The 61,548-nt window shown below is 44.4% G+C and overlaps 2 protein-coding genes across 6 annotated transcripts; one reads left to right on the top strand and one right to left on the bottom strand.

The window, feature by feature from the left end:
• Nucleotides 1-1,545: 1,545 nt before the first annotated feature.
• LOC307225145 (apolipoprotein L2-like) lies at nucleotides 1,546-27,599 on the bottom strand. 5 transcript variants are annotated; one of them, XM_079992966.1, is made up of 4 exons: nucleotides 27,427-27,598; nucleotides 9,793-9,874; nucleotides 8,361-8,487; nucleotides 1,546-2,654 (listed from the first exon to the last, which is right to left on the bottom strand). In XM_079992966.1, the coding sequence occupies exons 2-4, from the start codon at nucleotides 9,821-9,823 to the stop codon at nucleotides 1,766-1,768; spliced, it is 1,047 nt and encodes a 348-aa protein (XP_079849092.1). In that variant the 5' UTR covers nucleotides 9,824-9,874; nucleotides 27,427-27,598; the 3' UTR covers nucleotides 1,546-1,765. The 5 variants fall into 5 exon arrangements, with proteins under 5 accessions (XP_079849092.1, XP_079849090.1, XP_079849091.1 ...); XM_079992964.1 differs by having other exon boundaries at nucleotides 8,361-8,490; nucleotides 27,427-27,597; XM_079992965.1 differs by lacking the exon at nucleotides 27,427-27,598 and adding an exon at nucleotides 10,902-10,975 and having other exon boundaries at nucleotides 8,361-8,490.
• On the top strand, nucleotides 20,348-26,244 carry MB (myoglobin). The gene is made up of 3 exons (XM_079993193.1): nucleotides 20,348-20,574; nucleotides 22,640-22,862; nucleotides 23,238-26,244. The coding sequence occupies exons 1-3, from the start codon at nucleotides 20,480-20,482 to the stop codon at nucleotides 23,382-23,384; spliced, it is 465 nt and encodes a 154-aa protein (XP_079849319.1). The 5' UTR covers nucleotides 20,348-20,479; the 3' UTR covers nucleotides 23,385-26,244.
• Nucleotides 27,600-61,548: the final 33,949 nt, after the last annotated feature.

Genomic DNA, 61,548 nt, shown 5'->3' with positions numbered 1-61,548 from the left:
CTGGGCTTGAGTTTCTCCACATCTGCCCTAGACCATTTCCAGAAGTCGCATGATATAACCTGTGCCTCTTTAAGGAGGCAGAAGCTCACCGTAAGACTCCCTTGGCTGGCTTAATGTAATTTGTCTGAGTGACTTAGAAGATAGTTCATCTAGCTGTTTCCACTGGGTGCTGTGTAGGCCAATTTGTTAACTAACGGAAAAGATTTTATACCCTGCCTTTCTAGCAGTGTATAAAGGCAGCAGCAACCACAATCCATAAAAGCAGTGTTACAGGATGATGTTACAGCAGTAAAACAATTACAGCTATAAAAAGCCAGGGAAGCCCTAACCCAGTAGCAATAAAAACTGCAGAAATCAAATCAAACAATGGAAACACCTAGAGTAGAAAAGCAAACACAATACTTAACTAGCAGAACTAACTTCTAACCCCTCACAACTTGGGTAAATGGGGCAAACTTTTGCCTGGGACAGACAACAAAGATGGCCCCAGGCCAAGTTTAATAACTGGGGTGTAAGTGCTTTCTCTGGAATTGCCTCCTGCCAAAATGACAGCGCAGGGAAGTTATAAAATAGCCTCCTTAATGAACATGTTGCAGTAGCCAGGTCTGGATATACAGTAACTGAAGACACGGCATTTCCTTAGTCTTGAGGTCTGTGCTAGTGTGTTTACTGGGAACTCGACTGCTTTCATCGCATCTCATCCAGAGAGGTCCTGAGGTTAATCTGAGATGCAGATTACAAACCAGATTCCAGTCTTAAATGGAACATGGGGAAAGGAATGGTGCTTTGCATCAATAAACAGCCAGCTTTCTTACTCCCCAATAATGAATGGGTTTCATTTATTTATGAAAAAGAAGCTCCTATCAAATCACACCCAAACTCTTTCAAAACTCTTTCAAAATATGTAAACAACACTTGGAAAATAAATCTGAAGTTTAAATCTGGAAAGGCAAGCTGTTCCTAAAAAGACAGCCCCACCCATGGGAAACTTGTTCAGTAGGAACACCTTCCTTACTCAATGCACTTCACACTTCTCCTTTTTAAGGGTATATTCTGCAACATGCCATTGATGCAATAATAATGCATTATTGGTTGGTATGTGTATGTATTGGTGGGTCCATCCATCCATCATTCCATTTTATTAGTTGTGATGCCTCCCCTGTGTTACTGCAATATTGCCATCAGGGGGTGGTGTGGAATCTTGTGTCACAATGTAGCAAAAGCAGAACAAACCCTGGAATATTTGTGGTATGATAAGTTGCAGGATTGCAGCAGTATGGGACATGCACCAATTGGAAATGAAGCAGTATGTTCGCCCCCAATTTTTGCAGGCACAAACAGTGGGATCATGTATAACTCTCCCAATACCATCATGAGCACAAATCATCATGAATGCACAATAAAAACAGCACCTGGAGAGGCTGTCAATGTTACCAGCCATGAGTTACTAATATAGATGGCCAGCTTACCGAGTGGTTAATGTGGGCAAGACTTACCGCCTCATAAGGCCCCCAAACTAGAATCGACAGCAGGGCAATCACACAATCACACACAAAGCATGCTTTCATTAATTCAGGCAACCTTTCAGATCTATGGTAGAAAATGTTGACACATGGGAAAATGGGCATCTGTATTGGGCCAGAGTTTCTTGAAGAAATGTGAAGTAGATAGCTGCAAGTCAGAAACGATTCCAGATATTTACCACGACCAAATACAGACTAATAGAGAATTGCGTAGTTTACGCACATGCCATCTGTTTCTTTGCTCACTCTGATTCGCACACAAGGCCTTTCATTTCCTCATAGAGCCTGTCAATATGACGAAGTTCTTCTTCCAGTTTGCTAGCTTTCTTTCTTATCTCTGCAGCTGTTTCTGCCTTGGCTCCCTCAGTCAAATGTTTAGCATCCTGAACAATGCCATAGGCATCGAAGAGGAGAAACACCCCAGTTGATGCAGCACTCAGCAGCCTGGCCCCTTTGGTCATGGCAAGGGTGGTTCCTGCAAAGACCTTTCTGGCATGCTTGGCCCCTCGGATTGTACCCCGGGATCTGCTACCAGCAGCAGTGACTCGCTTTGCTAAATCCTTCAAGCCAGGATTGGCTCGCACTTGCTTCAAAGCCTTTACATTCATTCTGATTCCCTTCACAGCCTTATACAGGTCAGGAACTTGACCGGCAACATTGGAGACAAGTTGTTTCATGTTTTCCCCCACAGCCCCGCTATTTGGGGGCGATCCAAAGCAGAAATCAGGATGCATTGCCTTTCTTAGACTTTTCTCACATTCATTCACCAGTTCTTGAGCTTTTTTCCTTTCCTGTGAATTATTCACGCTCTCATATAAGGTGGCAGAAAGGCCAGTCGCTGTTGCCACTGCCCCTAAACCGATCCCAGTGGCTGTCAAGATCAAACTCCCACCTGCTGTGATGGGGGCCAAGGTGAGTCCCAGGATGGTCAAGAGGCCAGAGGAGGCACTGGTAGAGTTGGCAGCAATGCTGGCGATAGTACACTTCTTATGGGTCTGGTCAATGTCATCAGCCATTTCCCAAAGGCATCTGATACACTTTTCAATCTCTTCTCTCTGGGTAGGGAATTCATTCAGAAATCGGGCAAAATATTCACTGTCTCTTTCTTCCCAAGGCACATCTTCTTCCATTCTGTCAAAATTTAAAATAACACATTTTAAACACACACACACCTTTTTATTTTTAGGAGGGCTGCTTTTGCACAAGTCTGTCTGAAGTCACTTCTGGATGGCCTGCTTAATGAGCATTCCGTCAGATTTGTTTGCAGAGATTAGATGCTGCTGCCCATTTAACGAGCATTTGTTCGGATTTGTTTGTAGGGCATCAAAGCACAGGTTATCCTACACTTTCCAGTGCCTTTTCATATCACAGAAGTCTGATTTTGGGGGGAAGTGGGTTTGTTTTGCAAGAGCTCCAGATCAGGTGGACAGCTCCACACCTCATTGTTTTTTGAACTGATTATGGAGCCAGGCAAGCCCTATCAAAATACACAGCTGAGTGTGGATGTCCCATGCTGCTTGCATGAGTAGGATGATGACCACTGTCAAATAAAAGGAATGTCAGAGTCACAAATCTGATGCCAATGAAAAATATCAAGCTCTGCTACTGCTCTGCCATAGAAAAGTAGTTACAGATAAATAGCTAAATAAATGTCATTTCTGATGTTCGCTTTCTATGAGAATCCAAGTATAAATTACACATGTGCTTCATCAAGTGAAGGGTAATTGCTTGTAGAATTAAGCTTTTCTCTCTTTTAAAGCCTCAGGAACAATTGATGGTTCTTTTTCCAGCTGCCGCTCTTTTGAAAAGAGAGATGCTCACTCCATAATAATTTATGAACATCCCCACACAGATTGGTGAGGCTTTGTTGATTTACTGAAGGCAAAACTGAAGTCTAGGGTCATAATTTTTTCCCCTCACCCACCAAGGCATGTTTGCTGGAACTTTGCAAATGTGGTTGAGATTATACAAGAAAGGCAGTACAAGAAATGGTTGTGTTTAACTTCTTTAGTAAGGTAAGCGTTCATTACTCTGGAGAACAGCTGCAATCATAAAAATGCATATTGCAAGCACCTGCTGTTTTTTGTTTTTGTTTTTCCACAAAAACCCTGATGTCTCCATAGCAAAGCTTTTCTTGCAAGAAGGATAGGAATGTAATGACCTCATGGAAACATGGAGAACTCTAAAAACTACTCGACCATTTCTTTTCTGGGAAATGCTCTTTCAGGGCAGTCCTACAAAAATGGGGTTTTCTCCCATATGTGGGAATATAATACAATAGTCTGCTCTGAGTGGCACACAAACCTGTTTGGAAAACATGGATGCATCTGAGGAAACATTGGTGTGGGTAGGTGGTGTGTGTGTGTGTGTGTGTGTGTGTGTAGAGAGAGAGAGAGAGAGAGAGAGGGAGAGGAAGGAAGGAAGGAACCTGTGTTACTATGTGAATTTAGAGGTATTCTAGGTGGGTAAAGGTAAAGGGACCCCTGACCATTAGGTCCAGTCGTGACCGACTCTAGGGTTGCGGAGCTCATCTTGCTTTATTGGCCGAGGGAGCTGGCATACAGCTTCCGGGTCATGTAGCCAGCATGACTAAGCCGCTTCTGGCGAACCAGAGTAGCACACGGAAATGCCATTTACCTTCCCGCCAGAGCAGTACTTGCACTTTGACGTGCTTTCGAACTGCTAGGTTGGCAGGAGCAGGGACCAAGCAACGGGAGCTCACCCCGTCGCGGGGATTTGAACCGTGACCTTCTGATCGGCAAGTCCTAGGCTCAGTGGTTTAACCCACAGCGCCACCCACGTCCCTATTCTAGGTGGGACCTGCAACAAAATATTTCAGTGTATCTTTCCTCTTAAAAGGAGGGCAGGGCATCCATTAAGCTCTTCCCTCCAAGCAGAGCAGTTCCAAGTTCCCCATCTTTACTGGCGTTTCCCCTGAACCACAGTTCATTCTTGGTGTCTTCAATGGGGCTGTTTGGTGGCTCTTTGCAGGGGAATCAAAATGTCCCATTTTCTCGTCCTCTCTCCTTTGCAGGTATGTGTGTCTGCGTGACATTTTCCTTGTGGGTAAATATTTATTGTTACTTATACTATTGCCATGTGTTCTGGTTTTCTCATAAGGTGGCCAAGGTGACATGTACATGACAGTAGGCTTCTGAATAGCAGCTGCTGGGAACCCCAGGGGGGAGAGTGCTACTGTGCTTGGATCCTGCTTGCAGACTTCCCATAGGGGTCCCATATGGCTACTGTGAGAACAGGATGCTGGACTATCAGATAGATGGTCCCATGGCCTGATCCAGCAGGCCATCTTAGTCTCTTATACACAGTGCACTCGCACACAATTTTATTCTCATTACAACCCTGTAAAGCAGGCGTCGGCAAACTATGGTCCGCGGGCCGGAAATTGCCCTCAGGATCAGTGTGGGGATTCTGTTCTTTATTTATTTTTTCAGCACCACCATTTCCCTCCTGGCACCTTTCCGCCCTCCCTCTCACACACCGCGGTGCCTCCTCCCTCCTCCCAGCTTCTCCCCACCCTGTGTAGAGGAGAAAGGGGGCTGGGCTGGGCTGGTTGGCTGGCTGCCATTTTGAGCAGCGCCTCTCTGGAGCCAGCCAGCCCTTTCATGCCGCTCATCCCTCCGCCACTGCCGCTGCTGCCCTGGTGCTCCTGTGGGCAGTCCAGAGTCCCCCCCCCACTGGCTGCATGGCAGCGATCTGGTCTCCGCTGCCGGTGGGAGGGCTCTGGATTGCACAAAGGCCTCAGGAGACCTTGCCGCAGTCTGGAGCTCACTCCACCGCTGGTGCGGTGGTGATTAGGCCTCTGCTGCTGGCGGGAGGGCCCCCATCCCACCCTTGAAGCGTGGAAGAGGTGCTGGCAGCAGGAAACCCAGCAGGCCACAATGCAGCACCAAACCCAGGTGAGGACCGCCCATCCAAACAATGACGATCATCAGTGCAGGTAAGATTTTTTTTTTTTAATTTAAATTTTTATCATCTACAATACTGTCTGGGCTGCCTGGTGCTCTTTCATGGAATGTGTCCCTTTATAATGCATCTGTGGGTTATTTGTGGGGCCTGCCTGGTGTGCATAGTGTGCATAGGAATTTGTTCATCCCCCCCCAAAAAATATAGTCCGGCCCCCCCACAAGTTCTCAGGGCCAGTGGACCGGCCCCCTGCTGAAAAAGTTTGCCGACCCCTACTGTAAAGTATGGTGACCTGAGAGATTAAGCCTGGCTTGAGGTTGTTCGTGAGTTTTGTGGCTAAGCAAGCACCTGATTCTGGATCTCTCCAGTCCTCTTGCCACAATCTAACCACTACACCACAGTGGCTTTCCAATATGTATTCTGGAAGAGATTGAATGCTGGTACACATGGCTCATTTTGAATCATTCAGATGGGGTGGCCATGTTAACTGGACTCTAGTGCAAGACAATTTTGCTGGCATGGCAGCACGAAGAGCTTTGGATGTCCCCAGTGTTGCTGTTAGGGCAGGACTTTGGGACAGACCTCTGAAGCCCCACTCAACAGCTTAGGCTCCAGAGGGCTCCCACTTGCAGGAGGGATGGCTTCCACATTTTGAAGTAGCATCAAAGAGTTGGAAGGAACTTTGAAAGGTAATCAAGCCCACTCTCCTTCCAATGCAGGTAGAAGCCACTGTCGTCTAACGGTCCCCCCACATAAGATCAGAGTTTAAAAAGACTTAATTGCAACAATTAATGTATATTTTATTTCCTCCCCCACACAGTCATTGTAGGCAGTACGTTTGTAAACATGTCTTCACACAGGATGCTTAAAAAATAACAGTAATTGCTGTTGTTATGCCTCTTTTAGACACCAGTATTACCCTAGTCAACTGTCCCTTTCTACAAAGACTGCTAAGACAATCTGTCCCCTCTCCCAACTTGTTCTTGTTACTGGGAGAGATTGTGCAGGTGGATCACACTTATCAAAATATACAGCTAAGTTTGGATGTCCCAGGGCGCTTCCAAGAATAAACAGAGTGCATTCTGGGATATTAGCAGGGAGCTATATGCCTGGCAGGGACGCAGGTGGCGCTGTGGGTTAAAGCCTCAGCGCCTAGGACTTGCCGATCGAAAGGTCGGCGGTTCGAATCCCTGCGGCGGGGTGCGCTCCTGCTGCTTGGTCCCAGCGCCTGCCAACCTAGCAGTTTGAAAGCACCTCCGGGTGCAAGTAGATAAATAGGGACCGCTTACCAGCGGGAAGGTAAACGGCGTTTCCGTGTGCGGCTCTGGCTCGCCAGAGCAGCGATGTCACGCTGGCCACGTGACCCGGAAGTGTCTCAGGACAGCGCTGGCCCCTGGCCTCTTAAGTGAGATGGGCGCACAACCCCAGAGTCTGTCAAGACTGGCCCGTACGGGCAGGGGTACCTTTACCTTTACCTTTATATGCCTGGCAGAACAGTTATCAGTTCAAAGGAATGTCAAAGTCACTTAGCTGACGACATTCGTGGAATACATGAAGAAATGCTTTGTTATGCTACAGAAGAGGCAGTCCCCCCAAAGCAGGCATTTTGATGCTTCCGGTCTTCCTGAAATAGTGTAAAACCAAAATAAGGATTGTTGTAACTTAAAAAAAATTAAAAAATTAAAATGCCACACTTCTGAGTTATTCCACCTCCTTGCTCTGCACGTATTTGTGTAAGCACTTGGTTCTTAAGAGATTAATTGAGCTGAAATTAATCCTATAATCCTCTCTAAAGTGGGGATAGGAAAGTGGTTCAAGACCCAAATGGGAGGAAGCCATCAGAAGGTAAAGAAAACAAACCTAAAAGTAGCTTGCTAGGCCCTGGATACCACGGAGAATTAAACGCTACTCTCCAAAGTTCAGCTGGGCAGCTTTTTGTTGAGTTCCCTTTTGAGTTAATTTGGACCAAACTGAAAGAAGTGGGGAATTAACTGAATGAATGAATGTAGGCCAGGATTCCACAGCAAAATGAGTCACATGCCCAGAAACATCCCATATAGACCAAAGCCCAATAATGACCAAGGCTGAGCATGCAACTTCAGATAAGACCCTCAAATAGGTTTCATCTGGATGGAGCCTCTGAGCCAAACCTGCCAAACCGCCCTTTACTGAATTCTTCTAGGATGTACTGCCAATGGCTGCATTTTAGCAGTTTATCTAGCATCCTTGTCCTACCACTGCTGTAGTCATTTCCCCTTGCTGCCCACATTTCGAATTCATTGCACCATGGATGAGGAACGTGGGGCCCTCCAGTGGTTCAGCTCCAGCTCCCATCAACCAGCATGACCAACAGTTAAGGATGACAAGTGCTGTAGTCTGACGGTGCCTGGAGGGCCCCAGGTTTCCCATCCCTGCCCTAGTCTTTGGAGAAGAAGGTTGTGCATGAATGTGCCAGATCATATGGCAGTCTAACAGTTGCCAGGAGACTCCAGCACAGGAGCAAATATACACAATGAATAAGAAACTTGCATCTTTGTCAGACATGAGGACTGCCACCTGACAGCCATTCTGATAGAGGACTGTGAAATAGGACACACAGTGGAGGGTGGAGATGTTTGCCTCCATTTCATGCTATTTTCTAAAAGTGTCTCCCTACCCCAGAGTAGCTGCTGATCCGGTTTGTAAAGGAGACGTTTTTATTACTCTGACTGTTTGCTACCTAATGACGTTAACAGTTTCTTTTCACTTTATGACTGGGAGTAGCCATGTGGTGTTATCTGCTTGTGTAGTTAAATCTGTTAAATGCTTTTTCAAGGAAAAACACCCCTGTTAAATGCTTTTGCAATCATTGCTGATGATTAACACACCAAACAATGCTGAGAGTGGCAAGCATATATGCTATTGATGGGTTACCTCTCAAGTTCGGCCATGTTCTCCTTGCAGTCTTCACCTTCATCAAGGAGATTTTGCAGCTCTTCATACTCTAGTCTGTCCGGCCAAAGTTCTGCGCTTCCCATGGTGTGGTTGTCGCACTCAGCATCTTCTAGATGAGGACAAAAAAGAAAAGCCAAAGCCCTCGTTATGCAGAGGGTCATCACAACCACATTGCACCATACAAAGTCTAGGAGGAACTATACGATAAAAATAATTAAAAATAAATCACAGAACAAAAGGCTCTGCAAAAAAAGCACACAAATAAAACCAGCAGAAAACATAGTGGCTGAAACCGTTCCAAATCCACATGAAGCACAGCAAGGGGAAGTTTGGTGCAAAGACTGAAGCCCCCAATAGATTCTAACTGAAAGGTGTGGGAGAACAGCAATGCCTTTCCCTGAGAGAGGGTAGGACTAGCTAGCTGCAATTAGAGATGGGGGATAACTTTGATTCAGTTTGCATTTAAAGACAAACCTACGTAATTCACTCTTCCAGAAGCAATATGGGAATCAAAACACAGCCATCCTACAAAATTTGCATTTCTCTGAATTTTGCGAAGCTGTTCTCCAGCCAAACAATGCTTACAGACATGCATACATTGGGAGAAAGTCTGCATGGAAGTTAATGTATTAGTGAAAATTACACACACACAAAATTATTTACATTGGGGAAAATTGCTTGTAATAATAATCATCCTCATATCTTGCCCATCTGACTGGGTTGACCCAGGCACTCTGGGTGACTTCCCACAGATGTAAAAACATAACATGTACATTAGTCACAACTGCATACAAAAATATGTTTATTAGGAGAAATTCACAATAAAAAGCTGGTGAATTTTCATGATTTTTTTTTAAAGAAAGGAATCACATATTGCTGCAGAAATGAGGAGACTGGAAAATGGAGAAAATGAGGAAATCGAAATTGACAGGCCCCTTCATTCTGTAGCTGCAATTCTGATCAGGAGAACATCACACTGCAACATTTCATTGCAGTGCCCACTTGTACTACTAATAACTGACACTCTCTCATGCTCTCTGCACAAATGCCTTGTTTGCAACAGAGGAATGTTTGTGAAACCCTGCTGCCTTTGACATGAGTCAAACAGGATCAGTGTGACAGGGTGGGGTGACTCAATCCCTCTGGCCCCAGAAGGTTGTGAACATTCACACCCTCCCAGTCTAGGCAAAGAACCCCAGCAGAAAGACAAACATAGGAAGCTTCTGTACACCATGTCAGTTTATTTGCCTGTCCAGCCCAGTATTACCTGTTCTGACTGGCAGCAGAGAGAGCTCTTTGCCATCACTTGACCCTTTTAAGAAAATGCCAGGGATTGAATTTGAGCCCTTCTGAATGCAAAGTATCTGCTCTACCGCCCCTGAGCTAACCCCCCCCCCCCCAAGAGACCTACCTTCATAAATCTGACATCCTTCAGAGGTCATTCTTGGAGGAATCTTGTGGCGAAAACCTCTCGGCTTTGGTATATTTCAAGCCTGGCAAGGAAAAAAAAGAGTGCAGAAAATGACAACAAAGGCAGATCACGTCGAAATCTCAGCAATAGCAGAATTGTCATCGTTACAGTTCCAACCATTTTTAAATTTACAGTGGTACCTCGGGTTAAGAACTTAATTCGTTCCGGAGGTCCGTTCTTAACCTGAAACTGTTCTTAACCTGAAACACCACTTTAGCTAATGGGGCCTCCCGCTGCCGCTGCGCCGCCAGAACACGATTTCTGTTCTCCTCCTGAAGCAAAGTTCTTAACCTGAGGTACTGTTTCTGGGTTAGTGGAGTCTGTAACCTGAAGTGTATGTAACCTGAAGCATCTGTAACCCGAGGTACCACTGTAACTGAATTACTGAATTCAGTTTTAGCCTGGTCTCTGCATTCTTTGCACAAATCTGAACCTGGAGATTCCTCACACTCAAGCTGTATCTGTGAGACGTAGGAACACAAGAGAAGTCCTGCTGGATCAGGCCAGGAGCCCATCTAGTCCAACGTCCTGGTCTCACAGTGGCCAATGGGATGCTTGTGGTAAGGACCTGAGCACAAGAGCACTCTCTCGCCACCTTGTGGCTCCCAGCAGCTGCTATTCAGAGGTCTACTGCCTCCAACAGTAGAGGGATATCAGACAAACTGGAAAAAAATAAGTTTTAACTGTGATGGTGGTGCATAGGCATCCTGAGATGAATAAATCCTAAGGTTATGGAGGAACTAGATGAGAGGCTTAAGACTAGGGATGGAGCAGAAATTTGATCCAGTTTCCATAAAGGTCTTCACATTTTCTGAAACAGTATGTAAACCAAAACACAGCTATCTGAAATTGGCCCTTATCCAAATGCTGCAATGCACTTCTCCACTTACTTCTTACTTACTTCTGTGTAGACCTGGTTAGGACCCCTGTCTTCTGTAGCTTTTCTCCCCATGGAAAACCCTCCTGCCAAGGCAACACCAAATCTGTTTGCTGGCTGTTAGGTTGGCAAGATCAACAGAACGGGACCCAGACAACCCTCTTGGGCTTACCTTTTTCATTTGCCTGGGTGACTTCTGCTAAACTGATGCGCAGAGCAGTCTAGCAGTAGGTGGAGGAGGTGTGTTCCTGGTTAATAAGTAGATGAGAATATTGACATTTGCAGTTTGCACAAACAGCAGACAACTGAGTGTCATCAGAGGCCTCTCAGGCATAGGAAGACACAGTAGGTTTGAAAAATACAACTAGGCTGCCAGTAACAGCCTCTTTAATACCAGTAGGGTCGAATCTGTCATTCTTTGAATCTTGAGTTTGGTTCTCCACATTTTCACACCAGTTTATTATTTATTTATTTTTAAAATAGCCTTATGAAAGTTCAACAGCATATAGTGTGAGTATGTGATTTCCCCTAATATATGCACATTACACAAAACAATTTCCCTGGTATAATGAATATTTGTATGTTATCTTCACTAATATATGCATACTTTTTAGTTATATGCATTGTACACGTTACTTGGCTAGAGAACTGCATTGCAAAATTCACCTGAGTGCAAATATTTGAAAGGGTTTTCAGTTCACAGTATTTCCGAAAGTGCAAATCAGGTAAGTTTAAAATCAGGCAAGTTCACCTTGAAATGTGAATGCAGTTAAATTTCTCCCCCATCCCTAAATAACAATCCTGCAGTAAAAGGGGGAGGTAGCTACCAGCCTGCACATATAGCAGTTCTTTTGACTACCAACAAATAGAGGCAGTGTGGTGTAGTGGTTAGAGTGTCATTCAAGAACTATGGAGACCCAGATTAAAATTCACTCTTCATCCATGAAGTTCACTGACGATCTTGGGACAGATACCAACCCCCTGCCCAATCCATCTCACGGGTTGCTGTAGGATAATATGGAAAGGGCAGAGTCATGTATGCCCCAATGAGGGTGGTTTTTACTGGGATCGCAACCCAAGGGTGAGGAGGGTTAAGAACCTCCCCCTTCCAAGATGATAAAGACAGGCCCCCTGAGCAGCAATGAGGCTTGGAAAAATACACTTCAGTTAACACCAATGGGAACTCTCCTCTACAAAGCTAAATGCAACACAGGGAGGGGGGAGACACAATGTTATAAAGATCACACCTGGGGAGCAAAGGGTTCAGCCTTCCTTGTGCATTTTAAATCTGTGGGGGTCCTGCAACTATAGTTAAAGAGGCAAGGAAACAGACATAGTTGAATGCTGTGCATTTAGCTCAAGGGTAGCCAATGTGGTGATTACTGAACCCCATTCCTATCAGCCCCAGCCTACATTGCCAATGAACTGGGCTTTGTGGGAGTTGTAGTCCTGAAACAGACAGAAGTGGGTTCCACGTTGGCTAACTCTGATTTAGCACAACATGCTAGGTTGCAGGATGGAAGGAGAAACTTGCTCGTTTAAGCAACCTGCGGGGAGAAATAATCTCCTTATGAATGTTTCTGTTTAAACCTTGAGCACAAAAACCGCAGCAAGAGTCAAGAAGATAATCACAAGATGACGTGTGCAAGGGAGGGCGATTGCGCATGTGTGCGTGGGAGAGCCCCATTCAAAAGAAAAAAGGAGAGAAAATGATGACATATCCAGAATAAAAAGAATCCAGTTGAGCCAAATTATCACTGGTGTGCTAATTTTTCTTACAGAGCAAATTGCCAGACTTGTAATTACAGTACTGTAAATGTGTATGTCATGACTCTGTGAGTAATTTCCATATGTGAGTGGGAACGATGAGAAATGCAGTAAGCTGCTTATATAATACACCTCTTTGTTCCGAAACGTATTCTGGCTGATCAGACAAGTGCTTAGGCTGTATGCAGCATGCATCCAGTAACACTGTTTCCCCCCAGATACTTGGGAGAGATCCTGCAGGCCTCTTAGTAATGAGTAAAATGTCTAGAAATGAAAGGGGGTCGAGTAGAAAGTGTTGTGAATGGATGGAGGCAAAAGCTGAAGCGGTTTCAGCTGTGCTTATCTGTAGCCCCACTCAAGCTAGAATATGGCACTGTAAAGGTCTGGGGCATGAATGGCCAAGCCAAGGGGAAATAAACATTGACTTTAGGATATGGTGGGGGTGGGGTACACACCTGTTTTACTGTCAAGGACTGCATTGCATTGGGGTACTGGTAGTAACCTATTGATAGACCTTGCAGCTTGGGTGAATTGGATTGGAATAATCACTTATGATTTATGGAGTTCAAAGGCTTTATTCATGCAGGAACTATTTACAGGATGAGCGGAGAGAGAAAATAGCACGAATCTAGTCTGGAGAGAACAGCAAACAAAATGGCTCAACTTTTTAGAGGTGGAGTTAACTTAAGCATAGTTAACTTACAGACATGTGCTGGCTAGATTACTACACACCAGGGCTTCCGGTCCTGCCTGCCTTAATGGAGGCAGCGCCCACGACAGCGGGGATCATCAGCGAACGAAAAACAAGGATGTCAGAGGGTAAATCATCCTTGCAAATTCCTCCCAGGGATGGGGGGAATGGGCTTCACTCACAGTTTGTCTCAGTACCTGGCTCTTGCTCCAGCATGGAATGGAATGTGGGCGGCAGGGAGGTGCTGAGTGCAAAAGCACTTCACCTGGCAAAACCCCTCCTACGCCACCATTAAGAAGCAGAGGTTCTTCATTTAATTGGATCTTTAATTGGCTTTAAAGTACCGGTGCATGATGGAAAAGGGTTGTAACAACATACTGCAGAATATACCAGCTACATGGATAAAAGGTTTGAATTGAGATAATATTTTCTTTGGCATGAGAGTTGTTTGGGGAGGGGGAAGCCCACGGTTTGTTTCTTCTAAGCTTCTTTTATATATATTTATGATTTGGCAACTCCCTCCAGAATATAAGATATTTACAAGCGAGGAAGGGACATTAGAGTAATATTGATATTAACAAGCAAAAATGGAAACTGCGTGTGATCTGAAATGAAGAAAGGAGGGGGAGGGGAAAATCAAGTATGACTATGTTGGAAAACAGAGTAATTCCCCTCAGCTCCGTTTAAAAACAACAGACAAGGAAAAAGAGACCAAGATTTTTGTGTGCTGTTGACAGAATATAATCTGATATAAGGTTTAATTGGGACATAAATCTCTTGCTGGAAGGAAAAGAATTAGGGGGCTGTGATGAGAATGCTGCAGAGATTCTGGGAGTTGGAAAGGAGTATTAAAATGTAAGTGCATTTGAAAATTGCACACCTTTTCCTAGGCTGAGGGGAAAATGGTGAAGATCTGTGATATGTTTTATTAGTGAAACAGAATGGTTTCTAGCAGAATGTTGCCTGTTCTGAGACATTGAAGCAAGGGACGGAGAGATAAGACCTCTGAGAAACTTTGAGATTCAGTTCTGCCCCAAGCTACGATGGGAGAACAGAACAACTGGGAAGTGAAAGAGACAACACCACATATGGACAGAAGGAATCTCCATGGACATAACAGTTTTCACACGTAGGGCAGAATAAAGATAATAATTTGAGTTCCTCACCTGAAGCTTTAGAAATTTATATATTGTAACATCATGAATGGAAATCATTAGCTTTGTAGCTGTTGACTAAGGAATTATTATTATAACTGAAATGTAACTGACATTAATTAAGATTATGGAATGCAGTGATATAAGATCGGAAATGCATCCAAACCACCATGGAGGGAGCCACTTTAACTAAAATGTATTAACTGGAAGTTGATTGGCATTTTGATACTTGCATAATTTGGAAATTAATTATAATTTGGCCATTATTGGGGGTATATTGGAAAACTAATTATATATATATCTCTATATCTATATTTATATCTATCTATCATCTATCTATCTATCTATCTATCTATCTATCTATCTATGATTACTACACAAACAGTGCCCTCACTTGTTTAAACTAACACATGCATTAACTAGAAGTTCAGGACAAGGAAATGTATTTGCTTTCCTCCAGCATCTATCAAGGGCTGAATGCTGGAAGTGGACAGGGCCAAAGTCAGTGGGTGGCAGGTCTAGAACCACAAGTGGGCATGGTCTCTCTTCTCTCCCCCCCTCTTCCTGCCACCCCTTCTCAGTCTCTCTGTCACACCTTTCCTCCCCCTCCCCCTTGCTAGGGGAGGGATATCTTTTACCAGAGGCCTAAAATGATCAATTGCAGATGGCTATTCTGCCCTCCTCTTTCCATTCTGCCATACATTTTGCATCTTCCCAATTCCCCCACTTCCCTTCTCCCGCCCCTCCAGGCTTCCATGTCCCCCTCACACTGTATAAAATGAGTCTGAAGGTTGCATAAAATCAGGCTAGAAGCAGGTTGTCCAGTCCTGCCTTAGGAGAAGGCCAACTGATGCCACAATCATGAAAGGTATATCTGAAGGAGCGTCTCCACCCCCATTGTTTTGCCCGGACCCTGAGGTCCAGCGCCGAGGACCTTTCTGGCAGTTCCCTTATTGCAAGAAGCTAAGCTACAGGGAACCAGGCAGAGGGCCTTCTTGGTAGTGGTGCCCGCCCTGTGAAACGCCCTCCCACCAGATGTCAAAGAGAACAACAACTACCAGACTTTTAGAAGACATCTGAAGGCAGCATGGTTTATGGAAGTTTTTAATGTTTGATGCATTACTGTATTTTAATATTTTGTTGGAAGCTGCCCTGAGTGGCTGGGGAAACCCAGCCAGATGGGCGGGGTATAAATAAATAATAATAATAATAATAATAATAATAATAATAATAATAATAATAATATTACGTGCCTCCGTGCCCCCTCTGAGTGAGCTGCAAAAAGGAGGAGGGACAGAGAAATCAGCCTTTGCTCTGGTAGCCCCGCTGTGTTTCCATGCTGGTTGCAATGTGAGGGGCATTTCTTCCTTTGCAGCCAGCAGGGGAGCTGCCAAGGGGAGGGCAGAGCAATCTGTGCCTCCTCCAGTAGCTTGCTGTGTTTTTAAGCTGGAGAGCACCACACGGTGCTCAGGTTTGTGTGTACGTGCTTCTATCTCCCCTCCCCAACCAACACAAGAGAAATGAAAGGGATATAAAGGAGGCATGAATGCTTCTTAGTAGCAGTTGCTGGGAACCACAGGAGAGAGAAGAGGGCTCTTGTGCTTGGGTCATGTTTGATGGCTTTACACAGGCATCTGGTTGGCTACTGTGAGACTAGGATGCTGTTCCAGATGGGCCACTGGCCTGATCCAGCAGGCTCTTCTCATGTTCTGACAAAGAACATGTGGAGGGATCAAAATGTCAGGAGCTTGTCTTACACTTGAGTAGGACCCTGGCACAGACACATGCCCGACTGGCATGTTTCCTCCCTCCTGATCGTTCGTTTGGGAGCTTCAAAAGCTTTCTTCTGCCCGAACATCACAGCGACTGATGCCAACAGGCATTGGCACACTTAGGGATCCACAGAGTCTTCACAGTTGCATAATAGAACTCAGCATTTTGGCTAATCTACTTTATTTACATATAAACACACACGGAGCACTGCAACATGGCTCCCTCTCTCTCTAGCATCAGACAGCAAAGAGAAAGAACAAAGGATAATAGTCCCACTTCATGGAACACAGTAATGCAAACATCCTGTCTCTGTCACTTCCCACTTTGTGGAGTCAAAATATACACCGTCATGTGATAGACAAAAATCCCATGACTGCAATCATGGAGCAGGAATTCTAACACAAAAGACCTGGAGAGTTGGTCTGGGCTTGTGGGAGGGAGGAGGTGTGTGCAAAGGTACTGGATAGGGAGCATTTTAAACCTGAATGATTGGCTTCAGATTGTGGGGTGGGAGGGAGAGAAAATGTCAATGGGTGGGGGGCAGAGAGGGAGGGGAGAGAGAGAGCGATGAGAGGGGTGATGGTGGTAGAAATAGAAAGCGAGAAGGCTTGTGGTTCCTCAACAGATTACCTAGATGCAGTATGGTTAGAAGAATTTATGCTGGACATAATGGACTACTAAAAATAGCTACCATTTTCTTGCCATTCCTCCCAGGTAGAAATATTAGAGGGCTTTTCATACTTAAGCTTCTATTGCATACAAATCTGCCTCAAAGGTCTGTACTACCCAGTCTCATTTGACATGTACACATTTGCTCAGGGATAATTAATGTTAATGCTAATAGCAATTCACATCTTGTTAATCAGATGTTAATTAGCCCACCTGCTACCTTCCCTCGCTGACTTTCCATCAATCTGGATAGTTACTCTGCACTTTAGATCCTCCTGGTTCATAGAGGTGGATATAGAACGACTGTATTGCTTCCAGTGTCTTATGCTAGCTCTGCAGCCTTTCCTCACACCACAGGGTGCAGCCATAAACATTCTTTTTGCGTAGCTCACTGGCGTCATAAATCATTTTAGGCTGAATTTTGCATTGAACGAAAATGAGTCTGCACTTGCTGCAATTCTCCCTTAGGGCCACCAGATGGCAGTAGATCATGTACAACAGATGCAAGACTGGGATTAGTGGCAATAAGACAATAGCCTGTGGATATTCAGCTTCAAGGCTGTTTTTAGGGTACCTCTAAAGTAGCAACAGGGAACGTGTGGCCCTCCAGACTCCAGTTCCCATTGCCCCTGACCATAGATCATGGGCTAGAGCAGCCATCCTCAACCTCGGCCCTCCAGATGTTTTGAGACAGTTCCCAGCATCCCTGACCACTGGTCCTGCTAGCTAGGGATCATGGGAGGTGTAGGCCAAAAACATCTGGAGGGCGGAGGTTGAGGAAGCCTGAGCTAGAGTTGATGGTGGTTGGAGTCCAACAATTTATGGAGAGCATGTGTTTCTTATCCCTGATCTAATAATTTCTACTGCAATTTCACAGGTAATCTAGATCTAGATCTAGATCAGTAGATCTAAAGTAGATCTAGATCAGGCCAAATCTGGAACAAAAATCCAAAGAAAACGTAACTTCCTTGCCACCAGTATTTATTCCTGACCCTGATGTTTGGTTATCCCCCGCCCCACATGGGTCACCAAGGACCCTGTGTTGGGTCCAACATAATATGATTCTTCTGCATGTTGTTGGCCTCCAACTCAGCCCCAAGCAGTGTGGCCAATGATCAGGGTGTGTGTCTGTTTTATTGAAGCTTATGTCCCCCTCAGGGCTATTGCCCTCATGTCCTGCTTGTGGACTTCCCATGGGCACCTGGTTGGCCACCATAAATGGAACTAGAGACCCTTTGCTGTGATCAAGCAGAGCTCATCTCACGTTCTTAGTACGATCATATCTCCTCTGCCATGCAGCCATCTGCCATTAATTTCTGAATGTACCCACAGGACCTGCCCTTCTCAGCCAACATAAGTTACTTCAGAACTCTTGTTAATATGCACTTTCTTACCCAGGTTTTTTCCCTAGGCATGTATTCAATGTAGCGCTACAAAGCTGTCCTATCCAGGATTTCCACCTGGCTAATGGGACCTTTCTTCCCTTGCATCCTTTAAATACAAACTTTATTTTCAGATAACTAAGTTACATGGACCAAACAAAGAAGAGAAATACGGTTTTCAGTTTCTATATTCACATATGATATAAAAGGTAAAGGTACCCCTGCCCGTACGGGCCAGTCTTGACAGACTCTGGGGTTGTGCGCCCATCTCACTTAAGAGGCCAGGGGCCAGCGCTGTCCGGAGACACTTCCGGGTCACGTGGCCAGCGTGACATCGCTGCTCTGGCCAGAGCCAGAGCCAGAGCCAGAGCCGCACACGGAAACACCGTTTACCTTCCCGCTGGTAAGCGGTCCCTATTTATCTACTTGCACCCGGAGGTGCTTTCGAACTGCTAGGTTGGCAGGCGCTGGGACCGAGCAGCGGGAGCGCACCCCGCCGCAGGGATTCGAACCACCGACCTTTCGATCGGCAAGTCCTAGGCGCTGAGGCTTTAACCCACAGCGCCACCTGCGTCCCCACATATGATATACGCAGTGGTTAAAATCCTTTCTACAGTTCAGTTTTACATCCTGAATCTGATTTTCATAGCAAGAACAATCTAATAGATTCACTTCATTTTCAGTCATTGGATCTGTCAGGGATTCTTTAGCTGTGATTCCTGTGTAGCAGGGGGTCGGACCCTTCCAACTCTACAGTTCTACAGTTCTATGATTTAAATCAGGTATAGGCAAACTCGGCCCTCCAGATGTTTTGAGACTACAATTCCCATAATCCCTGACCACTGGTCCTGTTAGCGAGGGATGATGGGAGTTGTACTCCCAAAACATCTGAAGGGCCGAGTTTGCCTATGTCTGATTTAAATATATTTAATACTGGTGTCCCCACGCCTTTCAAAGGAAGAGGAAACGTTTTGCAGTTGCTCAGTCACTGCAGAACGTGCTACTGAGGCTTGCTAATCATGACAGAGGCACCTGGGCAACTGGCCTCTGAGAAAACAAGAGGCTAACTGTGGTGTTTGCTCAGGAGCGGGAATGCAGATCAAGGCCTACCAAGTACACACGGTTGATCTTCCGTTGTCTTACACCTCTGACAGTTTTCCACATTCACACCATACATTTAAAATACTATGATACCACTTTAAACAGTCATGGCCTCCCCCCAAAGGATTCTGGGAGCTGTAGTTTGTTATGGCCGCTGAGAGTTTCCCCATGTCCTCTCACAAAGCTACAGGCCCCAGAGCTCCCTGGAAAAAGGGATTGATTGCTAAACCGCTCCTGGTATTTGTAGCTCCGTGAGGGGAATCGGGGTCTCCTAACAATTCTCAGCAGCCTTAACAAATCACAGCTCCCAGAATTCTTTGGGGGAAGCCATGACTGTTTAAAACGGCATCATAGTGCTTTAAATGTATGATGTGAATGTGGCCAATGACGCACAGTTGGCAAAAATACACAGGATGGGCACTCTCGCTCTATCAGTCCTTGTTGAGAGAGCACTCAAGGACAAGTGGGTGCCTGCTGAAGAACATGGGCAATCTTGGCACACTTGAAACTGTAGTTCTGAGGGCAGGGGACCAGTGATTGAAGTTTTTATTTTTAATTAAAAGTAGCTGCAAATCTCTGGCTTTTCTCCGAGCATAGGCTCTGACGTAGTGGGTATTTACCCATTTATTCATGCACAATTTTCCTCATCAAATGTTGCTAATAGCCCCTTCTGTGTGTGTTTGTGAGTGTGAAGTATCTGTATGCTCCACACGCCACAATAATGCTAGTAGCAACTTAGGGTCTGATTTAGGTATGGGAAAAGGCACGGTGGGATGGGAGGGAACCATTTAAATGCACACTACTGAGTGCCGCTGTGCAATCTGTTGTTTGGTCCTCAAATATGCGACTCAAAATTGTGGCATCTCCTGTGTTCTCAGGATGGAAACTGAGTAACAAGTTCTTGGCAGTGAACCTTGGTGATGCCCTTTCTGTTGGGCATGGGATCTATGCCAGCCCAGTACCAGACACAGCAATTATTTCATCTTCTGGGCTTGCCACAATAGCACCTGACTCAAAAGAGAGAGGGAGGGAGGGAGGGATTGACCAGAGTGACCTAGACCTGAGCTGTCAAATGACAGGTGCCAATCTGTAGGTCAGCTTCTTAAGCCCACAGATCTCTCTGCTTGCAATTCATTTGAGGAAGGGCACACAGGCTGCTTGTATCTATTTAGCTGAACTGCTCACTTTCCATTGTTTCCTGAGCGGCGACATTATGGGGCTCAGTGATCAGGAATGGCAGAAGGTCGTAGACATCTGGGGGAAAGTGGAACCAGACCTCCCTGCTCATGGGCAAGAAGTTATCATCAGGTAAGCAGAAGCCGGTGACCGAAATCTGAGAAGCAGCTTTCTTGTGAAGTTAGCATAGTGTCATTTTTAAGAATCAGCTTAGGAACGTTGCAAAGTTTCTGATATTATGTGGGTGGAACAGAGAGAAAGACAACTCTGCAGATAAATCTGAATGCTTTAATTCCTATCAGCCTTGATTTTTTTTTATCAGCTTTTAAAATAGATATCGACTGCTATAAGATATAGGTTGCTTTTGTAATTGACATTACTGACTGAATCATTAACACATAATAAAAGAGGATTAGAACCATAGTTGCATTATTACTTCCTGAATGTCAAACCAACTGAGGTTCTTGGAAAAGGGCACAGAAAATTGTCCAGATATATGAGATGCCTCCAGACAGTTACTATTTTGCAGGAGGGATTCTAGTGCATATTGCACATTTACGTATGTTTGCACAGTTAATGGACTGTGTGGCCCTAGCACATATCCACTTTAAAAATGAAAGAAAACACATTTTTTGTGGTTAGTAAATGCACTGAAAAATGTGGGATGAATGAATAGCAGAAAAAATTGAAAACACACCACAGACACGTTAGGATAGAAAAATCAGAATGAATGTTCAATAAAAACTGGGGATAGTCTAACCATTGTGCAAGCTTTGTGCAAGCAAAACAGGAGGAAGCCATGGATCCAGCAAAGTAGCTGTAAGTAATTTCCTGAGGATGAAGTTTCACTATTATTAGCAAAGATGCTTTAGATGATTGGAATACCTGTAATGAAATGGAGCTAAGCAGGGCGAGTGACAAAAATTTGGGGTTAAAGGAAAGATCCTGGTTCCATTGGCACTGGAGGCAATATTGACATAAAAGCTTAAGAAGAGCCCTGCTGGATTAGGCGAAAAGTCCACCTAGATGACATTCTGGTTCCTCATCATGGCCAGCCAGATACAAGGTGACCTCAAAGTGGTTTACATGTGTTATTCAAAGACTATAGCTCAGTGGTGGCGCATCTGCTTTGCATGCAGAAGGTCCAAGGTTCAATCCCTGGCATCTCCAGGTAGCTGAGAGAACCTCATGTCTGAAACCTTGGAGAGCTGCTGCCAGTCAGTGCAGACGACATTGAATTAGATGGGCCAAGGACATGATGCGATATGAGGCAGCTTCTGATGTTCCTGTGTGCCTAATCTGAACACCAGAAGTACAAATCCTAAAATGCCATTTAAAACCACAACAATAAAACAATTATAATCAACAGAGGAATAAGACATTCTTACTGGGCTATGAGTGATCGTCAAAGAAGAAGAAGACCAAAACGGACAAGGCAAACATGGCCTCTGAAAGCCTGGTGGAACCAGAGCATATTTGCTATAGGGCAAAATCCCAATTGTGTCAAGTTTTCTAGACAGAGGGTTCCCTAGCTGTGGTGCAACTAGGAAAAAGGCCCTGCTCTGGGTCCCTGTGTGATGGCCTACACCTACAGTCATCAGTGGGATTGTATGCATCCCCTGCCCATTTGTTCTCAGGGTTCGGTTTGTTGATATGGGGAGAAGCACTGCAAGAAATATGTAAGTTCCAGCTTGTTAAGGACCTTGAGTTGGGCCTGCCTGGTAACATATAGGTAGATCCTGCAAAACTGGTGTTGCATGCCATCGTGCAGAAGTGCCCATTAATATGGCTATGTGGCTGCATTCCTCACTAGCTTCAGTTTTTAGTCTGTCTTCAAAGGCATATGAATAGTTGTTTAAACAGGGAGATGATTTCAGGGTTTTTTTAAGGGCTTTGTAGCAGAAACTGGGCATTTCTCTTCCAACAAAGCTTGGAATGTGGCCCAATTAAATTGCAGGAGATTCCCAGCAATGTTATTCGAATGGCATTCTGAAGATTGAAACTCCCATTTTCCTATGAAGGGGTTACTTTCACACTGTCATAATTTCCCAGTTACTCTGATATCAGGGAACATAAATGACACAGGTAGCTATGGGTTCTCTCACAGGTGGCATCTCTGATGGATAGCCAGTTTAATCACTGCCACCCATTTACCAGTACTCCACATTGACTGGGCTATTCAATTCAATGGTTTCAGGATGTTTCAGAAGCACCCGGAGACCCAGGAGCGCTTTGACAAGTTCAAAAACCTGAAGACGGTGGATGACATGAAGAGTTCAGAAGAGCTCAAGAAGCATGGAACGACTGTCCTCACAGCCTTGGGCAAAATCCTAAAGCAGAAAGGGAACCATGAGGCAGAACTTGCACCCCTGGCACAGACCCACGCCAACACACACAAAATCCCGGTCAAGTATCTTGAGGTAGGCAGCCGTGTATGTCTGTATGGGGGGTAGTGGAATAATGCCCTTGATTGACCAGGATAAAAGCAGGAGAGAGATGGGAGGTTCTTTTCTGCTCTCTCTGTATATACAAACATTGGGTTATAGGAAGTTGATTTCTACTGAGTGAGAATGTTGGTCCATGTGCTCTCCAGAGTTTCAGACAGGGATCTTTCCCATTCCTTTTGTACTTGGTTTTGTTTGGTAGATCTTGGGGTTCTCGTAAAAAGCCAAAGTAGATCCAAAAAGCCTACCCAAATGTAGAAAATAACATTCCCTGCTTTGATATTTTAGACGTACTTTCTTTGAAAGCTGCCAGCTTTACATTTCTCTTTCCCTCCCATTCTTTCTGCACAGTTCATTTGCGAAATAATTGTTGGCGTCATTGCTGAAAAACATTCTGCAGACTTTGGGGCCGATTCGCAAGCGGCAATGAGGAAGGCCTTGGAGCTGTTCCGCAACGACATGGCCAGCAAATACAAGGAGCATGGCTTCCAGGGCTAAGAGTGAGCATGGGAGGCAATGTTCCCTTTCAGCAAGGATGGGGAGCCTGTGTGTGAGCCTCCAGATGTGGCTGGACCACAACTCCCATCACTGGCGAGGGCCAAAGGGAGGTAGAGTCAAACAACATCTGGAGGACCACAGGTTCCTCATCCCTGTCACGAAGAGAAATAAAGCAGCATGTTTTGGGTGTGTGATCAATCTAGCAGAAGAATATTCTCCTTTCATGGCAGAAAATTAGTTTGGCACCAGTTTGAAAAAAAATATACTCACTATATAAGGCTCAAGTTACACACCATGACAGAAGACCCACATCTTTAAAAGAAACTCTCTCGTTCATAATATTATTAATGCTATTATTATTATTATTATTATTATTATTATTATTATTATTATTATTATCGCCTGCCCTTCACCAGCAGGTCTCAGGGTGGGTTACAGCAGTTTCAAATTAAAAACAGTTAAAACAGGTTATAAGTGCAGGAACAGTGTAGGCCCAGAAAACACATGCATTCAGGGGTGCCGACTTGAATAAAATATTGTCTGGGGTAGGTAAGCACCTCCCTGTATCAGTCATGATCACAAGTTGTAGCACGCACATAATTTGAATGACAATGACCATCAACTTTTTTTTTGGGGGGGGGAGCAATTCCTTCAAATATTTTATTGGGGGGGGGAAGGACCTTGGCACTTAGGAGTTGGCTCCTATGCACACATCTCAGATGTGAAAAGCCGGGGTAAAGAGGTGTACCTTCAGCATTCACCAAAAGTGCTATAGAGAAGAAGTCATGTAAAGTTGAAGGTTGGAAGTGAAGTTTATAAGACCAAATGGGCATGTAGGCATGAAATGCTGAATCATCTCATGCCAAACATCTTACCACTCAGTGGTCCATCCACCAGAGTCTTTTCCTCCTCCAGGTAGGCCCTGATGCCAAACTCTAATGATCCTTTTTTGCAAAAGGTATGGTCAGATAGATAGTGGGTGGGAAGTTCAGCACCCCCTGACTATTGGTTCTTTAAATCATACCGTTGCATAATATATGAATGGTGTCAGAAGGTCTGTTACTGTAATGTGTAGCTTGGGCTGTCAACTGAGGCTTCTTTTTTTAATATTCAGCACGAATCATTGTAATTTTGGGCTTAGTAGAATAAAAATTATATACAACAGAGATAAGCGATGGTTGCCTTTGTTAAAAATCCGCTGAGATATTATCCTCCGTCTGATGTCATAATAGAGAAAGGTTGCCTTGTGGTTAGTAATAGCTGTGAAAAAATGTTGGGCGAGGCTGTTCAGAAGGCGGGTAGAAGATAGGGTTGCCAGTTCCTGCTAGATTCAGTACTACTTGCTGTTTTAATAACTTGAGATAGAAAGACTAGCAGGATTTGCTCCTGGTAAAATTCATCCCTGGTCCACCCTCCCACTCACCTTCCTTGCCTGCTGTACCAAACAGGATCCCAGTTCCATCTGGCAACAGATGGGTGAGGGAAGGGAGTTGCGAAACAATGGATGACATCACTAGGTCAAAATCTGGAGAGGAATTCCTGTTAGAATTGATTAACTGATTATTCTTAGACTGAGCAGGGGCTGGGGCCAACCTATTGTAAGCTTGTTCTAAGAAAGTTGCAAAATGGCTGGGGGGAAAATATGTGGGTGGGGTGGATCAGCATCTTGGTGCCCGTCTGCATGTGCCTTCAGAGAGAACTCACATTTTCAAGCAGCAATTCTTTTTCTGCAACCATTTGGTGCAGAAAACTGTGGATATATTCAGATAATAATCCACAGATTTGCCCGTTTCTGGTAAACCAGTAATGGGGTGTGTGATGTTCCTTGCAAGACTTACCTTGCATGGTCTTGATCCTGCAGGTCCTGCCCACATCCTTGCCATTCACATGTGTCCTAATGATGTCATCATATCATATGATGTCACAGTGCTCAGGGAAGGTTGCCATATTAGGGATGCTGGAGCACCAATTCTCTGGCATGTCTGAACTATTGAATCCCCAAGAATGGCCATCAGGTAACTTGGGGCTATATGAGGCAAAGGTAAGTGTTCATATCTGCCTTAGGTGGATGAGAGCTTTGGAAAGCAAGCAACACTGAACCCTGAGGAATAATAGTTAAAGCTGTCAGTTAAGACATTTTAGCTGATTATCCCTATGTATTTCAGTCAATTGGTTAACAGATGAGTAAACTGTATACCTGGATATGGATAAAAACAAGAGTTCTGAGGCTATAAACATACTTTATTTTTAGATAACACATGTATGCACTGTAACAGTCCCCATCTTAGAAAAAGCATTTTCTCCTGCTTGTGAGACAACACACTATGGCACCAGCCGGTTGTGTTATTTTGTAGTTTGTAATACTGTATTAAAAATAACTTAAGCATTTTATTTGTAAAAAATCTGGCCAAAGAATTGCAGGCACCCTTTAGCTGATCAAAAGGGCTTTAACAAATTGAACAAATCATCAAAAAATAAAATAAAAATGCAGTCCTGGGGGAGAGACTTTTCAGTGGAATCAGTACATTGGTTCTGAAAAGACAGAGAAGCTCCATTAATGCAATCTCATGCATGTCTACTCAGATTAAGTTCCATTTAATTAAGCTGCAACCCTATACCTACTAACCTAGGAATAAGTCCCATTGAAATCAACTGGGCTAACTTCTGAGTAGACATGTAGAAGAACACGGAGTCAATTTTCAAGGTCTTCCATGCTGACCCTGCTAATGAAATGTAAAAGTATCTCTTGTATGTAAAAGTATCTCTTCCCCTAATCCCTGCGAGTTGCTACACACTTGAGTATGTGATACACTGAATGGCAAGTGGTGTGTTTTTTAATTAATAAACCCTATTTCCTCAATGTCTGTGTTTTGTTTCTTATTTAAAGAAAGCCTGGGTGTGGAGCTTGGAAATTTATATGTACAGATGTCAAGTTTAGAAAGAATTGTAATAATTTGAAGAGAAACACTATGCATCTCACTATTTGGGGGAAGACTGTGACCAGTTGACTGCATACGCCTGCTCAGTCTGCTGCTCTTGATGGACAACTTCAAAGCCCCTCTTCTAACTTTGTAGACTTAAAAAAAAAATCTATAACCCCGATTTGGACCAGGTGGCCCTTCAGAGAGAGGACTGTTTCAATAGAGGACTGTCTTATGGCAAGATGGACATGTGGTCACCATAAGAAAAGAGGTTGGGCAGGAGGAGAGAGAGAAACAGCAAACACAACAATGAGGGACTTGCCCACACTTCCTCTGGTCCTCCTGCTTTCCCTTGGGGAAAATTGCTCTTTAGAGCTCAATCGGAACAAACGGCAATTTGGGTTTTCCCTGGATTGTCATTTGTTCTGATCTGTCACAAAAGAGTGGAAAGGAGTGGGCCAGGTGGGAAACTGCTTAGACCCGTGCTTTCTAGGCACAGCAAAATGTCGACAAGCCCTAGACCTTAGTTACAGCGTTCTTGCAATAACCAACCAGAATGGAAAGAGTTCAAGGAGAGGAGGGGCCAAAAGTTGCCAGTCTCTGAGCAGAGGCAACAGACAGGCCTGGCAGCCCCCTCTGAGAAGACAGGGGCTTGACTAAGGTCCAGTTTGAGACTAGGATGCTGGACTAGGTAGGCCTCTGGTATGATCCTGCAGGGCTCTTATGCTCTTAACTAGGGTGGCCATATTTCAAAAAGTGAAAATCTGGAGCTTTTGTGAGCTGTTTTGGGCAAAATCTCTTTTTGAGCTATTTCTAAGGAAATCTGCCATAATTGAGACTTCCAACATGGGTTGGATTTGCCCAGACATTTCATCAATTTCTGCCCGGAAACTGTTTCTGATTGCTGTGTTCAGGAAATTCCAGATGTATGGCAACCCTATCTTAACAGGCTTGGCAAAAAAGATTCCAGCTGCCTCTCCAAGGGTGGTGGTGGTGGTGGTGAGAAAGGAAAAATAAATATCAAATTGCCAGAATGCCTTCATTTCACTTGATCTGTTGCTCTGTGTAACTCAGAGGCTTGCATATTTCACCACTGCAGTTCAATAAAATTGTCATCTTACCTTTTTTTGCATTCCAACTATTCTCCCGGACACTGCTGACAGATGGCGGGTTTTTGCCTCCCTGCTATGCTGTTTGTTGCTGAAGGAGCTGTGCCTTAAATAAAGATCTGCTGTTGTCCGTTCGACATTATGCCATTCCCTGAATGAAACAGCAACTGCCCCTTGTGGGTGCAGGCCTTGGCTTGCAGGCGAGCTAAATTCTGCACCTACAACAGTTGCTCTTGTCAGTCTGAATGGGGCAGCCACCATGTAAGAGTGACTATATTAAGAATATTATACATTGTGAGCAGCAGGGTTGCTCGCTGTAGTCCTTGTTGTATAATGTGGAGGTCAGCAGCTGTTTTTGCAATCCCCTGCTCCTCCTCCATACACTCAGGGCTGGATTAACCATTAGGCTAAGCCTGACCACTGTGTTGGCAACCTCAAGGCTGGATTACTGTAATGTGCTGCATGCTGGGCTGCCCTTGGGCCTGGTTTGAAAGCTCCAGCTGGTGCAGAATGCCGCAGCCAGATTGCTGATGGGGGCATCTGGCTGACAACATCTGACACCATTGGTAAAGCATCTGCACTGACTGCCTATCGACTACCAAGCCAAATTCAAGGTCCTTGTATTAATTTACAAAGCTCTGAATAACTTGCGTCCAGGATTGTCTGAACCCTTTTATCTGAGCTTGAGATCATCTCATCTTCTAGAGCACCACTGGTTGTTCTCCAAATTTGTGAGGCTCATTTGACAACAACAAGGGAGCCTTCAGTGTCATCAGCCCAATTTTGTGGAATATTCTGCCAAGAGAAATTCAGAAGAGGAAAAGCTGAAAACTTTTCTATTCCTTCAAGCTTATTCACACAATTAAGAATACATAGTATTGTGGTTTTTACTGCCTTTTAACAATGCTTTCATTATCCTTTATGGCTTATTACATATTGTTACATTCTATGGTTGTAGCATGAGCATTTTGGCCTTATTTGTACCCCACCTTGATTGATCAAGGGTGGTTTAAAAATGGCTTCGTAAATAACAAAGAAACAACTGTGTCCCTAAAAATGAAATTGTTCTGCTTGTTTCTCCTTCAAGACCCACCCAAATAAGCTAGTTCTGAGGCACCACAGATGACCTCTAAGTGTGGCTCCAGTCCATTTCGAGATCAGCTTCACAGGCTGCGATAGCTCTAACATTGAGTCATGGCTGGGCAATTAGCCAGATTTGAGATTACTACAAAGTCATAAAGGCAGCAGTGGAAACGATTGTGTTCTCTTCTGCACTTCAGTTGGCTTTTGAAACTATAGACCTATGAAAAAGCAGGGCATAAAATGGTGCTAGCTCAGATGAGCAGCATATTGCGCGCGCACACACACACACACACTGAAAACACCATAGAGCTTGGCCATGAAATCATGGATTGAAATGCGCTGGCAAAGTTTTGTGTGATTCCCAGGGCTTGAAATGTCAAGTGGAAATAGAAACCACCTTCATACTCCCTAAACAAGGCTTGAATGCCAGTTCTCACATTACTTGAGTTGAAGGGAACCCTCTCACCACCATGCCGATGAGTTAGCTAGTTTAAACGAGAAAAGCAAATGTTATTTTGTGAGAAGTAGATGAGCAGAAATGTAAACAGAGGTAAATAGGATGTTGTCTCTCAAAATAAATGCTTAGGAACAGAAGCCGGTGCCTCCTGGCAATGTGTCTGGATGCTTGCTTTGGTTCAGCGGACCATGTGTTGTTGCATTTGACCTTCACTCCAGCAGCCCTGATCCTGCGTTGTTCTTCATTGATCTTTGGGGACCACAAGGGCATGGGTAGGCAAACTAAGGCCCGGGGGGCGGATCCGGCCCAATCAGCTTCTAAATCTAGCTGCGGACAGTCCGGGAATCAGCATGCTTTTACATGAGTAGAATGTGTGCTTTTATTTAAAATGCATTTCTGGGTTAGTTGTGGAGCATTCGTTCACCCCCCCCCCAATATAGTCCGCCCCCCACAAGGTCTGAGGGACAGTGGACTGGCCCCCTGCTGAAAAAGTTTGCTGACCCATGCACTAGGGCTTCTTTCTTACTCTTGGTATCCGTGATCTGCAAAGACTGGTCCTAAAGCAACACTCTGGCCTATGCTCCCTGCACCCCCTTGCCTGAGAAATTCCAGGAGCAGAATGATCCAGCTATGGAGAAAGATGGTGCAGAATCTCTCCCCCCCCCCCTATTTTAAAATTAAGGCCTGGGGTAATCCAGTGAAGCTGAATGGTGAGAGATTCAGGCAGACAAACAGGACAGGCCACAGCACACGGATGACCTATGGAATTCGCTTCCACAAGGTGTGGTGACAGCCATCAATTTAGATGGCTTTAAAGAGGGATTAGATGAAATTTATGAAGGCTAAGGCTATGAATGACAACTAGTTAAGATGCCTCTGAATGCCAGTTGCTGGGGCACAGCAGCAGGAGAGGGGAGTGGTGCTCATGTCCTGCCTGGGGCTTCCCGGAGGGGCCTGGTGGGCCACTCTGTGCAACGGGATACTGGACTAGATGGGCCTTTGATCTGATCCCACTGGACTCTTCTTAACTTTCTTCTTATCGCAAACAGGTCATTGGCGCAGGCTTCTTATACAGCAGATTTCCTCAGGAAATGGTTAAATCCATATTAAATGGGAATACTATACAAACAGGCATTTTGATACTAAGGACTTGTAGATACCGCAACAAACAAACAAACAAACCTGCATGCATGCATGAAGAGCAGCCATGACACAATGAGCCCCCATCTGGAAGCAACCCAAGACAAATGAGCAACCCCCACCCCCTTGTCTTATCTCATTTTTGTGTTGATTCCTATATCTCCTTTCTTTGGTTCCTCTCATTTCTAAGAGGCATTGATAGACCTATCAAGGAGCAGCGAACTCCATAAATAACTTAGATGAAGAAGAAGAGTTTGGATTTGATATCCCACTTTATCACTACCCGAAGGAGTCTCAAAGCAGCTAACATTCTCCTTTCCCTTCCTCCCCCACAACAAACACTCTGTGAGGTGAGTGGGGCTGAGAGACTTCAGAGAAGTGTGACTGGCCCAAGGTCACCCAGCAGCTGCATGTGGAGGAGCGGAGATGTGAACCCGGTTCACCAGATTACGAGTCTACCGCTCTTAACCACTACACCACACTGGCTCTTGTGCAATGAAGGACTTCATCCCCCCCCCCCCAACTCTAACAGACAGCCACTCACTTTCCCTCAGTTCTGACTATCTTGCTTATGACAGAGAATGCTTTTTGCTGTCACATACTCTGTACCCATTACCTGATTGTTAGAAACCTCCAGAGGTGCCAGCTTGTGAGGGCGATGGCCAGGAGCCAACGTTGCGTGTGACGTAATACTCCTCCTCCTCTTCCTGGTGCCACCACTGGCTGTAGGCTGCTCCCACCCTCCTTCCCCTCTGCGGCAGGAGGAGGATGAGAAGGAGCCGGCTAGTGGAGCCACGTTATGCTCGGCTCTGCACTCCACTCTGCACATAGCCTTCTCTGCCTCCTTAACATTGGGGTCTCCCAGATCCCAAAAGATATTGAGAGGGCCCAAAGCTCTGTTCATCTACCTGCCATTGCCATGGAAAGGAACTGAGATTGAGTCCTCTGTGTTCTTATATGCAGAGCCGTCTTTCCCATATGGCTTAGTGGTTCATTGCGCCAGGGCGCCGGCCTCTCAGGGGTGCCCCAGCGAGTGGGGGAGCTGCGTAGCTTTGCTGGCGGCCTCCCCTTTCCCTGCACACCCACCAGCTGCACCCCGCTAACTATACGGCTGGTGGGCGCACAGCTTCCCTCCCAAGCCTCTGTGGGGATTGCTCTCCTGCAGTTGCATGGGGGAGAGTTGCATACCCCCCCCCCATGGCTGGCAGTGCGCAGCTTCGTGCCCCCCGCTATCCATGGTAATTTGGGGGCGCTGAGCAGATATTTGCACCCTGGCGCTGCATCTGCTAAAGACAGCCCTGCTAAATGCGGCCCTGAGTGGAAAATTACTGGGCCTGAGTCCATGAAGTATCTCAGGCCCTGACTGTTGCCTACGTGAGAGCTGCCCCGTCTCTCCTCCTCTTTGGATATCTTGAGAATGGCTGATATGTTGGCGGAGTTCTGTTCGTTCTCATTTTCTGCCTGCATTGGATAAATAAGTATAAATAGACAGAAGTTGGGAGCTAGGCTGAAGAGGGAGAACTGTGTCAGTACACGGACTGCAATGCAAGAAAATGACAGCCTTAAATTGTTTGACTAGGAGGGCTAAGTTCAAATCCCTACCCGTCCACGAAGCTCACTGGATGACCTTGGGCCAGTAGTACTCGCTTTGCCTAGCTTACCTCTACAGATGGCCATAACTTTCAATTTCAGTGCTGTCCTATAGCAGTGTGGACCTTCCTAAGGAGCTTTGACCCTCAGGTTTGGCATCAAAATGTGGGGTGAGTCCTCTTGGGACCAAATCCAGCCTTGACAGTTTCGCAAACCATCTTGTGGTGCCAAGGTTGCCCTAAAGTGATTCTGTGCCTGCAGCAGAAAAGGCAACTTGTGGCATTGCTGTCCCATCTGCTTGGTACAAGACAGGATTCCCCAGAAAGTCTGCTTGCACAAGCCTTGATGAAATTAATTCAAGCTGTGCAAGTTCATTTCAATGGGGCTTGCAGAGGAGAACTCCCTGATGGATTGGCCCAATGCCTCCAACTTTACTATTCCTATCCCTTCCTATTCTGCTACCCACAATGACACACCCCAAATTAATTGGCCACTGGACCAAACTTTGTGTTAGAGATGCCTCTGCCTGATTCTTAGCAACATACAGCAGGTATATGAGAGTGCAGAATGTTGGAGCACATGTTTTTCAGGGTATATATTTGGATGCACAGCTCTGCCCCAGAGTTTTTAATCACAACAGCATTTGGAATAAGTGACATGTAATCTCTTAAAAACATGTTTTTCAGCTATTCATCTCAGCAGTGTCTTGTGGAATTGAATGCTAATTGCATCGAGCATAACCCTTCCTCCCACCAGTGTTTTTTTTTTTAAAGCCTTTTGTAATTCTCAAGAACTAGATCCACTGGGAATAACAGCCCACTTATTATGGGCTTGCTGCAAACACCCTGGACCATTTCCTCTACGAGCTGCATTGTGCCTGATGGGGCTATGCAGGGGAGAAGGGTGAGTTCCATTAGAGAAGAAGAAATTGCCCTTACTCTCTCCCCTGGCTCTTCTATAATGCTAGAAAATGCCCTCCTCTAAGGACTAAGAGCATAAGCACAGCACCACTGACTCAGTCCAAAGACCTACCGTATCTATTCCAGGATCTGTTCTGCATGCCCATAAGCAGGATAAATGTGCAGACAGCTTTGATCCTAAGCAACTGGATTCAGAGTCTCTGATAGTACATAGCCATCATGAATAGTAGCCCTTGATAGTCTCATCCTCCATGAATTAAACCAATCCCCTTTCTCATCATATCTGTATATCAGGGATGGGGAGCCTGTGGCCTCCCAGATGGACTCCAACTCCCATTAGCCACAATTAGTGTGGCCAATGGTCAGGGATGATGGGAAATGTGGTCCAGAATCATCTGGAGGATCATAAACCCCCCACCACTGTCATATTTTTTTTGGGATAATCTTCTTACTTCCACTGTGGCCTGCTTACCCATGCATGCCTCTAATCATTTGTGCCTGCACCCTGTGCAATAGTTTCCAAGGCAACTCTCCAGTTGTCTTGTTAAATATCCCAATTTTTAGGGTCTAGCCCATCTTTCAGAACAACTGTTTAGAGTGAAACTGTATGTATGACTACTCAAAAGAATGTTCCATTGAATTCCTGGCCATGCTCCCAGTAAAGTGGACTTAGGACTACAAGCTTTCATTCATTCATTCTTGCAAACCACTCTGGGAATATGATTGAAGGGAAGTATGAAAATACACATATCAAACACACAAAGTCCTCAGAACTAAATATATCACCAAATTAGAGAAGATCCACAAGTCCTTAGTATGCTGTTCATGCGAAACTTGGGTCTGGCCATTTTATTAATAACTGCACTAAAAACTAAAGTCTTTAGTGGTAGCATAAAGCTGATTTTTCTGCAGGAGAGAAAGATAGACAAAGCTCTCAGCCATAAACATATTTTTAATTAGACCAGATTTTATTTGTCATGCAATTAATTCCATGGGTCCATTTAGGCAATTATGCTTCAAAACCTCAAATTAAACTGTCCTTTCAGGATCTCAGAGGAAAGAAATGAACAGGTTTTTAGAGTGAGAAGCTCAAAGCAAACATATTTGTTTATTAGGCATATTTATAGTCTTCCTTCATCAAAGTAGGGTTCTTTAACACTTACTATATGGAGAAGCCATTTTAGAAATATTTTCTCATACATCCGTTATCAAAGAGAACAGAGAACAACAGGGCAGGTTTTTGTTCTCAAGTTACAGATAAAATAGCTCAGTTTTTTAGAGCATGGTGCTGATAATGCCAAGGTTGCAGGTTTGAGCCCCATATGGGACAGCTGCATTGTAGGGGGTTGGTCTTATCCATAGGGTACCAACTCTATGATTCTAAGTATCTGGATGCCATTTCTGATGCCATTTGATTGATATATTATTATTTATTATATGAGATTTGGTCAGAGTGGTGCCTCCTTCTACAAAATAATGAAGGCAGCTTACAAGCAGGAAAATATCAGCAAAATATATCAGCAACCAGTAATTTAAAATAGTATGTGGGAACCCCTCCTAATCTTATTTGTTTGCTTACTGAGGCTGCAACTGAGAGCAGAAGAGCTGCTTAACCCTTCCCCTCCCTGCCATTTTTTGGCCTCTAAATTCCTGCCCCCAGCTGCTTTCTTGCCTGCCAGGGAAAAGGTATATGGCTGCCCTGAACATTCTCCCTCAAAGGTAGAAAAAGCCATTTGGGGAGAGCCTCATTTAAACGGCCTCTCCCCTTCTAAGTCTTGGTCTGAAACTGACAAAGGGAGGGAGGGAGGGAGGGAGAGAGAGAGAGAGAGAGAGAGAGAGAGAGAGAGAGAGAGAGAACCCAGCCCAGGGAAATTGGCTTGTATGTCTCTTGCGTATGGTTTTGTTTGGCCTTGGCTCATAGTGGCTGTGCTTAACTAGATTAGGAGGTAAATTGCTCTTTGTAGTAGTAAAAGTAGAGACAGAATAGTATAGTATTGGTTATGAGCAAAGAAAAAACCAGGAAAAGCCCCTGAGCTGTTGCTAGAAAGCTGGTGTTCATTTTGGCTGCCTTCGGCTGCCCTCCCCACATTTGAGGATTATTTTCTGTCTTTGCTGTGTTACAGCTGGTCAAAACAAAGAGCCTGAGAAAGTGTGATGTGGTTTATATTTTTTGCTTCACCCTTCTGGTTCTCCTTTATTTAGCCTTCTTTCCAAAAAAAACCCCAGCAGGCATTTGAGACAACAAGGGAAGCTGCTATCCTACAGTCGCAATCAATCACTCCTTCTTAGGCATCGTGTCTAAATCCAGGTAGCATGGCTGCCAGGCCTAAGCTCTGAAAGCTGCAGTTGGTCTCCAAATGAGAGCTTGAAAAACAATAACAACCACAGGAGAGTAGGTGGGAGCCTGTGTGCACATATGGACACGGGTCTTTCTCTGTGTGTGTTTGTAACCCCCCCCCCCCCCGCTCCAAAAAAACCAGTTTGCTAGGGGGATATTTGCATCCTTCCAAAAGCCTCTGTTAACTTCAGGTGGTTAAATGTAAACAGCAAACACCTTTAAAGACTCTGGCGAGGGCAGTCACTGCAAGGAGCTCACTTTGTCTTGCCAGGCACTAAAATCTTTGCAGTTTTCTTGTTGTAGAAGTTGGTGACAGAGGCAGAAGCACCTGCTCCTCTCTTGTTAAGGCTGCACCATGGACTCCTACTGCATTACTGGCCAGAGGCTGGGAGCATTATACAGTGGTACCTCGGGTTACAGATGCTTCAGGTTACAGACCCCACTAACCTAGAAATAGTGCTTCGGGTTAAGAACTTTGCTTCAGGGTGAGAACAGAAATCGTGTGGTGGCCGCACAGCAGCAGCGTGAGGCCCCATTAGCTAAAGTGGTACCTCAGGTTAACAACAGTTTCAGGTTAAGAACGGACCTCTGGAATGAATTAAGTTCTTAACCCGAGGTGCCACTGTATTGCTAACTGCTAGGTGGCTCCAGAACAATTAAGAAGGCATAGGTAGAATGGCCACCTTGTTTCAGGCAGGCTGTCAGCACTCTTGACAGGAGCAGAACAGGTAGGAAATTCCTTATTCAAGGGGAAAACAAACCTGTTGCATTTCTGCCTGCTGCCAGCATAGGAGCCCTGCAAGGCAGCAGAGGGAACTCATCTCACAGGGGGAAATTGCTTGTAAAAATGCATAGGTAAAGGGTAACCTGACTGTTAAGTCCAGTTGCGAACGACTCTGGGGTTGCAGCGCTCATCTCGCTTTACTGGCCGAGGGAGCCAGCGTTTGTCCGCAGACAGCTTCCGGGTCATGTGGCCAGCATGACTAAGCCACTTCTGGTGAACCAGAGCAGTGCACGGAAACGCCGTTTACCTTCCCGCCAGAGCAGTACCTATTTATCTACTTGCACTGCATGCTTTCGAACTGCTAGGTTGGCAGGAGCTGGGACCAAACAATGGGAGTTCACCCCATTGCGGGGATTCGAACCACTGACTTTCTGATCGGCAAGCCCTAGACTCTGTGTTTAGACCACAGCGCCACCCATTAGGCAAAATTGCATACATAAATGCATATATTGGGAGTAATGGCTCCCAAAATGCATAAAAATGTTCATGTGGACAACACACACACACACACACACACACACACACACACACACACACACAACGAACCTGCAAATATATGCAGAAATGGGGCAAACTGAAATTAAGTTTTGAAAAATGAGAAACCAAAACTGATAAGATTCACTCATCTCTAATTTAGAGTTCTGCATTAGATTAAGGGAGCAACCCTATAGCAAGATTGACCAGGATGAACGACTTAGGATCCAGCAGATCTCCGGCTAATCTGGGAGGTTTCCAGTGCAGCTGGGGTACACTGGAGTTACTCCCTCATTCTTAGCTCAGCTGGAGACAGGGCAGCATATCTTCCCCATTCCGTTTGAGCCAGCCGGGGAGCTCTGAAAACTGGGCATTCTGGGGCTTGGTGGGGGGCTTAGGCAGGATCCTAACCCTATTGAGCTCGGTCAGATGATCTGGCAACCCAACATAAAATGGAAAAAAGGGTGACATAAATCAAGCAGTGTTTTAAAGGCTTGTTTTCCCTCTGCCAGGCTTTGGGCAGCTCAGCCAGCCAAAGCCCCACTTCTGCGCAATGTTTGGGTCTGGTGTAACTTTCCCTTGGTTTCCTGGACACTGGATTGCTTTGCCCTGACGCCTTGTGTATAGGATTGCTCCCTAAATAACTGAGCATTTGCTGCTCTTCCATGACAGGGCTGGCCCTGGTTAGGTTACATAAATGCAAAGTATTATTACAGCTGGTTTTTGCAGATGACGTGGCTCTCCGTGTGGGCATAGCTGCTTTGTGTGTGATCTGAAACCTCCCCCTGCCCTGTCAAAATAAGGTACTGCATGATGCCCACACTCTTTTCTGAAAACAATAACTATAACACCTGAATAGGATGAAGAATATCTGCTTAGCCTAAAGGGAAGAAAAATAATTAGTCTCCAGAGACTCGGTGTGTGGAAAGTATTTGCATCGGTGCCGTTGAGTTGCCGGGGAATGTTTCTGTTATGTAATGTGTCTTTTCCTATGGGTGGATGAATAGCGGTCAGAAAATAGACCTCACCCCTTTTACATTAACCCCATCTTATTTCTGTTTAACTAGACAACCTTCAGGAACAACCTAGCTGATCTTTCTGCCTTGCACAGCAGCAGCAGCTACTGCAATTATTTGTTTAAAAATTAAGTTTTCATCAACTAAATTTGCTGGGCAGCTTACAAAGAAGGAAACATAATAACACAGTACTTTAAAATAAAAAACACAAAAATTAAAACAACAAAACTACCATATCCCAGACATATCACCTCCTTCCAAAGTAACCTGTTTGAGATTTTCACTAGTTCATACTAATTTTGAGGCCCCTTTCATTGTCTCTTTACCAAGAGTACAGCTGGTGGGGATGAGAGGTGTGTGTGTGTGGGGGGGCAGATCTAGGGGAAAGCAATTGGTTCAGTTGCACCGGGTGCAGAGGTTCTGGGGCGCTGCAGCAGATGCTGCAACTATGACACCCCATGGAAGGCAAGAGGTGAGGTGTGCATGTTGGATTTGGGTGTTGCACAGAATGCCACTGAAATTTGAGATGCCAAGGTCCACCCCTGTCGAAGGGGTCCTTTCAGTTGTGACACATACACGAAGGAACCCCAAAGACTTAGGGAAGGGGTTGTGGTAGATAGGGACGGAAAAACTCTGTCCGTTTCTCGTTCTTTCTAATTAAGTTCAGTTCACCCCATTGTGAGACACACACACACACACACACACACACAGTGGTACCTCAGGTTACATATGCTTCAGGTTACAGATGCTTCAGGCTACAGACTCCGCTAACCCAGAAATAGTACCTCGGGTTAAGAACTTTGCTTCAGGATGAGAACAGAAATTGCACACCAGTGGCGTGGTGGCAGCAGGAGGCCCCATTTGCTAAAGTGGTGCTTCAGGTTAAGAACAGTTTCAGGCTAAGAACAGACCTCCAGAACGAATTAAGTTCTTAACCTGAGGTACCACTGTGTGTGTATGTGTGTGTGTGTGTGTGTGTGTATATATATATACATGTATTCATTTTCATGCACATTTCTCCTATGCTTTTGTACTCAATTTTGCCAAATATAAGCATTTTTACAAGCAATCCTCCCCACCCCCAATAGAATGCATTGCTGTATACTATTTTCACCAATACACACTTTTCCCTGTGCGTTCTTCGGTTAGAGAACTGAATTACGAAATTCGCCTTTTTCAAAGGCGATCTGTGTATTGCTTCACGTCTTGGTTTGGGAAGCACAAAGTTGTTCACATTGAAATGGGAACAAAGCCATTTTCTCCCCAGTCCCAGGTAGGTTTGGGAAAGGTTCCCTGCTTGAAACCCAGGAGATTTGCTGCCAGTCAGCTTAAACAATAGTGAGCTAGACAGACTCATTATTAGGCATTATGTTCCTATGGCAGGTTCACCTTAGTTTGCTTTTTTAAAGGCTTTTATTCTTGTGGGCATTTTTTCCCTCCTGCTTCTATTTGAGCCCTTTAATACGTTTTTTGTCTGCTGCTGTTGAGAAGCAGCAGCAACCCCCGGAAAATGTTTAGGCGGGATGTGGGGGACACTGAGGGAGAAGAAGGGGGGTTTCTATGGTGCAGCCAGCAGTTCTTCTCCTAAGAGAACTACTTCATTTGATTCTGTCTATGCTTTTTTTGATGCTGCTGCTGCTTCCCATGCTTTGCAGGAAGTTTTCAAGTTTGTTGGGGTTTATTTCTTTATTTGTAAGTCACATTGAGATTATTTTATCAAAGAAAGGCAGGAGGTAAAATAAATACATGAGACCAACTCCTGAGGGAGCATGAGGATATAGATTCCAGTACTTTCAATGACTTAGAATTACACCAGAGTAGCATTATCGCTATGTAACTTCAATGCATCAGTAGTGACATGAGAGATTTTTGTGTGTATTTATTTCAACATACGCATGCTGCCTTTCAGGCCTGGGCTTCCCAATGCAGCTTACAATGTGCTAAAGCCAGAAAATCCATTAAACCTCAACTAAAAACACTAACAATGAAATTCTGTGCATTTCTGTTCAAAAGGAGCCAATTGTGTTCAATGGGACTTGACTCCCAGTAAGTGTGCACAGGATAGAAGCCGAAAACGTGAAATGTATGGGCATGCAGCACTTCAAAGCGGTACAAACTGTACATTTACCCACTTTTTTTTAAAGGAGCCATTTTTAAATACTGTTGAGGGAGGTGGATTAGTAATATCATTGGTATCCAGGCAATCAGCACTGTGGGCTTGTTCTGTAAACCCATAGATTCAATTTCCCCTGAGCTTCGTCAGAAAGAGAAGCTGGTATGCCTAAGTTCAGCGGAGGAGCAAGCCGATCGGGTGCCTGCGGCGGCGTGTGTGCCCTGTGCCCAAGGGTAGGGCCAGCTGCCCGCGAGGGCGGGGAAGCTGGGGCAGAATGCTCTGTGGGGCCCCTGAGGAGTCTGCCTGCCTCCTCCCACTCAGCCGCCCTACAATGGGGGGGGGGAGGCAGTGGACAGACTGTTTGGGGCAGCGCAGAGCCTGCGGGCACTCAAGCCACTGCATCACTCCCAGGAGAGACGTGTCATTCAGGCACGCTGCTGTGAGTGCTGCTCAGCATTTTGTCAACCCCCCCCAGTGGTGACATCCAGGGTGGACCACCCCCACTGCACCCCCCTTCCTCTGCCCCTGGCTAAGCTCAACAAGGGCAGTGCCTTCTCTACACAGTGAGCTCACACCTCAGATTATATAGATCTGTACACTTCGAAAAGAAGATTGCCCTTTCTGTGGCTGCAGATTAGGAACTGAGGGAACTGACCACAAGATGGTATCATTGTGCTTTCTATCTAGGCTGGTCAGAATAATATTTCAAAATGTAAAGAGTTGAGTATACAGTATTTATTTAACAGCCGGCTGTAAATGTTAAGAGCCAAGGTTCTAAAATAAAGGGTGTTCATTATGTTCTGAAGGGCTGTAATGGTCTGAAACACCGAGAGACATTCCTTTAAAATGTGCTAAAATTAAACAACTTCCTAGTACACACTACTTAGAATTAGGCCTGTTATCCATATCCCAAACCTCATGCAACAAGTCTGAAAGCCATTAAGGGAGATTTCATGTTATATTTGTAGCCGTCAGGGAGCCTCAATGCTCTAGTGAGCCACAGTTCATATGCTTCTAATAATCTGTACACTCAGGAACTGCAGGAACCAGAGTAGAAACAACCAAGACTACTACCTAAGTTTCGATTCTCCATGCTCTATCTGTAACTGTGCTGCCACTGGCTAACTGTGGAAAAGGAGAGTGTAGCTAACAGGCTTATGTGATCTAAAACACACCCTGCAACATCCCACTGATCAAAATTGGGATGCTTGTTTTTTCGGTACCAAGCTCTTGTGGGAGCCAGGTGACTCACAACAGAGCGCAAGACCAAAAAATGAGCATCTTTTGGTCAGACGCTCTGGCCTGAGCTAGTTGACTCGCAACACAGTTATGGATCAAAAAAAGGACATTCCAGGATCCGATCAGAATCTGTGATGGCTTCTGTAGTTCTGGGGTGTCCTGCTTAAACCGGGACAGTTGAGGAGTATGCATGAAGCACTATTTACATACGTAGCACATAAACAGCTCCAGCTTGCATATGTTCTTATGAGATCTCATATAGCTGATCTGATTTGCCATTTCAAACAGATCCTCTCCTCCTTGCAAATGATGGTAGTTGCAACCTCTACTCTGTGTATGTTCTTTCTTTGCTAAGTGTTTATAGAAAGTTTATAATGGATTCTCTCTCATTCAGTTCCTTGCTGTGTTGCTATATACTAAGTTCCAGATGGAGTAATTTACAGTCTTCATAATATTCCTGGCATAATCTTCTCCCCCCCCCTCTCTCTCTCTCTCCCCCTCCCTCCCTGTGTGTGTGTGTGTGTGTGTGTGTGTGTGTGTGTATACACACCCACACACCCAAGTTTAACATCATTTCTGCCACAATGGAAATATATTTAGCTGACAATAGCCACAAGGGCAGCCAATTCCTGTGCTCCAAGTTTCCATCAAGAATTATCTTCCATATGATGCATCTTACATTTGCTAAGACTTTGCACTGAACTATGCAGAGCATTCATTTTGTTTGCTGCCTTGGACATGCCAAACAGAGATGCAGCCTATAACTCTGAACAAACAAACAAACCTCCGGTAGCAACCAGATCCGCAGTCAACATTCTTACCTCTCCAGCAGCGTCACATTCAAGTCTCTTATGACCTTGCTTCGTGAACTTGGCTTTTCACAGTCATCATCAATCATAGAGCTGGAATGAGTTGGACCACAAAGATGAAAGGACCAGCTTCAGCCCTTAAGCTGAACCCATCCTCTGTTAATAGATAATCAGATATGTAAGAAAGAAAGAAAGAAAATGGAATTTCAGCAGGTGCAGATTTTTTTCCAGCTCTGCACACTACAGCATGACATGTGGCATGTGCCAGATTTTCCCACTTCTGCTAACTATTAGAAACACAGGATGTGAGCACACTGTTGCATCTGATTTTCCTAGCAGCTTGTCATAAGATTTAGTTAAACCCAGGTTGGGGAACTTTCTTCAGGCTAAAGGCCATATTCCTATGTGGGCAACCTTCTGAGGGCCACATGCCAGTAGTGGGTGGAGTCAGAGGCAGAAGTGGGTGGAGTCACAAATGCAAATGTCATGCTCGTACAGTAGGGTAGTTTCTACACCTGCACACCCCTCTCATTCCAGACAACCATGGTGGATTCTTAGATTTCAAGGACACATTCCAAATGGGCAAAAGCACTCAGAAAATATGAGGAAGGCGTGATGAGGAATGCGGCCTGGGGTCAGGAGGTGTGGTCAAGGAAACAGCATGGCCTGGACAAATTCCCAAGGGCCATACAGAGAGGTTTGGGGGATCACACTTGGACCTTTGCCTTGAGGTACCCCCACGCCTGAGTTAAACAATCTAGGGTGGTGAAAATTACAAGTCAAGATAAAAATCATCTCCCAGTAACTGCGCAACTGTACCTGTGGCCAGTTTCTTTCAGACTCCAAATACACACAGTATAAAGCAAGCTAAATCCCAAAGCCCTCCAGGCCTCACCCCCCAATTTCAAACAGTTAATAGCCATACATCAAAAATCCAGTCCTCCCACGCTTGTTCCGTGCACTTAATAGAATTGAAATTATAATAAACCCAAAGCTGGCTAAACTGTTTATGAGGTGTTGACTGACTTTCAGGCACTCACATGTAAACACCTTGTATTGGACTGCAATTTCAGTTGGGATCATTCCTGCTCATTACTTCTGCATCAGAAAAAGCAATGCAATTTATAGTCTGAATGATAATGCATGCAGCCAGCTCGCTAAAATCACCACTAATTATCTAGTGCATTATTGCCAGACCAGGCTCGTATTCTTGCTGAACAAGATCAGTTGAAGTTACAGATGAGGCTAGCTCAAGGTATTTTGTCACTCTATGAGAGATACAACTTTGTTTGCCCTCCACCAGCTATCTTGTATGCTGAACAACATGATGCTGGATCATGGTTGGTGGGAAAGCTAGAGTTTCCCAGGATACTGTTTTCTTAGCTCCATTTTTAATTTCTAAACTTACACGATCAGTGTCATGGCTTCGCAGCATTACAACAGTTCAAAAGTCAGGCCTCAGCCCAGCATTTGTTTCCAATGTCAGGATTCCTGGACTCTGTTCCTGGAACATATTGTTATGAGACTGAGATTGGATTAAATGATGCACAGGGTCCCATCTCTGAGATTTTACAATTGAGATGTAGAGAAGAATGACTGCTAAAATGGTCCATCTAGTTTCCTTTAGGCCTGGCCATGTCTGTTAAGGATCTTCTTTGTTATGTAAGGTAGCAGTAATTGCTACTGTTGGCATCTGTCTGTCTCCAGAGACAATAGAATGTGCCTCTGCCTTCAGTAGGGTGAAGTCAAATTGCTGCATTAGCAGCACCAAAGTGGCCTTCCGCAGGGTGCAGGCCTGGGCAGTGTGTATGGAGGTTCTGGACTGCCCAGATGACAATACCTCCTTCTCGGCCTCGCTGATGTGGTCCAAAGGAAAGCAGAGCAATACATTTGGCACCAGCTTGGCTCCAGGAGCTGCTGGAAGGAAGCGTACAGGGAGCCATCCAACCATCTCAGGGACTCCCCTCTGGATTTTTGTAGAGTTTACTCCTTTGCCTTTTCTTCTCCTGAAGATGTCCCACAAGGAAGCAGTGGGTTAGGACCAGAGTTTTCCTTCTATATGGGCTACCTTCCCAGGTTGGTCTTGTCAGCTCAATCCACCAGAGCCTGTCTTCTCATGCAGGGGAAGTTACTAACTCACCAAGGCTCTGAGACCCATTGACTACCCTCACCTGGTTTAGCTGGTCAGTTGAAGCAGTTCCTGGGGTGTGGTCCCAACTTCTAGGAGCCACAGGTGAGAGCTGAGTTCAGGGTGGGGATCAAATGTGGACAAGCTACCCCAGAAGAAGCATGATATGTCCTCCACCAGACATACTACCCCTCCCCTAACACTTCATACACCCCAACAACTATAGCAATTGCTTTAGTGCCACAGAAACTGAGTAGCTGGCAATACTTCTGGAAGGTGAGCCAGTATGGCAAAAGAGGGCATGTCTTTCTTTCCCCTTGCCAGGCTGAAGGTGTGTGAAAGAGAACAATAAATGGCAGGTTTACATGATCAATATAAAAATATATATAATATTATATGATAAATATAATAGCATTGTGGTAGCCACTATGTTGCAAGCAGTAAGCAATACTGCAAGGACTGAGTGAGGTGTGTTGCTAACTAAAGCTCCACCAGCAAAACCATGTGTCCTCACACATTCTACCATACCTGGTCCTAAGAAGAAGCTGTGTTTCCCTGGGCAGAAAGGGCTCTGTCGCCTCCTTTTATAGCCTTTCTTTCCAGCCAGTCGCCTCCTGCTGAGAGAGAAGGGCTGCTTTGCTGGCAGAGTCAATGCATCCCAGCAGTGAGTGGCAGGCTCGGACTTTTGCTGCCTAGGATGCTTTTGGCTGTTGGTAGGAGGAGAGAATAGAGCTTTTTGCTCTGCAGCTTGAGACTGAGCGGCTGCACACCAGTGGGAAACAGCCTGCTGATGAGCAGTTGCAAAAACTCTTTATTATTGTGCACAGGCTGCCTCAGTGGCCTTTTCATTGTACATTTTCTCGACCGCTATTGTGCATCTATGGCACTGTGCAGACCTTGCAATAGTGGCAGCGTGCTGATTTCAGGCAATGAGATTAACGCTAATGCTGGGTTGAAGTATTCATCCCTGTGATTTTCATACATTTCAGGGGGGCGGTGGAGTAAAAACACTGCCAAATGCTGAATTGATTTGGATCTGAATGAATTTTAAGAGTTATGTGTGTGTGTGTGTGTGTGTGTGTGTGTGTGTGTGTGTGTGCATTGCATACCTTTAAATGCAAAGTTGCTGAGGTTCTCCTATCAGATTATGCACAAATCTTGCAGTGCAGTTTAAAAAAATACACAGAGAGGTTTCTTTTACAGGAAATATATTTTCAGGAAAGTGCATTGGAAAGCATACAAAAACTGCCTTTTAGGGGATGAATGCAGATAAAATTGAGGCATCTAATCATAAGCCTGAATTTTTATTAAAGCTTATATGTTTAATCAGGGCCTGTATCTTAAAAGACCAGTCTTAGAAGACTAGCTGCCTAAGAACCTTGGCAGAATGTTTTTCTCCTAGACAAAGGGGCCCCCTGATTTATAGCAGAAAACAATTCTCAAAGTCGTAAAAAGGGAATTACAGGCTGACAGCCAAGGTTACACTGACCCTACAAATTAAGGGTGGATAAATAGTAAAATGAGCCATATCTTCTTCCTAAGGTTAAAAAGGTCAAGAGCAGTGAAAAAGCAACTGGTCTGGCTGGCAGAAACAGAACATTTTTGGGAAGTCTTTTCTAAAGCTGTTTCTTTCTTAAACTAAGATCCTTTTAAGATTTCTTTTCCTTTTAAAAGGTTATTTATGTATTAAATACATTAGCTTAAATATAATTATGCAAAGGATTTAAGAAATGCTAGATTCTTATTTCATATAGTTGGAAGAGATCACAGGGGCCATCAGCCACCAGCCCCCCTTGCTAGACAGGAGACGCCATCGGGCGCTCCTGATATATGGTTGTCAGGCCTTTTGTTTAGAAACCTTCAGATGAAGGAGATCTCTCAATGTTGATGTGAACTCAAAATCCTTGACATATGTTTAAGATAAAAATTCAAGATTAATCATCTGTTTTGGAAGGCAATAGGGCAAGGAGGGCAAGAGGTGAGCTGGTAATTAAGATTCCTTGTTGAGACACATGTAAGATATATTACTACTTATTTGTCATTTATAGATAGAAGAATATATAGCTTTTTGATTTCCATAAAAGGGCAAGAGGAAATGGGTGTATCTTTTGTGATTGGTTCTAGCAAATAGCCAATAGGAATTTTAACCAGGCTGATTGGACAGAGGCAGCCACAGGAGGAGCAAGGGGGCTGGATTAAGGAAATATAAGTGCTGGCCAGAATGGCAAGAGGCCAGGCCAGAGCTTGGTAACCATATACCACTGTGCCTCATATTTATTTGTCTGACAAATAAATTATTATTTTAATTTCTCTATTGCTGCATTGAATATTTCATTCCAGCTAAGCGTTAACCACAAGCAGGGTGCTACAAAATCAGTACAATTTAAATGCAACAGTTTACGGTAATGTTTCTTCAAAAAATGCAGTGGGTATCAATATGTTTGCATGAATGTGAAATTGTCAAGAAATTGAAAAAGTATCCTCCACCCATCCATTCACTTCTAATTCAAACGTAAGACCCCCACTGCAAAAGTTCTTAAAATTGACCCTGAAAATCTTTGAATACCCCTTCACCACATTCACATAAGAGGAATACATTGAAAACTACATTGGGGGTAGGGGGGAAACAAAAATCTAATAGGAAGAGGAGCAGTGGCCATTGCTGAGCAAGGCTGCTAAGCAACAGTGATACATCTTCCATCTGGGTGACTTGCCAGAGGACTTTGGTAAGAGGTTGTTGAAGGGAGTTAGGGAGTCACAGAGCAAGTTATCCCCAGAGTTAGTTAGGGAGTTACTGCATTAGAGAATTATTCTGGTAGTTAATGAGGGCTCATCCACAGTTCTGCTTGCCCCCAGGAAAACCTGCTGTTTGCAGCTGAATTGGAGCAAACACCAATTGGATTGTTTGCTCCAATTTAGCACTAAAGAGTGTGTTTTCTGGGAGACAGCAGTGTGGAAGTGTGGATGAACAGTTACAGCATCAGCTAGGGAGTTATAGCATTAGTTAGACGGTTGTAGCATTGATTAGAGCAGGAGAGAACTAGATATAGAAAATTGTTTACATCTTTTAAAATGTTAGTAAGGATTTCTTAGTGGTTTCTGTATTCTGTATTCTGATTCTATCACTATCCATGAAGATTCAGAATTAAAGAAGACCATCTCACCCCATTCATGGCTGGGTTATTTTCAAAATATTATCCTCAGGACCCATTTAAATGTCCATGAAATTGTTTTTTCCCCTTTTCTTTTATGGGTGCATTGTGAGCAATACCATCTCCAAGTCTGGGATGATCTTTCAACAAGATGTTCTCAGTAAATCCAGCTCCTGACCGCCTTTTTCACAGTTAATGACAGCAAATTCACGTCAAGCCTGGAGGTGTCTTTAAAGAAAAGCAAGCAGGGGGGACTCTGCAAAGATGCAAGAAAGGAAAATCAATTTCTAGCATTGATAACGACAGTGTATATAGTCCAGCCCCTGGCTTGGAGGAAGGTGCTGAAAATCCATGTTGCTTTTCAAGAGACCTGGTGCCCTTGGATTGGATTGAACTGGCTCTGATTTATCAGCAGAGGAAATGGTGTGTACAGATATGGAATTGTTGTGAGGCCAGTGAGAATTTGGCTAAACGAGTAAGAAAGAGGCACACCTCTGTTTTAGGGAGGCTTAAACGGCCTCCCCTTTGAAGCATATAAATAATAATTTATTGTTTGATCTATCCATTCATTCACAATTGAAGGGGATAAAGGAAAAAGAAAACCCAGCTATCTGAAAAATCAAGGCATCATGAAGCCTGGAGAAAAGGGACCACCAGCTGCTCCCCCACTTCTTTTGAAAGTCTGGCACTTAGACTCATTGTGGTGCAGTGGTTAGAGCAGGGGTTGCCAATGTGGGTGGGCCACATATGCCTGCAGAGGCCTTTTCTGAGGTCTGCTGGCCCCCCCTACCTTCCTCATACCGAAATCTCCCTCCTATGCTTTTTAAGGGTGGGGGAAGGTAACCACATGCCACACAAAGGGGGCAGTGAGCAGGATGTGACAAGGGTTTGCAGGCTGCAGAAGAAGTCATAGAATCAGAACTGTAGGGTTGGAAGTCATCCTGTCCAACCACTTGCAATGAAGGAATCACACCTTGACAGATGGCTATCCAACCTCTGTTTAAAAACTTCCAATGAAGGAGAGTACAGCACCTTCTGAGGTAGCCCAATTCCACAGTAGAGCAGCTCTTACCCAATCAGAAAGTAATTTCTAATGCTTAGTTGCAGTCTCCTTTCTTGTAGTTTCAAGTGCCATGTTGGCAGCCTCAGACTTACTCATAAGAAGCACTCATGGCAGATACAGCCCCAACAGAAATGCTTTCATATTGCTACAGAACATGATTTCTTTGACTGAAGGTCGTTCAAATTTTCTGTTGTGATTCCAGCATTTGGAAACTGTGAGCAGGATTAATGACACTGGGCTGGACTGTATTTAATACGGCATTTAGAGCTTATTAGAGCAACGGACTGGAATAGGAGAGATTACAGGGCCAACGCAATACATTTTGTTGCCCAAGGCAAAACAGAATAGCAATGATCATGCTTTCTGTTTTGGCATGTGGGGGACCAATTATTATTATTTTGGTACCTGGGGCATAAAATCCTACAAGCACTCATCCCTGGGAGTAAAAAGGACAGCAACAGTATATCAAACAACTAGCAATTCTGCTGCCCTTTCACGACACTCAAAATCAGCTGCCTGAGACAACTGACTCATGCTTCCTAACGATAGGGCCGGCCTTGTTATCATACAGGACAGGACAGAACAAAACCACTTTTATCTTAGGACTGGTTCACATATGCACAGGCCTCACTTGGTCTCTCCTTCCTTGACTCCTGGCTGCTGGTTCTGTGAGCTGCCTCTCCTGAAAAGCATTGTGTTTGGGATTATATGAAATACCAAACATGTAGCACTTGATGCCCCCGCTTGAAACAACCCCTAATTCCTCCTTTTTCTAGCCCCCAGTCATTGTAAGACAGCACTCCTGTTTTAACAAGTGCCCATTCAACCAGATTCGTCAATGTTGCTTGAGCTGTTTGGGCACGTGTGGACATGAAACTTTTAAAGCTCTTGATTGTAGAGACAAATAATCAAACACAATGGCTGCCATATTTAATCCCACAACCCACATGGTTAGCCATTTTCTCCTCTTTTTCTGTGTAGATATTTCCCACCCTTTCCTCTCAGGTGGAAAATGTTTTCTGTGCTTCTGCTCTCTTTCTCTCCCACCTACAAGGCAGTATTTCTCAGGTTGCAATGTGCAGATTTGGTGTTTCTTTCCCCCCTTTCTTATAATACTTCTTGTTTGCACTGGCTGCCTCCACTTGCGGCTTGAGTGACACTAATCAGCGGTGTGGGAGGGAGAATATTAACAGCGCAGTGCCTGACAAATCTCACTCATGGCTGAGAAGGGACCTTGACAAATAATGAAGGATATGAGGTCTGTTTTTCCAGCATCCACAACAACAAAAAATGACTCACTCCATGTGGAGAGATGGCTACAGGCAAACAATCTCAAAAAGAATGGCTCCAAGGCTGTGTACACACCATACAATTAAAGCACACACCCCACCCAGAATCCTGGGCATTGTAGTTTATCCCTCACAGAGCCACACAATTCCCAGCACCCTTTATGCAATCTATGCATTATCAACTGAATATCTGGCATGTGGCCCTTTTAAAGAGAAACAGCTAGAACTGAGGCCAGCTCCTGGAGAACTGACTCAAAGGTGTGGCCTGGCTGGAGAAGTTGCTCCCAGGCCTCATCAAGAATAAAGGGTAATTTACCCTTAAGTCAGCTTGTAGTGTCTGTATGAACATCTGAGAATGGGACACTTTACAGTTTATAGAATTCTTTTTGGGGTTAAGGTGGGAGAAATGTGTTTTGGATGCATTTGAAATGTATGGTGTGTACACGGCTCAAAAGAGTGAATTGCTTCAGTGAGTTAAATTAATTAAATTAAATCAATTAAAATTATTAATTAATTAACATTATTAATTAATTAATTAATTAATTAATTGAATTAAATTAAACCCTTAGTGAGTTAAATTAATTCACCCATGTGCAATCAACACACACACACAAAAACCTGGAAGCCCACTGTACAAAAAAAAAGGAGAGACTTGTAGGATCTTGAATTATGTCAGTTGCGGATGGTACCAATGATCTGCTTCATGTTTTCTTTTTCAAAGACAATGCAGCAGACATACAAGTAAGGCATTTGAGGATCTTTGTTTGGGTCCTGATTTTCTTTTCCTGTAAGAAAGACAGATGACCATATAACTCACTCTATCATCTCTATCTATCTATCTATCTATCTATCTATCTATCTATCTATCTATCTCATCTCTCTCTCTCTCTCTCTCTCTCTCTCTCTCTCTCTCTCTCTCTCATCTATCTCTCTCTATCATCTCTATCTCTATATCTATCTATCTATCTATCTATCTATCTATCTATCTATCTATCTCATCTATCTATCATCTCTATCTATCTCCTTTCCCAGCTTCCCTCCAAGGAGCTCAAGGTGGGATACACAGTTTCCCTTCCTTCTCTCCATTTTGCCCTCACAACAGCCCTCTGAGGTAGGTCATCCGATGAGCTTTCATGGCTGAGTGGCGATTCAAACCCTGGGTCTCCCAGGTCCACTTTAACCACTATGGCACAGTGGCTCTCAAGTGAAACCTCCACATAGGAATCACATTACAGTTATCGGTCTGATCCAGGGAAGGTTTTTCAATACTAAGAAACTTAAGCTTAAGTGTATGGATCATATTCTTATGAACAGCTCCCATAGCCTTTGTCACTATGGTTTTGCCCACCAAAAGCCCACCTTGGATTTGGTGAAATGAGGTTCATGTTTCTTAATGGCCCAGGAAGGCCAGTTTAGGAACATAGGAAGGTGCCTTAAACCAAGTCAGACCCTTTGCTCCGTTCACTTGTGCTTAGCATTTTTTACAGGGGTTTTGAAATATACTCGTATCTGCTTTATATACATTATTTACACAATGGGCCGCACGTGATTGGCTAATTCCGGGATTCTCCTGTAGGCCAATCAGGTCACTTCCACCTGGAGCTGGATTGGATGGGTCCTGAGGACCAATCATATTGCTGCATTGTTCTAGGACCAATCAGACAGCTGCATTCTGAATCCTATTGTTCTAGGACCAATCAGACAGCTGCATTCTGAATCCTATTGTTCTAGGACCAATCAGACTGCTGCATTTTGGATCCTATTCAACTCAGTACATAACAGGTTTCAGACAAGAGTCTTCCCAAGCCTTACCAGGAGATGACAGGGCTTGAAACTGGCACCCTCTACATGCAGAACAGATCCTCTGTCACTGAGCCATGGCCTTTCCCCATGTCACTGTATGGGAGCTAATTGCCAGAAGATGGTTTATTGTGGCAGGGATCTCTTTGGAATGTTTTGATTGCAAAAGGCTATTAGAACTTGAAAGGTTTTATATCCATTCTTCTCCCTTTCTGGGATGATGGGAAGGAGGGAGTGAGGAGTTTGGAAGCATTTTAGGCTTCAGGGTGCCTCTCCCTGGTGCCTCTATCCGGATGTCCTTTTCATTGTGCATTCATGAGGATATGCGATCATGCTGGTATGGGGTGCTGAACCATGACCCCTTTTCCATGCCTTTTGCAAAAGTTTCAGGGCAGATACTGAAGTGCAGGTGGGTTCCCATGAGACAAGACATGGTGATAACAGCAATAACCTTTTATTGAACTAACAGAAATAGACAACAGGGGCAAAGAAACTGTTTATATACATTTCTGAAGGCCTGGGCCACTCCCACTCCCAATGTGATTGGCTGTCTAAACTTCCAAGCTGTGAATCCTAACTCAGAGTTTAAGGGCCAATGGCAGAGGTCCAAATCCTGAAATGTTCTTTGATTGGATATCATGTATTGAATCAGAACACAGGGGCTCAGAATCCTTCGTCCAGACTCAAGCTCAGGCAAACACAGACCACTGAATACATAACAGATATACTGCTTTGATTCCAGTTGGTGCATGTGTCCCATAGCTCCCGTCTGAAATCCTGTAACTTTACATACCACAAATGTCCTGGGCCCTTTTTGTCCTCCTTTTGTCGCACTATTTGTTGCACCTCCAGACAGCAATAATTTGGTGACATCAAGGAAGCATCACAGAATTAATAAAGTAGAATGATTCATGGACTGTCCTGTATAAATCCATCACTCATGCACTATTATTTCATCAACAACATATTGAAGGATACAGTATACCTGTAAAAATAATCCCATCAGTCTGCGGGGGCCTTGGATATTGAAGGTACAGTTGTGGATCTGCTGCATGGCAGGAGTGTGAATGTTGATCGGCTTCACTCATGTCCTGCCTGAATAACTGGAAATCAAATAGTACAAAAATGCTGTAAGTCTTCACTTGGGGCATTGTAGAGCATTTATTTAATAATGGGCTTTGCATTTCCGTGCTGTGGAAGTACAGTCTGAAATAAGAAGTAATGGGGTTTTCTTAATTTGAAAGGGGTAAGAATTAGTAAAATGTTCTCTATGGAAACTTTGTGTTTATGTCTGTCTGTCCAGCTCCACTTGCTTTTTCTGCTCCTTTATGCAGGAGATCTAAAACACCTGCTCTTAGCAACATGACTAGCAGGCACTGAAAAATCTCTTCTGTTAACATCACACACTTTGTGGGGGAGTGTATGAATCTTCTGAAGACAGGAGTGACAGCGAATGCTAAACACCAAGAAGATAAGTCACTTGCCAGAGAGGACACAGTGAAATAGCTTTTTTGATGGCTTTATATCCAATGTGACTTTAAAGAAGGAAGGAAGGAAGAAGAGATTTCATCAAAGGGAGCAGGGAAACAATCACTTCGTCAAATTTTATTTTCTGTTTGGCATGGGTGTTTTGTGTCTTTGCTTGTTTCTTCTTTGGGGGGGGCGCTGTCTGCTTTGTTTATGTTTAATTGTTTTACAGCATGAAGGTAATTTTGCATGCTCGGTGTGTGGGTGTGAGTTCTGAATTTTGCCTGTTTTTCTTCTTTGAATTGGGGATATTGTGGTGCCCAAAACAGTTTCTTAGATTTCCCAATGTGCCCAAGCACCCAAAGAGCTTGGGGAGCCCTCTAGACAATATGCTCCAGTGTTTTATAGAGAAAAATAGGAAGACGTTTATCACATCCTTATTCTCAGCCCAAGACTTCTCCTTCCTACAGTTGTATATATTTCCTCTGCAATCATGTGTTTTCTGTTGTTTTAAAAGCTAATGATGTTTATTATTCATCCATGGCAAGGCAATACCTTTACTAGGACCAGTAATGTGAGTTTCCTGTAAAATTCTGAATTGGAAAAGAAAATTCATGTGCCAATTATAGCATTTTTTTCCTAAACAAATTATGCATAAAAAAGAAAACCTGTGCATGTTTTCCCAATGCAAATTAGGGTAAATTATGTAGGAAATAATCAGTTTGCACAGGGGGGGAAATCAGATGCCTTAGAGAACAATATTCATTCATTTATGGGGCTCGTGGAGGGTGGATTTGGGAGCTTATGGGTAGACATGGAAAGCTATATCAATTTCGGTTCTCTCAGCTTCTCATTTTTTCAATTTTCTATTCAGTTTTCCATATTTCTGCAGCAATTAGCAATATTTATTTATTTATTAAAAAAAAAACACACCCTCATGAAAATTAATCATTGTTTTTGTGTGAGCCTCTTCCTAAAAATCACATCTTTTTATGCAGTTTTGACTAAATTGAAAATTCTTGCAAGCCATTTACGCAAACAGAATATATGTTATTTTCACTAACATATTCATTTTTATTAACACTTTCCCCAAATATATGCATTTTCACAAACACTGATTGGTTGAAAAATTGGTTGAAAAATCTGATGTGCGGATTTTGAAAGGAGGGCTGCATTTTGGTTCTAATGTTTCAGAAAGCACAAATTAGATAGAATGGCTTCTAAATGTGAACTGCATCAAATTTCTCCCCAGTGGCGTAGCGTGGGGGGTGCAGGGGGGCCCGGCCGCACCGGGCGCAACATCTGGGGGTTATGGTTAGGGGGCGCAAATCCACGGGTAAGGGGGCGCAAATCCACGGGTTAGGGGGTGCAAATTACTTGCCTTGCCCCGGGTGCTGACAACCCACGCTACGCCACTGTTTCTCCCCCATCCCTACACGTGAGTGAGGTGTACAGGCCAGCCCTATCTTAGTCCCCAATGATATTTGGAATATAGCTCTTATTAGACCTGCAAAATCTGCTTATTCAGAGGCAAATGTAGGACCAAACAAAGCACATCGCTCTCTCTCAAATCACTTCCACCTCTCTTAAAAATTAGACTCTATTAGTCACAACTCTATTCTGCCTTCAGAATATCTCCATCGCTTTAAATGCCTCTTCCCAATATTCAGTGTTTGTTTTTCCTTTTATTCCCTTTTAAAATAAAATTCTGTGTTTATTTGCTTGGACAGCCGCCACCAGAGCTGGAACAAACTGTCCTTTTGCATATGTGACAGAATAGCTCTGGCACTCTGTATGTACAAGCTAATGAAAGAATGAGCTGCTTCGCACGCCCCTCTTTAACAACAGCCATCTTATTCTGCTTTAATTGCCTCGTGTGTTTCTATTAAGTGTTTGAATTCCAAAGCTGGCTATGCACGGTGCAAGGCAGATTAAAGCTTCTCAGTGCTGCTAACTGCACTTGAGCGCTGCAGTGTTTACAATCCGTTCCCACCAGTGTTCTAAAATGAGACCTGGGATGTGTGAATAGTTTCAGCCTCGACTTGCAAGTACTTTCAAGCCTCCTTGTTTAACGAATGTTTAGGGAGCCTGCTAAAGCTTCACACTGTGTTTATAGAGCTCCTGTTTCCTTCAGAACTACAGGAGAGGAAGTTCAGCAGATCTGTTCCCCCGGAGCTTCTCTGCTGGACATATAGAACATTTGTTCTGTGTACAGTGGGTGGGGAACGCCAAAGACTGCTGCACTGTATTCATTTATAATGTTGCCATTTCCTAGGAAAATAATACGCCTCTGAAATGTTGTGGTACTAGGACTTGTCAGCTACCTTGAGTTCCTCAAAGAAACTGAAAAAAAATCAATGTATCAGAAAGATGATAAATGACAGATGACAGACAGATGTAGATAAGAGGTGCAGGTCACATTTCTGCCATATTCAAACAGCAGTATTTTATCTAAACCCTTGATCCACTGTACTGGAGGATGCTTGGATTCAGCTGAAGTGTCCCTCTGCCTGGCTCTGCTGGGCTTTGCTGGTAAGGGGCCTCCATTGCCACAGATGTGCTGGCTGAAAGTGCAGACAAGTGGAAGTGGCAGTAGCCAGTGAAAAGCTGGGGTGTTTCTGGCTTGAGGAGGAGCTAGAGAAAAGGCCAGTTTTGGCTGGCCAAGGATCTGCTGAGTCCTTAGTAAGTCCAGCTACTGGTGAAGGGCCCGACCAAGCCCAGAGCTGACATGTACAGCAAAAAATCCTCCCTCTAGCTGGGGTGAGTAGCAGAGCAGGGCTGTGGCTATGGCACTCCATTAGCCCTGCTGCTCCTGGCCAGGAGTTTGGACTACTCCCTTAGAACCCAGCATAGATCCTCCTCCTCCTCCTCCTCCTCCTCCTCCTCTTCAATTCTGCTCTGGGGAGGGAGTGGTTTTATGGTTGTCCCATGGGCCAGTCAGCCAGTACTCTGCACAGCCAGTTTCTGCTCGAAGCAGGAAGAACTGATTGCTCTTAAACTCTAACGAAAAGGTATCTCTCTCTCAAATGATAAGGGCTTCACAGCAGGCTCCCTGTGCAAGCTGTCTATAGCTTTATGAATCCTTCATTCCCCACACCTTTCCTACTTCTTCTCTCTCCTTCTCACCAAACATACATTGTTGTTTCTACATTTCCCCCTGCATCTATTTTTGTCTTCCACTGCTTCATCATAGCCCCTTGCAGTTTGTCTTTCTATTTTGAAAAAAGTGGTGGGTTTTTAATCTCTTCAAACTGTCCACAGAGTCATTTCGTTCAGCCTGAGATGCATCAATTGTTTGAGACAAATGTGCATAAATCATTTATCGGAGGCTTTTGAATAATGAACAAAGGATACCTCTAAGCCTTGCTCTGTAAATAATTGATCCAAGAGGCTGGTTGCTGCAAAGGCTTTGCTAAGCTTCGCTGGAGATGCTTTCAGGTGTCAGCTGGAGGTAGTCATTCTGAGGGGTTTCATTTCTCAGGATGCTGCCAGACTGCCACTTTTTCCTGGTGGATTTCGACCGCATACCAGCCGATTCAGGTTGTACAACTGATGGCACTCTTCTGCAAAAAAACCCCCCTGTTTCCTCCCCAAATAGAACTTGTTGTGATAAGAAAGCAGCCCAGAAATTTCACCAAAAAGTGTGAGATAATGCTTGCTTGATGCCATGGCATATAACCTGCCTGCAAACAAATCAGAATTATTTCATTAAGTGACCAGAACCAATGATGGGCAGAGCCAAATAACTTTAGCATTGCTATCAGCCAACCTCTTCCCAAAGGTAACTCAAAGACTAAAGGGGATAAAGCTGTCAGGCAGCGTCACCCCCTGGGCTGGTTGTAAGTAAGGGCTGGTTGTTGTGAGAAGGCAGGCAGGCAGGTGGGGTCTGGCTCTAGGCAGAGTGAGGTTGGCCTAATGGAGAAGTCCCCTTCTCCCATCGTTGGCATCATGACTCTCCCCCTAGAGGACTCTACCACATAGAGGACTATTTCTGTCTTTGGAAGCTGCCAGCCCCCTCGTGATGTCAGCAATCCTTACAGTAATCCTCAATCACATCTCAGAAGTATTTGCAAGTCTACTAACTGGTAAAATAGCTTCCATTAAAGGATGACGAGAGGTTAAGACCGAGTCTCTTTTGACTCACCGTTTCTCATCTATTGTTTCTGTTCTGTTTAATGTGTAATGCTACAATAAAAAACAAACCACCAGAACAGTCCCTGCCCACAGATTTATACTTTGATAAACAATTTGATAAACCCAGTAATGTCAAAGCTGGGAACATCTGGGAGAAAGGCCATCTAACTCATCACTATCGTTAAAAATAAAAATAAAAGAAGCCAGCTCATTTATGGGCACAAAGTTGATTCAACATTATGTTTTAATCCAGGTCTGGGGAACCTGCAGCCCTCTGGGTGTTTGACTACAACTCCCATCATCCCTGACCAGCTGAGACTGATGGGAGTTGGAGTATCACAACATCTGGGGGACCACGTCTGTTTTAATCTGTTTTAATCTAATTTTAATGAAGACACTTTCCTTGGGGGAGAAAATTCCAGCTGGATCTGGGTTGGGGTTTTTTTTTGGGGGGGGTCATTAAATTTGTGTACTCTTGTTATTTCATATCCTAAAACCTGACTTCTCTCCTTCTTTGGCATTTTCAACCACTTCAGATATTTCTGTCATTTTACATTGTTTCCTTCACTCAGACGCTGTGGAAGCAGCTCCTTCATATTTAGCTCCTCGTAAAGAAACAGTCCCTTTCATCCTATAATATTATTTCTGTTGCCCTTCTTGTGTTCCCAGCCTTCAAACTCAGATTAACATTACAGTAACATGATGTTCAGTACCCAAGGCAATGCTCCAATATTGCAGTTATGAGTTCTGAATGGGCTATTATTATGCAACTGATGTATACTCAGGGATTTGTGGCAAAAGTTCTTATTTTTATTTTAAGGTAGATTCCATGCTATGGTTTTCTAGGGTTCGAAAATAAAACAGCTAGTATCATCCTGCCTTTATGTACATCAGTTGGTGTGACTATGTGTCCAACTTTACAGAAGTATACTGCCTCCGACAGGGGCGGTACAACAAAGCCATAATGGCTACCTCTGCTGTTGGAGACAGTGTGCCTCTGAGTACCAGTGGTTGGGATACACAACTGGGGAGAGTCCTGTTGCACTCATGTCCTGCTTGCAACCAGTTACCTGGTTGGCTACTGGACTAGATGGACCTTTGGTCTGATCCAGCTGGTTTCTGTTCTTATGTCTGCTGTTTCTGAAGGTGCCCTCTGTTTGAAGGGCTGCCCAGTCCAAGTCCAGTTTAAAGATCAAAAGCCCTAAGAAGACTGACCAGGGTCCTTGAAGTTGTCCACCAGTCCTTAGCCCCTGGACAGCAGACTGAGCAGACGCACAGGTCACATGCCATAGTCTTCCCCACTACAGGTGAGATGTATCATATTTCTCTTTAAATTATAGCCATTAGTTCTAAACCTGCATTAATTTGAATGAGTGTATGTGTCAGGGGCTGGACTGAGGAGGAATGGTGGGGGCTGCTTCCCTTCTCCTGAACCTTCCCAAGAACAGGAGGACAGTGTAGATTTAGAACAGTGGTTTGCAGAAGGTCATAGTTCAGAGGCTGTAGAGGGGAGAAGCTGGGAAATATTGGGAGAGGAACAGCAGGAAGAAGAAACATCAGAGGAGAGACAGCTGACAGACTTAGTGTCCTTGGACAGCATTTCCGACCCCCCCTCTCCCAGGACCAGGCAAGCATTGAGGGTAGTAGAACAGAAGGCTCAGAGGCAGAAAGCTCAGATTAGCCATTGCAAGGGTGACGTAGAATAGGAGAGATGGAGGGGTGGGACTTTAATCAGAGCAACAACATTATTTTAGGGAGGCTGCATTTCTTTGTCTCTCTCTCTCTGTGAACTATGGAATAAATTACTTGGTAAGAACTACAGTGGTACCTCGGGTTACATACGCTTCAGGTTATATACGCTTCAGGTTACAGACTCCGCTAACCCAGAAATAGTGCATCAGGTTAAGAACTTTGCTTCAGGAAGAAAACAGAAATTGTGCTCCAGCGGCACAGCAGCAGCAGGAGGAGGCCCCATTAGCTAAAGTGGTGTTTCAGGTTAAGAACAGTTTCAGGTTAAGTACGGACCTCCGGAACGAATTAAGTACTTAACCTGAGGTACCACTGTACTCTTGTATATCTGCTTTCTGGCTGCCCCCGGGGGGAGGGATCGGATTCCCTGAAGCCTGACAGTATGTATGTATGTCCTCTTTTGTCATCCGTTTTGGTGATTTCCTCTTTTTTTGGCATTGCACAAGTGACCACTCCAGAATTAGCGGTAGGGTTTCCTCTGGAATGCTGCATGGAGTTTTGGTCATCCCATTTTAAAGGGGATTTCATAGAGTTGGAAAAGGTGCAGAAGCAGGCAAACATTATAGCCCATGGACTGGAACCAGTGATGCTTTCAATTGGCTAATGTGTTTGGGGACTTTTTAGCTTAGCGGAAAAAAATACAGCTAAGAAGAGACTTGATAGAAGAACATATAATTATGCATGGAGTGGAGAAAGAGGAGAGGGAGAATGTTTTCCTTCCTCTCTTATAGGACTAGCACTTGCCACTTAATGGCATAATTCTCTGCATTGTGTGTGCATGGTCCTGAAAGCACTGTTGATGTAAGCACACTCTGCACATGCACAGATATTCCAGGGCTGAGCGTTCATGCTGGAAACATAACCCAAGGCTGTGCCCTGCTGAGATGAGGCTCAAATTAAAACCTTTCCCTTGGCATCATGCCATGCCTCCAAGGGCTGGTCAGAACTGAGCGCTTGTGAAATTGCTTTGACCACTGGCTGCAAACGTTTACAATAAATCAGAGAGCTTGTGATGAAGCACAAAAAGACATAATTTACAGCCCTTGGATACAGTCGAGGAAAAGGCAGGCTTACTTTCCTATAAGGCAGTGGGACAAGTGCAAGCTTAAGAGAGCTTAAATGCCTGATCCTTTCTATGCGAAAACGGCTAAGTGGGGAGATTTACTCTGAAAGAAGTCCCATTAAGTTCAGGAAGGCTTGCTTCCAGCTGTTTGGCAACAAGCAGTCCAGCAGGGAGATGGGGAACAAGGTTTAATCTACTTTCATGACAGCTGATAAGTGTGAGTGTTTATTTTTAAGCATTATGAACCAGTATTATGGAGAGGAACTGTGTAAACACCACCCAGTCCAGTGCCTAGTTCATCATCCAGCTAGGAATATTTACTTACTGCATTTTTATCTCACCTCTTCTCTCAAGACCTAGTGACAATGCACTTGGTTTTCTCCCCCCACCCCATTTTATCCTTATTATAACCCTATGAGGTAGGTTAGGCTTAGAGTTAATGAATAAGGTCACTCAGATACATAACCTGACAACGCATGTCCTCTAGCTGAATCAAGATGGGCACTTTGGAACCAGGACTGCAAAGAAAATGGTGTCAAACATGCCCCCCCCCCCAATTTCATATATTTCATAATACTGGAAGCCTCATTGAATTAACCAGGAACCAGATTTTAATCTACAATTAAAGTGTTAGTTGTTTGAAGCATACAAATTTAAAATTGCAGCCCTAATTGCAGCCCATTCACACACCATACAAAAGTAAGAATTGTTTTCAGTTGTTAATAATAGGAAGCACAAATGACTCATGCATTCTTCACCAATTGAAAACGTCCGAAGACACTCTAAGGGGCAATAGATAAAACAGCTTGCGCAGAGCAATCATTTTGCTTCTCACCTGGCATAAATAAGGCCACTGATCCAGTCATCACTGTCAACTAAGAGATGGTCTCTATGGAAACCAAGGGGAAATATCTATCACACCTATCAGTCACCCATTTAATGGTTGCTTCAAGGACCTTTCCCAGCTCCTGAGGGGGATCTTTCAAGACCCTTCAACCTTCTAACATGAAAAAATGTGTAATCATTGCTCATTTGTGTTGCAGGTAAATAAGACATTTCTCCGCAGGGAAGTGCTTGTTTTGAAGATGTCACAAATCCTCCAGCATTCCATCAGCATTATATTTTTCATGGGAAATTGTGATTCGTTCTGCCAGCTAGCAAGACTATTGCAGTTTGGCATGCTATGTGGAGAGCAATTACATAAGGATGCTAGAGACATCCATTTGATAATGTTGGTGATGAGTGCCATAACTTCCCTGCAGAATTAGGTGGAGTACCCCTGGGCTCCACAACCATAGGACAACTGCTTCTCACCTTTCTTCCTTCTTTCCTGCCACAGCGTATAAAGAGCCATACTATATGGCTTAAACAATTGTACTGGACTGGGAGAAGAAGAAGAAGAAGAAGAAGAAGAGTTTGGATTTGATACCCCGCTTTATCACTACCTGAAGGAGTCTCAAAGCAGCTAACATTCTCCTTTCCCTTCCTCCCCCACAACAAACACTCTGTGAGGTGAGTGGGGCTGAGAGAATTCAAAGAAGTGTGACTGGCCCAAGGTCACCCAGCAGCTGCATGTGGAGGAGCGGAGACGCGAACCCAGTTCCCCAGATTACGAGTCTATCGCTCTTAACCACTACACCACAGAGGTCATTTACCTGTTCTGGGTGGGATTGCCCTCCCTCCAAAGGAGCAGGTACGCAGTCTGAGGGTACTCTTTGGTTCATCTCTGTCACTAGCAGCTCAAGTGACCTCTGTAGTCAGAAGTGTTTTTTACCAGGTCAGATAATACACCAGCAGTAACCGTTCCTGGACCCCAACAACCTGACCACAGTGGTCCATTCCTTGGTAACCTCGAGGCACTTTGGGTGGGGCTGTCATTGTATCTGGCCTGCAAGCTACAACTAGTGCAGAATGTAGGAGCAGGACTGGTCATAGTGCAGAATGTCTCAGCTGACAACATGTTATTCCACTGCTGGGACCTCTACACTGGTTGCCAGTTTGCTCCTGGATCATGTTCAAAGTGCAAGTTAATTCACAAAGCCCTAAGCAACTTGGGTCCAAAGTACCTTAAGGGAAATCTGATCACTCACAATCCACCTTGACCATTGAGATCCTCTGATGGAGTATGTCCCTGAGGTATGATTGGCCTTCACTAGGGACTGAGCCTCAGTTTGGCAGGCTCTGACCTCTGGAACTCCCTGCCTGTAGAGGTTTGGCCAGAAACATCCCTCCCTTCTTTCACATGTTTTTTGAAAACTATATTGTTTAGATGGGCCTTTGCAATATGAATTTTCTCTTTTTAACCAATCAGTATTTATTGATGTTT

This window comes from Podarcis cretensis (genome assembly GCF_951804945.1).
Source record: "Podarcis cretensis genome assembly, chromosome: 10".
Classification (NCBI taxonomy): domain Eukaryota; kingdom Metazoa; phylum Chordata; class Lepidosauria; order Squamata; family Lacertidae; genus Podarcis; species Podarcis cretensis.
The sequence above is the reverse complement of the archived record's forward strand: the minus strand, read 5'-3'. Positions and strand labels throughout refer to the sequence as shown.

What these genes read in the sequence shown, in the direction of transcription:
- LOC307225145 (XM_079992964.1), bottom strand. Translation starts at nt 9,823, where the DNA reads ATGACCTCTGAAGGATGTCAGATTTATGAAG. An exon ending in AGGATGTCAGATTTATGAAG is followed by an intron (nt 8,491 to 9,792) that starts GTAGGTCTCTTG and finishes GTCCTCATCTAG; the next exon opens with AAGATGCTGAGTGCGACAAC. An exon ending in AACATGGCCGAACTTGAGAG is followed by an intron (nt 2,655 to 8,360) that starts GTAACCCATCAA and finishes AAATTTTGACAG; the next exon opens with AATGGAAGAAGATGTGCCTT.
- MB (XM_079993193.1), top strand. Translation starts at nt 20,480, where the DNA reads ATGGGGCTCAGTGATCAGGAATGGCAGAAGGTCGTAGACATCTGGGGG. An exon ending in GGGCAAGAAGTTATCATCAG is followed by an intron (nt 20,575 to 22,639) that starts GTAAGCAGAAGC and finishes CAATGGTTTCAG; the next exon opens with GATGTTTCAGAAGCACCCGG. An exon ending in TCCCGGTCAAGTATCTTGAG is followed by an intron (nt 22,863 to 23,237) that starts GTAGGCAGCCGT and finishes CTTTCTGCACAG; the next exon opens with TTCATTTGCGAAATAATTGT.